This window comes from Erinaceus europaeus, chromosome 16, assembly GCF_950295315.1.
Source record: "Erinaceus europaeus chromosome 16, mEriEur2.1, whole genome shotgun sequence".
Lineage (NCBI taxonomy): Eukaryota > Metazoa > Chordata > Mammalia > Eulipotyphla > Erinaceidae > Erinaceus > Erinaceus europaeus.
This window is the reverse complement of record NC_080177.1, coordinates 57,638,921-57,705,427: the sequence shown is the minus strand read 5'-3', so window position 1 is coordinate 57,705,427 and position 66,507 is coordinate 57,638,921. Positions and strand designations below refer to the sequence as shown.

Here is a 66,507-nt window from a genome sequence, read left to right as displayed (position 1 = left end):
GAGTAAGTTCTTGCTGTAAACTCTAGGGAGCTCTGGCATATTTATTTTAATAATTCCTTATGGGGATGACTCTGCATTTTATGTATATGATACTTTTTTAAAAAGTAGAAATGAGTCTCACTTGTATTTTTGGGGCTATTCATGGAGACTCTGGCAGCAAATCTTTGAAGAGGTCACTCTTCAACTAGAACTTAGTAATGATAAGAAAAAAAATTTAATGAAAGGTAAAATATTTTATTAGAATTCTGGAACTGAATAATTTGATCACAAAGGTTGCAGTAAAAATAATTTTGGTAAAGTAAGATCTAATAAATGTATGTAGGTTCAGTAAGAAGAGCTAGTTTATAAATAATGAGATCACATATTCTATGTGATTTCTGATCTGAGAAATCAATCTTCCAGTTTAAGTTTGCATTTTAGGAAGATAAACATGAGTTAGTTTAACTGCTATGGGCTAAGCCACAGAATATTGTAGGATGTTGTAAAAATCACAGAAATTAAGTCTCTCCTTAGCTAAGTTTAGTTTTTATGGGAAGACTGAAATATAACCTAGTTAACAGTTTGAGATCTCAAAATTGGAAAGTTTTTTTTTAAAATATCAATTTATCTGTGGTATCATTGAGTTTTCCAAAACAAAAATATTTATGTAATTATAATTAATAATTGTGATTAATTAAATTTTTCAAAAATCTTTCTCCAAGTTTGTGTACATTTTCTTGATTAAAGTCATATAGCCTTTCTTCAAGGTAATTATCTAACTGTATTGCCCATGTGTTTGCTTTTGTCCTTTCTAACCCGAGGAAAATATTTGCTATTTTTTCTAAACCCACCAATCTTGCTTTATTTACATCTAAAAGGATTGTTTTAATATTTTAACTGGGTTAATATATGTAATCAGAGCCATTTGTGCATTTATAAAATAAAGTCTTTTGCTATTAAGTGCATGCTTTATTATTATTTTCATTTATTATGTATATTCATGCTCCAACCTTGCTTATTTTTATAGTTATTTCAGCAGCAAAACCTTTTCACATTTCAAACACTTTTTTTCTGCTAATTTGAATATCACCTGTGATTATCTAATCCATACATGACTTAAACTTTCATAAGAAGAAATAGTAAAATATTCAAGTACAATAGAAATTATACAGCTTTTATTCTATCAAATAACTGTCACACATTTCCACATGTGCTGTTGAATGTTTTTAGAATTAGGAATGCCATAACTTTAGTCACCTTGCAAGTAAAGATATCTAAAAGCAACGGAACAAGTTTTCATCTTTAGACACATGGAATGCACTGAAAGAGCTAGGTACTTCCATTCATAAATGACACATACAATCACAGATGAGCTTTCTGCTACAGAGAAACAAAACATTGTCTGGTTCAACTTTGGTTCTATTATTTTTACTTAAATTTTAGTTCAAAATTTTTCATAATGTGAGTCACATAAAATTTTACGTTCAAGATTTATGTGTGCTTTCATGAGGAAGGACTTTTGTTTTTCATACATAGATTTTTAACCTGTGTCCATGAACTAAAAGAGTAGATATAATTAAATCTTACAAAGTTAAGTTAAATAAAATTAATTATATCTCCCTAGGTAATATTGAGGACATAATTAGAAACTAAATTACATCTTGGAAAATAAATAAATAGACTTTTTGATAGTTGGGTTAAATAAATAACTATTAATACAATCTGAAATAAAAATAAGTTCTGAATGAAAAGAAAAAGGAATAGGAGAAAGTTCTAAACAACAAAAGTTATGAGGTAACAGTCTATGCTTGTAAAGTTAATTTTTTTTTACTTCGTACTTATTTCCATTTCTGACTACAAATGCAGTTACGTGACGTCACCATCACCTATATTCATGCTTATTATTTAAAAAAAATATCCATATTCTCTCTATAGGTATCAGGCACTATTTTTATATGTTCAACATTCAAAAATTCCACAGGTCAAATTACCGGTTTTTCCATATTACTTTCTGAAAACTTCATAGCCTGGATGGATCTAATAAATGGATCAATGATATCAGAGTTTGTGTTGTTAGGACTCAGCAACAATTGGAAACTTGAAATTTTCTTTTTCTTCATATTTCTCTTGGCCTACTCAGCAATTATGGCAGGAAATCTCCTCATTGTGATTATAGTTACTTTTGATTCTCATCTCAACTCTACACCAATGTACTTCCTCCTTGGAAATCTCTCTTTTCTCGATATGTCTATTTCTACAATCACAACTCCTAAGATGATCACAGATTTTCTCAGGAAGAGGAAGACTATTTCCTTGTGGGGATGCATGGCTCAGATGTTCTTCCTCCACTTCCTAGGAGGGAGTGAGATGACTCTTCTCATAGTCATGGCTGTTGACCGGTACATTGCTATTTGCAGGCCTCTTCACTACACAACCATCATGAACCGGAGGGTGCTCATTGGCTCTGTGCTGCTGTCATGGGCTGTTGGTTTTGTGCACACCATGAGTCAAATGGTTTTTACTATCCCCTTGCCCTTCTGTGGTCCCAATGTAGTAGATAATATTTTCTGTGACCTTCCTCTAGTTCTAAAACTTGCCTGTACTGAGACCTATGTTCTGGAGTTGCTGGTCATTGCTGACAGTGGACTGTTGTCTTTCATCTGCTTCCTACTCTTGCTCATTTCCTACACTGTCATTCTAGTAACTGTAAGACATCGATCCTCTGGTGGACTTTCCAAAGCTTTATCTACACTGTCTGCTCACATTACCGTGGTCACCCTGTTCTTTGGGCCATGTATCTTCATCTATGCTTGGCCGTTTAGTGGCTTTTCAGTGGATAAGTTTCTTTCTGTGTTTTACTCAGTTATCACACCCTTACTGAATCCCATAATTTACACTTTAAGGAATCAGGAGATGAAAACAGCCATGAATAGACTGAGGAACCAACACATCCATTCTAAGCAGATCTTCTAGGCAACAGTGAAATAATGAAGTTTTTCTGTATAAAACTCATATATATTCCTGAAGAAGTTGGTATTAATAATTTTGTTCATCTTGAAAAATACTCATATAAGAAGATTATCAAATATTGCCATTATATTTCTTGATGCTGGTTACATTATGAGAATATTTTCTTTTCTTTTAAAATTTAAAAAGATATTTATTTATTTTCGCTTTTGTTGCTCTTGTTGTTTTTCATTGTTGTTGTAGTTATTGTTGTTGTTATTGATGTTGCCATTGTTAGATGGGACAGAAAGAAATGGAGAGAGGAGGGGAAGACAGAGAGGGGAAGAGAAAGATAGACACCTGCAGACCTGCTTCACCGCTTGTGAAGTGACCCCCCTGCAGGTGGGGAGTTGGGGGCCTGAACCAGGATCCTTACGCTGGTCCTTGCACTTTGTGCCTCCTGCGCTTAGCCCGCTATGCTACCGCCTGACTCCCAAAAATAAATATTTTCATCCTGTTTCAATTCTCTTTGAGGTTGCCATTTAAATGCAATAAAATTATGTATAAGGGCTCATCTCACTAATCATAATTGGAAATCCAGAAATGTCCAAAATTATTTCATCAAATAAAGAGAAAAAAATACAAAAATATTTGTGTATTTGTAATTTAAGATCTTTTAAAAAATTTCTTTATTGGGGGATTAATGTTTTACAGTCAACAGTAAATACAATAGTTGTATATGCATAAAATTTCTGCCCCCACCCCATGAAGCTGAACATCCACCCTCACCTTCAACACAGGGTTGTTATTTTGGTGCCCTACTCCAAATTTAGTTAAATCCTGCATTTAGTTTCCATTTCTGTTATTCTTTCTCAACTTCTGTTAATGAGTGGGATCATCCCATACTCATCTTTTCTTTCTGACTTAGCTCACTTAACATAATTCCTTCTAGCTCCATTCAAGATGGTTCAGAGAAGGTGGGTTCATTGTTCTTAATAGCTGTGTAGTATTCCATTGTGTATATATACCACAACTTTCTCAGCCACTCATCTGTTTTTGGGCACCTGGGTTGCTTCCAGGTTTTAGCTATTATGAATTGTGCTGCTATGAGCATATGTGTACACATTTCTTTTTGGTTGGGTGTTATGGAGTCCCTGGGGTATATCCCTAGGAGCCAATTTGCAGTCTTAAGTGCTTAGATTGAAGGAACATATGCTCAGGGCTATGGTCTATGCATAAAAAAGTTTGTGACTTTCCATGATCACACGGTTTTTAGTTTTTATTTTATTGATGTGGTGGATTACACTTATTGATTTCAATATATTGAACCAGCCCTGGATCCCTGGGATCTCACTTGGTCATCATGTACAGATTTGGGCTCTCCCCCACTTCTCTACCCTATTACCTAGTAGCTAAATCTAGATTATGCCAAGCATTGGATTTACATCCAGCGGTCTTGAAGATGAGCTCCGATGAGGAAACAGAATGCTATATTTGGTCAACATACTAAGCTGCTTCCCCAAGTATGGCTTCCTGAGTTCCGAGAATCTTTTCCTCTCCCCTTTTCCACCCACTGGCCACACATGTTTGTGCTCACCTGTGTGTTAGTGAATTTCTGAAAAAAATCCCAGTTGTATTTTGTAGGTTTCAGATGATTTTTGACTGCTTTTTCTAACAGCACTAAAGTGGTCTGAAATGCTCAGTGTTTCATAGCTTACTCATAGCTGTGCCTCTGGAAGTTCCTTGCTGTTTAGAGTTTTGAGAAAGGCTGAAATATTATATTGTAAGAAAGATCCTAGAAATATACAAATATACATTTATGATGGAGGTTAGTGAATAAAAGGAATTTTATAGAAAGGAAAAACTAGAGAATGAGAACTACTTGATCCTTTTTATTAATTGGTACTATAAATCCATTAAAAGATTTTGAGAGTGAATGATAATAGATTCAATGTATTTAGAAAAAAACACTTTCAGGAGCATTATATAATTTGAATGCAAGAACAGAATATGAGGCTATCACACTAACAGTAAACTTCCTTTCCCATCTGAAGAAAATTATATAGCAAAATATTTCCTAAATGGAAAATTAGACAAGTACTTTTCTATGTTCTGTGCACCAAGTATATAATCGTGTACTTTAAATAAAGTATTTATTTATTGTGTATTTATCTATTAGTTATTTACAAAATAATAGGGATACAATTTCACAGTGTTCCCACCACCAGAGTTCTATGTCCCTATTCCCTCCACTAGAAACTGCAGAGGTTCTTCTAAGGTCACAGAATGGGTTGACTACTATCTTTATAACTATTTGTCTATCTATCTATCTATCTATCTCTATATTTTTGTCCATTTTTTCTATGATCCTATTTTCTTTTTCTTCCCAAGTCATACCTACCCCTATTACTACTTCTGAATATCTTTCCTTTTTTCCTTTTCTCACTCCAGGTCCTGATGGAATTAGGGTTCAGAGCCAATTTCCCATGAAGATGATTCCATCTTCCCCTAACATTTCTCTCTCTCTGGGAATACAGACCAAAATTATTTTTTGGGGTGGAAAGGTAGGAATTCTAGCTTTAGTAATTGCTTCTCTGCTTGATATGGGCATGGCAGGTTGATCTATATACCCAGGCTGTTTCTATTTTTGTATTATACAGCAAATGCTAACAATGTTCAAAGTTAACCCAACTGCCAAATGATTTGGCTATAACTATAAATATCAATTGCCTTCTTAAACCCTGAGACAGAAGTAACCTTCCTCTTTCTCTATAAAGACTGTATATCTCCCATTCCTGGAACCTCTAGGGTGGGGCTCACTTTCTTGCTTGCTTCTCTCAATTCATACCTGCTGATCCCAACCGAAGCAATGCAACCAGTACCACCTCGGCATGTTTCACTTTGGACTGCATCCAGTGATGTCAGGCATTGAATGTGAACCCACTAGCATCATCACTCTAGTGAGACCTTTCCTAGCTCATAGGACTCCTTAAATTCAGTTTGGGTAGTACACTTCTTAACAAACTCCAAAACCTAGATACAGACCAGGGTCCATAAGATGGGGCATAAGTACATATATCCAGGAGTTGGGGAAAAACGTATACCGTAAAGCAAAAGTGCACAGTAGTTTGCCATGAGTCAATTAATGTAGCAAGCAAGTAGAAAGACCTAAAAAGACATCATAAAGTACCTAATGAAATAGTTTCTACTTAGACCTAGATACCCTCTTCACCTACTTCTATTGCATGTTCCTCAATCACTCCAAAGCTAACCTTGTCAGACAAAATAAGGACTACAAAAGCTGAATAAGGGCAAGAGACAAGCATACTTTAATGATGACTCTTTAGTCACTACCAGGCCACCCCATCACCTGGGGCTCTAGTCAGGGTGTCCTGGGGTTCCCACACAGACATGATGGGCCTAGACATCTAATAAGTCCCTCTCACCACTGTCCCTGGTCACTTCTATCAGAAACAACATAATGGACCCCTCTGTGAGCCCCTCTTGGACCTTACCCTCAATGTGAATCAACAATGGTAGTGAATGTTTCATCCTCCAAAGGGATAGCATACTCTGCCTATCACCAGAGGAGGATGGGTCCTGAAATTGGCGCAGCCTGGAATTTTTCTAGCTGCAACCACGGAATATGAGTTCAGACCTACAGGGATGCAGAGGTTACATAGGTTCCTGTACTGACTATGGGCCCCAGATCAGATTGATGGGGTTTACAGTTAATAATATTTATTTACTTTCCCCATATTTGGGAGCTACTCTCTTCCCTGATCTAGCTTTATGGTCCTTTTTCCAACTGTGATACCATACCTGCAGACAATAGCTTAGGTCACCTGCATATTGTATATTAGGCATAGGCAAAAACTAGTTGGGTCACGGGCCCCTTGGAATATACCTAAAATAGACATACTAGCTTTCTCCAAAATGGAGACTCCAAATCTCCATCCACAATATTCTTGCCTTTAGGTTCATGATTAGTCAACAATTTGCTCTGCCTTCTATCTTAACTCCTTTTCAGCTACAAGGTTCCAGATGCTAACATGATGCCAACCTGACTTCAATGGGAAGACAACCACACCAATGTGTCCTGGAGCCCTGCTTCCCCAGAGGCCTGTGTTGCTGTTAATATATTGCTTTAGTGCTTTCAGTAGATGGTCGATGTATTTAGATGGCTTCTCATTGGGTGCATAGATGTTAATAATTGTTAAGTTCTCTTGATTGACTGATCCTCTGAGTATTAAGTAATGTCCATCTCTATTTTTTTAAATTTTATTGATTTTAAAGTCTATTGTGTCATATATGAGAGTAACTGTTCCTGCCCTTTTTTTGTGGGGGCTTGTATGATAGTTTTTCATCCTTTCAATTTCAGTCTGTGTTTATCTTGTTGAGTTAGGTGGGTTTCCTGTAGACAGCATATTGTTAGGTTGTGTTTTCTGACCCATCTTCCTACTCTGTGCCTTTTAATAGGTGAATTCAGGCCATTGACATTTGTTGATATCAAAGACTGAAGATATTTTCATGCCATTCTTGTATATTTTTAGAGTGTTCTGATATATGGCCTATTTATGGTGGTCTAACTGTTTATAGGAGACCTTTCAGAACTTCTTTCAGGGTAGGCTTGTTGATAGTTGATTCTTTCAACTGTTGCCTGTCTGAGAAGGTTTTCATGCCTCCATCTAGTCTGAATGACAGATGACAGTCTAGCAGGATACAGTAGTCTGGTTGAAAGCCTTTTTCATTGAGCACTTGATAGATATCTTTCCATTCTCTTCTGGCCTGTAGTGTTTGTGTGGAGAAGTCTGCTGATAATCTAATGGATTTTCCTCTGTAGGTGACTATTTTTCTCTTGCAGCCTTGAGGATCCTTTCTTTATCCTTATTCCTTTTCATTCTAAAGATGATGTGCCTTGGTGTCTTTAAGTCTGGGTTAATTCTGTTTGGGACCCTTTGGGCTTCTTGAACTTTTATGTCTTTTATGTTGTCTAGATTAGAGAAGTTCTCAGCTATTATGTCCTGAAGAATGCTTTCTTCCTCTCCCTCTCTTTCTTCCTCTGGTAAGCCAATAATGCATATATTATTTCTTCTGAAGTTATCCCATAGGTCTCTGTTATTGTTTTCAGCATCTCTTAATCTCTTTTTGAGATCTCTTACTTCTTTACTAGTTGTCTCTAATTTGCCCTTGATCTTGCTAATTCTGTCTTCAGCCTCATTTATTCTTTTCTCTCTGGAGTTCCTCTATTTTTTTTTTTAATTTTTTTTTAATATTTTATTTTATTTATTTATTCCCTTTTGTTGCCCTTGTTGTTTTATTGTTGTAGTTATTATTGTTGTTGTCGTTGTTGGATAGGACAGAGAGAAACGGAGAGAGGAGGGGAAGACAGAGAGGGGGAGAGAAAGATAGACACCTGCAGACCTGCTTCACCGCCTGTGAAGTGACTCCCCTGCAGGTGGGGAGCCGGGGTTCGAACCGGGATCCTTATGCCGGTCCTTGTGCTTTGCACCACCTGCGCTTAACCCGCTGCACTACCGCCCGACTCCCCGAGTTCCTCTATTTTTTTACCTTGTTCTGATACTGTTTTATCTTGTTCAGCTAGTTGTGTTCTTAGCTCAGCTATTTCAGCTTTAAGCTCTCTAATAGCCTTGAGATAACTAGTGTTTTCTTCCAGGGTCTCATTTGTTGTTTCTACATTTCTGATGACAATTCTTTCAAATTCGTTACTCACTCCTGTGATTATTTCTTTAACTAGTGTTTGGCTTTTGATCTCATTACTTTGTGTTTCAACCTTTGGGGGGCTTTTAGCTAGACTCTTGTCTTGGTTCATTTCTCCAATATTTCTTTTTGTTGGTTTAACCATTTTATATAGTATGTTATGATGTCCCTCTCTTGTTACTTTTCAAATTACTGATCACTCTTGCCTGGGTTGACTTGTATCTAAATTAGGTAATAAAAGGGTTCACAGTTGTGGAGATTGACAGTTGTTTCAATAGTATTTTAATCCCTGAGTTGGAGCTCAGTGGCTTAAAAGCTTTTTGTTCTTTTTCTTTCCTGTAGACTATGGGAGCCTGAGGGCTTTTAAATTATAAATAGGCTTCTTGGCTTAATCACTGCCTCCTGTCCAAGAGATAAAGCAGGGTGGGGCAGAGATAATCCAGTGGTTATGAAAAGAGACTCTCATAGCCCCACTGCTAGGCCCCCAAGGAATAGATCTTCTCCTGAGTTTCCTTGTTAGTTCTCTGTCTCCTGGTGTCAGCATAGGGCCTCCCTGCCCCTGCTCCAGATTCTGAGGGCAATAGCAATGGAGACTCAGTTGCATTTGGTGAGTCTTAGAGGAGTCTTCTCCTCCCTTCAACAGTCTTTTTGTTAGTGAAACAGACTGGAGGTCTTACTTATGACCACAGAATGTGAGCTCAGATCTACAGGGATGCAGAGGTCACATAGGCTCCTAAGCTGAATATGGGCTCCGGATTACATCAAATCGATGCGGTTTACAATAAACAATATTTATACACCTTTCCCATATTTGGGAGCTACTCTCTTCCATGATCCAGCTTTCTGGTCCTTCTGCCTGTCATGACCTCATCTTCCCAGACAATAATTATGATGCACCTGTATATCATATTTCAGGCTCAGGTAAAGACAAAACAAAACAAAAGAAAACACTAGTATAGCCACAGTCCCTTTGGAATATAAGTAAAATATGCCTACTAGCTTTCTACAAAACAGAGACCCCCCCCAACTCTACACCTGCACTATTCCAGCCTTTAGGTACATGATTGGTCAACAATTTGTTTGGCTTTGAATGTTAACTCTCTTTTCAACTACCAGGTTCCAGATACTAGCATGATGCCAACCAGACTTCCCTGGACAGACAGCCCCACCAATGTTTCCTGAAGCTCTGCTTCCCCAGAGCCCTGCCCCAATAGGGAAAGAGAAAGACAGGCTGGGAGTATGGATTGACCTTCCAATGCCCATGTTCAGCAGGGAAACAATTAAAGAAGCCAGACCTTCAACCTTCTGCATCCCACAAGGACCTTGGGTCCATAATCCCAGAGGGTTAAAGAATAAGAAAGCTATCAAGGGAATGGATGGGATATGGAGGTCTGGTGGTGGGAATTGTGTTGAGTTGTACCCCTTTTATTTTATCATTTAGTCAGTGTTTCCTTTTTATAAATAAAAAATTAAAAACAAAATAAAACAAAAAACCCTGAGATCATTGCCTTTGAGTCATCTTGATTGGAGCTAGAGGATGTACCATGCAGTGCATCAAAGTAATGGACTTGGGAGAAAGTGGGGGAGTGAGGGGAGTAAGAGAACTGTGAGGTCTTAGTGCATAATGAAATTGTACTTATATACCAATGATTGTGCTGGGATGCATTAATCCTCTCAATAAAAAAGTCCTCAGTAAGTAAAAAAAATCCTAAAGTATCAAAAACAAGTCCTACAAATAATATTAGAAATGTCTATTCATTTTGTTAATGCAAGTTGCAAACAAAATAATCTCTCATTTTTAGCAGAAGAGAGAAGAAAGCAAACCACCAACATAAAAAAAATTTTGCCACTGCCCTTTGGGTCTAATTTCATCTGTCATATTCACATTATCAGTGATGCTAAAAGTCTAAGTTACCACATAGTCATTTCTTGAGAAGCTTTATTCCCTCAGCTGACAAAATTCCCGTTAGAATTACCTCCTGAGAACTGAAGAACTTTCCACGCTTACTGGACACTACATACTACGGACAGGTACTATATTAGGGAGTCCTCAGGTTAATGTATACTTGCCTTACTGGTGCTTCCTTCTTATGGAACTATGAATTCAGAAAAACTCTGACCATTCAGATAGTTTTCAATTTCATCTCATTGAAACAGCTTCTGAACTGGTAAGCAAAAAAAAGGCACTAAATACAGTATAAAGATCAATGCATTTACTTACTACACTTGGCATCAAATAGTACTTTAGCATTTGTTATAATTAGTCCTGAGAAAGCAAAAAAGTTAAGCTGGGGAAAATGTGTCACAGATTCTAAAAAGAACACACATAGAACTTAGAAACCTAAATTCAGAGAACAGAGCACTAGATTAAATCCTAGAACCTGAAAAACATTACTTTTCCCAGAGAGGTTTAGGAAAGTTTTCTGTTGTAGCAAAACTCAGGAGGTTGAAACATTTGAACCTGTTTTTTTTTTTTTTTCTGGTGAAAAAATATGGAGAGTATGTTAGACAAAGTCCTAACTTTTCCAGAATTTCAAAGTATTTCATACAAGAAGAAAAAAAAATAAGAAAGAAAACTAAGTTCATGACTGAAAATAAGATTCTTAAGGTAGAAAGAAGAGAAATTCTAAGCTTCAATTTTGCAAAACTGCTCTAAGCATGCATGAATTTTCAATTGCTGTCTAACGGTAATCATGTAATGCATTCAATTCAAATAAGTGTTAAAAGTGCCTTATTTTGGGGGTGGTGGTGGTTGGTGCACGGGATTAAGTGCACATAGTACCAACGAAGCCACAAGGACCAGGATCCAGATTGGAGCCCCGCTCCCCACATGCTGCCTGCGGGGGGTGGAGGGGGCCTTCATAAGTGGTGAAGCAGGTCTGCAGGGGTCTTTCTCTCTCCCTCTGTACCTCCTCCCGCTGCAATTTATCTCTGTCCTATCCAAAAGAAAAGAAAAAGAAAAAGAAAAAATGACCGCAGGAGCAGTGGATTTGTAGTGCAGGCACCAAGCTCCAGCAATAACACTGGAGGCAAAAATAAACAAATAAGAAAAGTGTTTTTTTTTGGTATTAATTATCGTAGTGAGATACTAAGATACTAAGCTAAAAGAGTAGAATATAATTTGTATGGGTTAAGAGAAGAGCAATCAGGTCTTAGGTCACAAAAAAACCCATGTTAAAGAAAGATCACTAGTAAATTAGATCATGCATGAATTTTAACTCAGGGCAGCAAATAATTCTACTCAAACAGTAACTGGATAAATAAAGGCATCTTTGTACAATAATCTGGTAACAGTGCAATATTTTTTTCCTTCCTTTCCTTCAGTTTCTTTCTTTCTTTCTTTCTTTTTTCTTTCTCTTGCTCTTTCTTTCTTTCTTTCATTTTTTTTAATGCCACCAGGGTTATCACTAGGGTTCAGTACCAGCACTATGAATCCAGTGCTCCTGGGGGCCAGTTTTTCCTCCCCCCTTCTGTTGGGATCAGGGGCCCCAAGCCCAGTCCTTGTACTTAACTAGGTGTGCCATTCTTCTTTTTCTTTCATTTTTTGTTTTTGAGAGTGAAACTGAGAGGAAAAGAGGAGATAGGATTGGAGAAAGAGAAATATTTGCAGCACTGGTCACAGCTTGTGAAGCTTCCCCTGTGCAAGTGGGGTCTGGGGGCTTGAACCTTGTCCTTGCACATAGTAATGTGCAACAGTGCAACATTTTGAATTACTCAGCACTTCCTAGTTTAATGGATATTCAGCTGTTAATTTAAAATTTTTTTTTCATTTTTATTATTGGATAGAGACAGAGAGAAATTGAGAGGGGAGGGATAGAGAGGAAAGAGATAGAGTGACACCTGCAGCCCTGCTTCACCACTTGTAAATCTTTCCCTCTGCAGGTGGGGACCAGGGGCTTGAACCTGGGTCATTTTGCACAGTAATGTGTGTGCTTAACCAGGTGTGCCACCACCTGGCCCCCAGTTTTAAATCTGCATCATCAAACTTATAGTCTTTCAAGTCTTAAATCCACGGCTAAGAACACTTATCTTTGTTATGATGAAGTCCTGAATTTGAATTCCATTTTGTTACCTGTACAAACTTTTGAAATTTTGTTACATTACTTACATTAATGTAGTTACATTACTTCTCTGTAAGAAGTTGGCATTATACTTCATGTGAGAACTCTGCTAGATTCTATGCCAAGTGCTTTCCACACATTATTTATACCAGAACATTCAATTTCTCCAGGCCTTACATTTCTTACTTACTGGGTTTGGAGTTATATATTCCTTACTTATTGGGTTTAATTATTCATAAGAATGTCTTATATGAAAAACAAAGACAAATGGACTTTGACTGTACAGAAACAGGGATCAAGGGGATAAATAAGGCCTCAGGTTGTAATACCTCATGTCAAAGAAAGATCACTAGGAAAAACCATTATGCTTGAGGTTAAGTGCAGGCAAGTACAGACGTGGCACTCTTCCCTCTCACTGCTCCAACAATCTCCTTTAACATTAGTTTTTTTCAGTACTTCACCTAAAAATGTGCTATCATTAACATGCTTGCTCTTCTAACTCTATATATGCTCTGTACAATTCCTCTTTATTATAGTAATCATCTACTGCACCCAAAGCGTGAAGGACTGACTTCTGCATCTTTGTTCTTGTCTCTCCTATCTAGAAGGTAGTTTGTTTTCCCTCTTTCACTTGCTAGCATCTTATATAGAGAATTAACCTGTTTCACCAGGCATCTGATATGAACACATTCCTTTTGTTGTGTACAGTTTTTAATAAGAACTGATGCCTGTATTTCCCATCAGCCTAGTAAATCAGCATAGAAGCCTCACTTACTCTAGGTGCATCCAAAAACAAAAGAAACTTACTCAAAGAAGTCTACTACTTCTTCTTTTTAAACTCTTTATTTATAAAAAGGGAACATTGACAAAACCATAGGATAAGAGGGGTACAGCTTCACACAGTTCCTACCATCAGACCTTCGTATACCATCCCCTCCACTGATAGCTTTCCTATTCTTTAACCTTCTGGGAGTATGGACCCAAGATCATTGTGGGATGCAGAAGGTTGAAGGTCTGGCTAAAGAAGCCCACTTCTAAGTATAGGACAACAAGAGCACTACTACACCCAACAAACCGATTGCCTTTGCTTTTGCCATGCTTACTTAATATTTAAGACATGTTAGCTAAATAAACTTAGCTAATAATGATCTCTTAATTACTTCATAATGGTACCTCACATTGGGGCTCAAATATTCTAGGTATTCTCTTTGTTTGTCTGCTTAGTCACATTTCTCAGAACACTTTTGCCTAGGAATCCAATGTTGGTAGACTTTGATATCTAGGCTTTTTTTTTCTACCAGAGATATTTACACAGCGATTCTACCCACAGAACAAACTCTAACTTAGAATGCCAGGAATAAGGTCCATGTTCTTGATTTCTAGACCCTGGGTACATGGTCTCAACAAAGCTAAATCACAAAGATGGAAGAAAAGTAGTGTAGTCATAGTCCCTCCGTAGAGTAAGTGTGCCTGCTCTTTTGTCCTCAGATAGCTAAGGGAGGACAATCAAATTTTACTCATAAAAAAGGAAGCGACTTCAAGTTCTTTCACCCTAATGCATCTAGAAAAATATTCACTTGGGTTACGTGCTTAATCACCTCCAACCCTCGTAGCCCAGATCTTTATGAGACATTTCCAATGTGCTCAGTTTGATTAATCTTTGCTTTTACTCTATGCTGTCAGCTTGAATAACTACAGGATCTATTGTAGACTTCTCTGAGTTAAGTTCTTGGTTGGATCAATGTCAGATTTCACATTAATGTATTTTGAATTGCTTATAGATCTTAATACAAAGAATTACAAATAAATGTGTCAAAGTCTCTTTAAATTACTCCTTATTGAATTTTGTAGATTTTAATTTAGATGTTAAATTAAGATTGATTTTATATATTTTCAGGAACCTAAGAAAAGTGGCATATAGTCCTATCTCAAAATTAAATACTTTCCAATTCTTTTACTGATAGACTTCATTTTTAATGAACTTTGTAGTTTTCAACCTCTTGAAACTTTCCCACTAACATTTTCCCCCTTTGCCTTATTTACTATACAACCTTCTAAAAATGAAAGTTAAAGACTAGTTGTATGATCACTTAAGCACAACCAATTGAGTAGTTTTCATTTATGGTTTTATATAACAAGCTTTTCCCCTACTTATCATTGTATTATAGTATCCTAAGGTAAATAGAAACATTTCTTATTTATTCTTGCTGACAGCTGAAATCCCGTGACATCAACAAGCTAACTGGAATCCACTGTTTGAATATAGAGAAGCATTTATTTTTGTCCTTCTGCTCTTTTCTTAAAAAAAAAAACACTAAACCATGATAAAGTGAATATCTACAGATATAAATATATGCTTTTCTTATATTTCCATAATATATTATTGAAAATAGTTCACATGCTTCTCAAGTTAGGGAGTAGGACCATATATCTTTAAAAATGATAGTAAAGTCTGTTTTGTCAGATATGAGAATAGCTGTTCCTGCCCTTTTCTGTGGTCCGTTAGTTTGTATGATGGTTTTCTATCTTTTACTTTGATTCTGTTTTGTCCTATTGAATTAAGTGGGATTTCTGCAGACAACATAAAGTTGAGTTGTGTTTACTGATTCATCTTCCTACTCTGTGCCTTTTAATGGATGAATTTGGGCCACCGACATTTATTGATAATATGGATTTAAGATATTTCAGTGCTATTATTCTAAACTTGCCTTGAGTGTTCTAAAGTATGACTTTTTTTTTTTTTTTTTTACAGTTGTTGTTTATAGAAGCCCTTTTAAAGCTTCTTGTAGAACATGTTTGGTGATAACTGATTCCAAAGAAGTCTAGGGAAGGAGCTTCAAAGAGACGGTTGGGGTGTAGGGAAAAGAGGGGCTTTTCAGATCTTGGTACATGATGATGGATCTAATTTGGGGGTGAGAATGTTTTGCAGACCTATCTTGATGAGATGAGAAATTGTACCCATGTGCCAAAAACCATTCACCTCCCGATTAAAAAATTAAAGAAAAAATGACAGTAAAATAAATGTTCTTCAGTGTTTAGATGAGAAGGAATCTAACTAATAAGTGGTCTAATTATTGTTTTAATTTACCTTTTCTGAGTATGAAGATTATGTATGTCTAGAGTTCTATTTGTTATTAGGATAACTATTGTATTAAATACCAATTCATATAATTTGATTTTGATAATTGTCTTTTAAAAAGTTAGAAAATCTTTCTATATTTTTCATCTAGAAATATTTTAAATTAGTAAACAGTTGTTCCAGATATTTCATTGTTAATACAGCATTACAACCTCAGCTTTAGGCCTTCCTTCCTTCTTTCCTTTATTTTTTCTTTTAAAATTTTTTATTTATTTGTAAAATGGAAATATTTATAAGACCATAGGATGAGAGGGGTACATTTCCACACAATTCCCACCTCCAGAACTCTGTATCTCATCCCCCTACCTTGAAAGTTTTCTAATTCTTTATCCCTCTGGGAGTATGGACCCAGGGTCATTATGGGGTGCAGAAGATGGAACGTCTGGCTTCTGTGATTGCTTCCCCGTTAAACATGGGCATTGGCAGGTCAGTTCATGCTCCCAGCCTCTCTCTCTTTTCCTAGTGGGGCAGGCCTCTGGGGAGGAAGAGTTCTAGGACATATTGGTGGTGTTGTCTGCCCAGGGAAATCAAGTTGGCATCCTGGTAACATCTGAAACCTGGTGGCTAAAAAAATAGTTAAGGTATAAAGCAGAACAAATTGTTGACTAATCATGAACTCAAAGGCAAGAGTATTGCAGATGAAGATTTGCGGTCTCTGTTTTGGAAAAAGCAGTAGGTTTATTTTAGATATATTCCAAGGGGCCCATGACTTTACTAGTTTTTGCCTGAGCCTGACATCTAATATGCAGGTGGACCCAGATTATTGTCTGGGGAGATGGTGTCATAGTTGGGAGATGGTGTCAATCATAGTTGGAAAAAAGACAAGAAAGCTGGATCAGGGAAGAGTAGCTTCCAAATATGGGGAAAGTATAAAAATATTGTTGACTATAAACCCCATCAACTTTATCTGGGGCCCATATTCAGCACAGGAGCCCATGTAACCACTGTTTCCTTGTAGGTCTGAGCTCACATTCTGTGGTCATGGGTAGGAACATTCCAGGCTGCACTAATTTCAGGACCCATCTTCCTGGAGTAGTAGGTAGAGTATGTTGTCCATCCTCCCTTCAGAGAATGGAACATTCCCTACCATTGTTGATTCACAAATCCACAAATTGAGGGCAAGGTCCTGTAGGGGCCCACAAATGGGTCTTATGTTGTTCCTGATGGAGAGAAGTGGCAGTGGAGAGAGGGATCTGTTAGAGGTCTAGGCACATCATGTCTGTGTAGGAATCCCACCTTTTTTCTTTCCTTCCTTTCACTTTCTTTTGATTTTTTTTTTTTTTTTTTTTTTTTTTTTTTTTTTTAGCAGAGCACTGCTCATCTCTGGCAATTCATTATCCTGAGGATTAAATTTAGGGCCTCCTTAGACCTCAAATCCCTCTCCATTGTTACTGGTCATCTATATCAGGAACAACAAAACAGACCCCTTTGTGGACCCCCATAGGACCTTGCCCTCAACTTGGATCAACAACAGTAGAGAATGTTCCATCCTCTGAAGGGAGGATGGACAACATACTCTATGCTACACCTGAAGAAGATGGGTCAATATTGGGGCAGCTTACGGTGTTCCTACTGATGACCACAGAGTGTGAGCTTGGATCTATAGGGATGCAGAGGTCACATAGGCTTCTAAGCTGAATATGGGCCCTAGAGCAAATCAAATTGATGGGGTTAACAGTCAATAATATTTATAAACCTTTCCCAGATTTGGGAGCTACTCTCTTCCATGATGCAGCTTTCTGGTCTTTTTTCCAGCCATGACGTTATTTCTCCAGACAATAACTAGGGTCCACCTGCATATCAGATTTCAGGCTCAGGAAAAAAAAAAAACAACCACCAACAACTAATATAGCCACAGACGCTTTGGAATATAAGTAAAATATGCCTACTAGCTATCTACAAAACAGAGGACCCCCCCAACTCTTCATTTGCACTACTCCAGCCTTTATGTTCATGATTAGTCAACAATTTGGCTTTATATGTTAACTCTCTTTTCAGCCACCAGGTTCCAGATGCTAGCATGATGCCAACCAGACTTCCCTGGACAGATGACCTCACCAATGTGTCCTGGAGCTCTGCTTCCCCAGAACCCCACCCCACTAGGGAAAGAGAAAGGCAGGCTGGGAGTATGGACCTACTTGTCAACACCCATGCTCAGCGGGGAAGCAGTTACAGAAGCCAGACCTTCCACCTTCTTCACCCCATAATGACCTTGGGTCATATTCCCAGAGGGTTAAAGAATAGGAAAGCTATCAAGGAAGTGCATGGGATACAGAGTTCTGGTGGTGGGAATTGTGTGGAGTTGTACCCCTCTTATCCTATGGTTTTGTCAGTGATATATATATATTTAGAGCCTTTTGAGCATGTGAACAACCTCTTTTCTAGCTCCCTGGTCCTAAGACTTAAGATTTCTATAATTTTAAGGAAATAATTCCCAATTGTAGGACATTTGTTGTTTCATTTTTTTTAACTACCATGAATACTTAATAATGCATAGATAACAATTTTCTGATTAGATATTAGATTCAAACGTTCCACATATTTTGAAGTTTTAAAATATAAAACAATTGCTAAATGTCTTGAAACTGAATGACAAGAATATATAGTGGACAGTTTTCAGCTTCTGGGAGCAAACCAGTGCAATGAACACATATACTTGGAATATACTACCTAAGGAAGAAAGTAAAACAGCTACTACAGAGAAACTTTTGACAAAATTTTTGCATATGACATTTATATATGAGCTGATCAATAATTAGAATTAAACTATCTCATAAGTAAAAGTCTAAAATGGGGCTAGTGTGACAGTTCTATAAAGCATAATAGCAGATCTATTGATAATAGATCCATTAATTCAGAGACATGAAAAGGACCTTAAATTTTGAGCTCTATCACTTAATTTTATTATTTAAAAATATCTAAAAGCTAAGAAAGCTGTTTCAGGCAGAGCTCTTTTAACATACAATTTTATTAGTTACTATTTCATTATCATTTTATTTTATTTTATTTTATTTTATTTTATTTTATTTTATTTTATTTTATTTCTTCTTTACCAGAGTACTGCTCAGCCTTGGCTTATGGAGGTGCGGGAGATTGAACCTGGGACTTTGGACCCTTAAGCATGAGAGTCTCTTTGCTTAACCATTTTTCTATCTACCTGTGACTTAATATTAATATACGAAATTATAAGATAACAGGTCTATAATTCCACATCATTCCCTACCACTAGAGTTTTTTTTTATCAGTAGAAATTGAAACAGCTTTATTTCAGTTCTGCAGCTGATGATGAACAGAAAAGTATATTGATAGTTTGTAACATCTGCTTATACTGTGCCACTTATTTCTATTGAATTTAACATTGTATTTCAGTTTTAAATGCTTTTGTTGACTATCACCTTAGAATCTTTATCTGCAATTTAGAGCTACTATGTTATAATATAAAATTGAAATCTTTATCATTCTTAATCTACTTTACTACCTTTTCACACTACCATCAGAGTTTTATATCACTATTCCCACTATTAGAAACTGCAGTAGTTCTCCAAAGGTGGCAGATATGGGTTGACTATTATTTATCTATCTGTCTATCTATCTGCCCATTTTTCCCCATTGTCTTGCCTTACCTTTCTAAGTCAGACCTACATCTATTACTACTTCTGAATATTATTTTTTATTTTCATTTTTATTTATGACTAATAATAGGCCACAAAATTGTAAGATTACAGGGTATAATTTCACATCATACCCAGTACTACAGTTCTGCATCCCCATGCTTTGACTTCCCAAAGATGATCACTATAGGTCTCACAAGTCTTACAGTTTGCTTGCTTCTTTTTTTTTTCTTTTTAAAATTTAATTTATTTATAAAATAAAAATAGAAAATATCAACAAAACCAGAGAATAAGAGGGGTGAAATTCCACACATTTCTCACCACCAGAATTCCATATCCCATTGCCTCCATTGGAAGCTTTCCTATTCTTTATCTCTCTGGGAGTATGGATCCAGGGTCATTATAGGGTGTAGAAGGTGGGAGGTCTGGTTTCTGTAATTGCTTCTACACTGAACATGGGCACTGACAGGTTGATCCATACTTCCAGCCTGTCCCTATCTTTCTCTACTGAGGGAGGGCTCTGGAGAGGTGGGGTTCCAGAGTACATTGGTGCCGTCATATGTCAGGGCAAGTCAGGTTGATGTCATGATATCATCTGCAACTTGGTGTTTGAAACGTGTATTTCTTTGCTTCCTCCTTTCTTGTGGGATTTGGTTCAGTAGCTCTTGTAAGGTGGGGTTGATTGTGCCAAACTCCTTTAGTTCTTGAATATTTGAGAAAACCTTTATTCCTCCCTCATATTTGAAGGAATTTTGCAGGATACAATATTCGTGGCTGGAATTCCCTCTCCTTTAGAACTTTGAATATGTCATTCCACTCTCTCCTTGCATCTAGAGTTTGTGAAGAGAAATCTTATAGCTCTGCCTTTGTATGTAACTTCTTTCCTTTCCCTAGCAGCCAGAAAAAATTTTCCTTGTCATTGACTTTTGATAGTTTTACAATAATGTGCCTTGGCGTTGGTCTTTTTGTATTTATAAATCTGGGTGATCGTTCTGCCTCTTGGATGAGAATGTTCTGATGATTTCCTAAGTGAGGGAAGTTCTCAGCAAAAATTGCTCTGAAAATGGACTCTGAGCCTTTGGTCTTGTCTTCCTACTCAGATATACCTATCACTCTTATATTCGATCTTTTGATGGAGCCTGTAATTTCACCGAGAGTTGCCTCAGTCTTTCTGAACCATATCTCTCTCTCATCTTTGAATTGAAAGAATGGGATGACCATATCTTCTAGATTGGAGATAATTTCTTTTGAATGTGTGCTTCTACTTCCTACTACTTTCTTCCTTCCAGATTTGAAGAATCTTAGTTCCTCTCTTGTGTGTTTTAATTCCATAGTAACATGCTTTTTAAATTCTTGCTTAAATTCTTGGAAAGTCCTCATAATGAGCTCTGTGTAGTCTGTCTCTGAGAGTCTCTCTAAATCTGTAATTTCTTGGATTTCCTCTTTCATTTCTGTCTGGCTGATATGACATAGTTGGCTATTTCTCTGCTTGTGCATTTCTTGTGCTAGTTACTGATGGCCAGCAGGTGGTGCTATTGTGATCTCTAGGTTTCTCTTGTTTGTACTGGTGGAGGATGGGATGGGGCGGGGAGGGTGGTTGCTTTGGGTTGTCTTGTGGTCACAAATGCCCTGTTTTATGTTGTGTCCTTGCCTTAAATTCAGAAGGCTAACCCCCCACCTGAGTCAAAGTCTGAGAGGTTTTAAGCCGCCCGTCTCTTTTCTTCTGACACTAGGAACTTGCTTTTTTTTTTTTTTTACTTGCTTGCTGCGCTTAAAGTGAAATTGCCAAAATAGTGCAGCTCAGAGCTGCCCAGAGCTCTGATTTGACTTTGCAGTTCAACCCACACCTGTGCCCCTTTTTGCTCCAAATGCACCTGAGCACCCACTTGAGGCTGCAGAACTTTCAGCTGTACATTATGACTTCAGTTAGGTCTCTTGTATTTATTTGTTGTTTTGGGAGGAGAAGTGATTTTGGTCCCAGTTGTTTTGGGAGGAGAGGTTATTTGGACCCAGTTATTCCATGAGCACACCTCTCAGAAATCCTATTCTGTCTTTTTACATCTTCTCTGTCTGGGTCCTGATGGAACTGGAATCTTACCCCTAACATTTCTCTTCCTCTGGAAGTATGGACCAAAAAATTCTTTATGGGTTACAGAAGGTGGCGTTCTGGCATCTGTAATTTCTTGGAAGAGCTGTTTTTTCATCTCCACCATCTATCTTTACCTAATGTCCTTCCCAAGTAATATTGATTTATCTAGCACCTTAATTATAAGCACACAGAAATAATGTTATTAAATTGTCTGTCTGTCATAGTGACAAACTGCTCTACTTTGCACTATAGGTAGAAAATTTGCAGCAATACACACTCATGACTACTACTATTACCACCACCACTGCCACTACCACCACCAGCAGCTTCAATAACAGCAGCAGCAGAAGACCCTAGAATGGACCACGTAGTTTAACAATATTGTCAGTGTTGAAGTCTCAGGACTCCAAAATGTACACATAAATGATCAGATAAGTATTATTTTGCACATATATGAATAGAGGTTATGGCAGCAATCTATACTGATCTAGAACTCACTGTTGTATTTATCCAGAGCAGGCTTATATTTTCTGAACAAAACTGTAAGTCTGTTTCAAAATTAAAATAGATTTTCCTTCAACATCCATTTATGATAAGGACCCTTCAGAAATTAGGGACAGAAGGAAAATTTCTCAACATGATGAAGTTCATATATAATAAACCAACAGCTAACATTATCCGCAAGGAGGAAAAGCAGAAAGCACTCCCCCTAAAATCTGGAACTAGACAAGGATGTCCATTACCACTATTATTATTCAACAAAGTCCTGGAGGTCTTCACTATTGCCACCAAGCAAGGAAGAGACATCAAAAGTATACAGATTGTAAAGGAAGAAATCAAACTATCATTATTTGCCGACAACATGATAGTATACAGAGAATCACACAGATTCAAGTAAAAAAAAACTACTGGGATTACTAAATTAAGGAAAGTAGCAGTATACAAAATTAATACCCACAAATTATTAGCATTTCTGTATATAAATGATGAATTAGAAGAAATGGAGTTAAAGAGCTTAATTCCATTTACAGAACTAAAAAAAAAATACTTCTGAATGAACCTCATAAAGAAGGTGAAGGACCTTTACAAGGAAAACTATAGAATGTTGATCAAAGATAAAGAGACACACAGAAGTGGAGGAACATTCCTTGTTCCTGGATTGGATGAATAAACATTATTAAAATGTCATTCTATCAAAAGCAATCTACAGTTTCATTGCAATCCCTATCAAGATCCCAGTGACATTTTTCAAGGATTGAACAGCTTGTCCAAAACTTTGTGTGGAATCACAAACAAAACAAAGCAAAACAAAAACAAAACCAAAAATGGTAAATAATGAATAGCCAAAGCACTTTTGACAAAAAAAAAAAAAGGAAGAATGAAAGAAAGAAGATAAAAGATAAAAATTGAGTCATCACATTCCCTTGCTTTGGTTTATATTACAAAACAATTGTAATTAAAAAAGAATGGTACTGGAATGAAAATTGAAACCTGGATCAATTTAATGGAATTGAAAACCCAGAAATAAGACCACACATATATAGCCATTTAATATATGACAAAGAAGTCAAAACTATTCAGTGAGGAAAAGAAGGCTACTTCAACAAATGGTGTTGGAAGAATTTGACTGCTATATGTAGCAAAATAGAACTAGATTTTTATCTAACATGAACAAAAATCAGGTCAAAATGAATCTAGATATCAAACCAGAAGTTCTAAAATTTATATCAGAAAATATTGGCAAAATATTGTAGGATCTTAACATCAAAGACACATTTGGAGACTCAAGTCCATGGGCATGTGAAATGAAAACAAGAGTAAATAAATGGGACTATATCAAATTAAAAAGCTTTTCTACATCAAAAGAAAACTATCAAAGGCTAATCAGGCAACTCAGTAACAGGGAAAAGATATTTACAGATCACACATCAGACAGATGATTGATATCAAATGTCTATAAAGAACTGATACAGCTTTTCAAACAAAAAGAAAAAACAATTAAAAAGTGGGTCAAAGAACTGAAGAGACAGTTTTACAAAGAACAGATACACATGGCCCACATACACATGAAGAAATGTTCCATTTACTTCTCATTAGAGAAATGCAAATTAAAACTACACTGAGATACCATCTCACACCTGAGAGAGCAGCTTATATTAACAAATCAGGACATCACAGGTGTTGGAGAGGTTGTAAGAAAAAGGAACTTTGCTACACTTTTAGGAATGCAAACTGCAGCACCTTTGGAAGACAGTGTAGAGAGTCTTTAAACAAATAAAAATGAAATTACTATTTGAACTAGCAATACCACTCTTAGGCATTTAACCAAAGGACACACAAATACTTATCTATAGAGACATATCTACACCCATGTTCATAGCAGCATTATTTACAGCTGTGAAAGAGTGCAAGCAGACCAAGAAGAACAGGATAAAGAAGCTATGGGAAACATATTCCACTGAATATTATTCAGCAATAAAAAAGATGATATTGTATCCTTTTGGACAAAATGGATGAAGCTGCAGGTGATTATGCCTAGTGAAATAAACAAAGAGAAAAAGGACAACTACCTGATGTTTTCACTCATGTGGAGCCCAGAGAACTGATATATATGCTTGCAAACAAACCATAAAAAAGCAAGCAAGCAAACAAATCACCCAAACTGTTTCTGAGACATGTGAAAACTATCGTGGTTATTTTGGGAAGTGAGAAAGTCTCTTTGCATAACCACTGGATTATCTCTGCCCCACCCTGCTTTATCTCTTGGACAGGAGGCAGTGATTAAGCCAAGAAGCCTATTTATAATTTAAAAGCCCTCAGGCTCCCATAGCCTACAGAGAAGAAAAAGAACAAAAGCTTTTAAGCCACTGAGCTCCAACTCAGGGATTAAAATACTATTGAAACAACTATCAATCTCCACAACTGTGAACCCTTTAATTACCTAATTTAGATACAAGTCAACCCAGGCAAGAGTGATCAGTAATTTGAAAAGTAACAAGAGAGGGACATCATAACATACTATATAAAATGGTTAAACCAACAAAAAGAAATATTGGAGAAATGAACCAGGACAAGAGTCTAGCTAAAAGCCCCCCAAAGGTTGAAACACAAAGTAATGAGATCAAAAGCCAAACACTAGTTAAAGAAATAATCACAGGAGTGAGTAACGAATTTGAAAGAATTGTCATCAGAAATGTAGAAACAACAAATGAGACCCTGGAAGAAAACACTAGTTATCTCAAGGTTATTAGAGAGCTTAAAGCTGAAATAGCTGAGCTAAGAACACAACTAGCTGAACAAGATAAAACAGTATCAGAACAGGGTAACAAAATAGAGGAACTCTAGAGAGAATAGAATAAATGAGGCTGAAGACAGAATTAGCAAGATCAAGGGCAAATTAGAAACAACTAGTAAAGAAGTAAGAGATCTCAAAAAGAGATTAAGAGATTCTGAAAACAATAATAGAGACCTATGGGATGACTTCAAAAGAAATGATATGCACATTATTGGCTTAGCAAAGGAAGAAAGAGAAGGAGGGGAAGAAAGCATTCTTCAGGACATAATAGCTGAGAACTTCTCTAATCTAGTCAACATAAAAGACATAAAAAATTCAAGAAACCCAGAGGGTCCCAAACAGAATTAACCCAGACTTAAAGACACCAAGGCACATCATCTTTAGAATGAAAAGGAATAAGGATAAAGAAAGGATCCTGAAGGCTGCAAGAGAAAAGCCAAGAGTCACCTACAGAGGAAAACCCATAAGATTAGCAGCTGACTTCTCCACACAAACACTACAGGCCAGAAGAGAATGGAAAGATAAAACTATCAAGTGCTCAATGAAAACGGCTTTCAACCAAGACTACTGTATCCTGCTAGACTAGACTGTCATTCAGACTAGATGGGGGCATGAAAACCTTCTCAGACAAGCAACAGTTGAAGGAAGCAACCATCAACAAGCCTTCCATGAAAGAAGTTCTGAAAGGTCTTCTATAAACAGTCAGACCATCATAAATACGCCATACACCAGAACACTCTAAAAATCTACAAGAATGGCATTAAAATATCTTCAATCTCTGATATCAACAAATGTCAATGGCCTGAATTCACCTATTAAAAAGGCACAGAGTAGGAAGATGGGTCAGAAAACACAATCCAACAATATGTGTCTACAGGAAACCCATCTAACTCAGCAAGACAAACACAGACTCAAAGTGAGAGGATGGAAAGCTATCATACAAGGAAATGGCCCACAGAAAAGGGCAGGAACAGCTATTCTCATATATGACATGATAGACTTTATAATACATAAAATTTAAAAAGATAGGGATGGACCTGCTTAATGTTCAGAGCTTAACAATTAATGTTCAATAACTTAACAATTATTAATATCTATGCACCCAATGAGAATCCATCTAAATACATCAAACATCCACTGAAAGCACTAAAGCAATATATTAACAGCAACACAGTCATAGTAGGGGACTTCAACACCCCACTCTTTCAAGTTGACACATCATTCAGGCAGAAAATCAATAAAGACATGAGGGAGCTAAATGAGGAGACAGATAAACTAGAACTATTGGACATTTTCAGAGTCATTCATCCCAAGAAAATGGAATACACATTTTACTCAAGTCCACATGGGTCATTCTCAAGGACAGGCCATATGTGAGGCCACAAAGACAGCATCAGCAAATTCAAGAGCATTGAAATCATCCCAAGCATCTTCTCAGACCACAGTGGAATTAAACTAACACTTAACAATCAACAAAAGATTAGTAAGAGTCCCAAAATGTCGAAGCTCAATAGTATACTACTTAACAACTACTGGGTCAAAAAGAAAATAAAGGAAGAAATCAAAATGTTTTGAGAGTTCAATGAAAATGAAGATACAAGCTATCAAAATATTTGGGACACAGCTAAGTTAGCACTGAGAGGAAAGCTCATAGCTGTACAAGCACACATTAGGAAACAAGAAAAAGCACATATAAACAGCCTGACTGTACATCTTAAAGACCTAGAAGAAGAAAGGAACCCTAAAGCAACCAGAAGGACAGAAATCACTATTGTTAGGGCAGAAATCAATAACATTGAAAATAAGAAAACTGTACAAAAGTCAACAAAAGTAAATGTTGGTTCTTTGAAAGAGTGATAAAAAAAAAAAAAAAACACAAGTAGAACCTGAACTGGAATTGGCATATTGCACCAAAGTAAAAGACTCTGGGGTGGATGGGAGGAGAATACAGGTCCAAAAAGGATGACAGAGGACCTAGTGGGGGTTGTATTGTTATATGGAAAACTGGGAAATGTTATGCATGTACAAAGTATTGTATTTACTGACAAATGTAAAACATCAATTTCCTAATAAAGGAATTAAAAAAATAAAAAAATGGAAATTCTTAAACTAGTTTGGAACAAATCATAACTCACAGATTCATTCAAAAATTAAACTTTAATCGGGTTGTAGGGGCTGGTTGATGGTGCATCCAGTAGAGGACACAGGTTACTGGGCACAAGGATTTACTTTCAAGCTCTTGGTCCCCACTTGTGCAGGAAAGCTTCATGAGTGATGAAGCAGTGTTTCAGTTGTCTCTCCTTCTCTCTGTCTCTTTCTCTCTTCACTCTGTCCTCTCTCCATGTCTTTCAACTTCTATCAAGACAGAGGAAAAAGAGTAAAATAGTCATCCAAGGCAGTGGAGTCATGGAGGTACTTGGCACCAGTGATTAACATTATGGCAAAATAAATGCATAGATAAGTAAATGAAGAAATAAGTTCTGGAGAATGCCTTTGTCTTATCAACAATTCTATCTTCTACATAAACATGAAGTTCTGAAAGATCTTAGTATATTCATTGATCTATCAAGATTAAGCCTATTTCATGAGTTCCTAGGCTGTTTAGAAGAGTCAAGACTTATTAAAAGGCTAATTCTTGAATGCTTTAGTGTTAACACAAATTAACAATACATTTCAAAGTTAAATGATATGATTAAGAGATACAATCAATAAAAAAAATCTTGGCAACTTTCATGACATTAGTATGTTCCTATTTCTCTCTACAGGTCATTCCATAACAAGCTACTCATGGAGTTCATGGAACTATTAAACCAGTCCAGAGTATCAGAATTCGTTTTGCTAGGACTGACAGACTCTGAGAACATTCAGATTCTTCTCTTTGTATTTTTCTCAGTTGTTTATGTGGCCACTGTTTTGGGCAACCTTCTCATTGTGGTTGCAGTTTTTTGTGTGTCAAATCTGAATACCCCTATGTATTTTCTCCTTGGGAACCTCTCTTTTGTGGATATCACCCTTGCCTCCTTTGCCACCCCTAAGATGATCATTAACTTGCTACGAAAGCAGAAGACCATTTCCTTTGCTGGATGCTTTACACAGATCTTTCTGCTTCACTTCCTGGGAGGAGTTGAAATGGTTCTTTTAGTCTCCATGGCTTATGACAGATACGTGGCTATTTGTAAGCCACTACATTACATGAACATTATGAACAAAAAAGTGTGTGTTTTGCTGGTAGTTACCTCCTGGTTCTTAGGTCTCCTTCATTCAGGGCTCCAGATACCCTTTGTAGTGAACTTGCCTTTCTGTGGTTCTAATGTAGTGGACAGTATTTTCTGTGATCTCCCTCTGGTCGCTAAGCTGGCCTGCACAGACACATATTTTGTAGAGATAGTCATTGTTGCCCACAGTGGGATGATCTCTTTAAGCTGTTTCACTGTTTTGCTTATCTCCTACAGTCTCATCCTGGTAGCTATCAGGAATCGCTCTTCTGCTGGGCAGTCCAAAGCCCGTTCCACTTTGACTGCTCACATCACGGTGGTGATTCTATTCTTTGGTCCATGTATCTTCATCTATATCTGGCCTTTCAGTAACCATTCTGTGGATAAATTTCTTGCTATATTTTACACTATTGTCACCCCTATTTTGAACCCAATTATCTACACGTTGAGGAACAAAGAAATGAAGACAGCCATGAAGAAACTTTGGGACATTTTTTATAAGTTCTAGAACTTAAATGAGATAAGCTATTATTGATGCTTTTAATGTCCACTTTTAAAGTCGTCCTTTTATTTATTTTGTATATGATAGAGTTTCATGAGAGAAAAAATGAGAAAGGGAAAAGAAACCAGAACACCAGTCTGGTACATGTAGTGCTAGTGATCAAACTAAGCGATCTGATGTGCAAGACCAACCTCTACCTGCAGAGCTTTCTCTGATACTAATATTTACTTTTAGGAAGTTGTTATTGTATTCATACTGAGAAACTAAATTATGAAAATCAGGCTTTTAAGTATATTTTAATACAGTATCAACAAAATTTACATGAATGGTTTTGTATTTTTAAATGATTTTGATTAATGATGTGTCAATGGAAAGTTCACTAATATAATTTTGTAAATATATGTTTTATCACTGTAGAATGATAGTACTAGTTAAAATGGAAAATAATATACACTGCCATAAAGACATTACATTTTTGTACAGTCAGAATATTTGGTTTTATTGTAGGTCTAGTTTTGGTTCTTTTGCAGTTTCCAATTCTCAAGTTAATATTCACATGCTGGGATTCTAAGAAAACACCGACTCCCAGAAAATAACCAGAATCACCAAAATAATCCTGAGAAAAAAAGAACAAAGATGGAAGTGCCTCATATTCTGACTTCCAGTTATATTATAGGGTTGAAATAATCTAAAGTGCATGGTACTGAAAAAAATGTTTATGCACAGATAAATGGAACAGAATTAAGAGCTCAGAAAAACAAAACAAAACAAAGCAAAACAAAACAAAACAAAACAAAACAAAACAAAACGGAGTTGGGCAGTAGTGTAGTGGGTTAAGCGCATGTGGCGCAAAGTGCAAGGACCAGCATAGGATCCTGGTTCCAGCCCCTGGCTCCCCACCTGCAGGGGAGTCACTTCACAAGCGGTGAAGCAGGTCTGCAGGTGTCTATCTTTCTCTCCTCCTCTCTGTCTTCTTCTCCTCTCTCCATTTCTTTCTGTCCTATCCAACAATGATGACATCAATAACAACAATAATAATAACTACAACAATAAAAAGGGCAACAAAAGGGAATAAATAAATAAATAATAGAAAAACAAACAAACAAACCCCCCCCCAAACCTTCACAACTATAGAAATGGGGCCCCAAAACACTGGAGAGAGTAAGGAGTGTCTGTTTTTGTTTTTGTTTTTTTTTTTGTTTTTTACCAGAGCACTGCTCAGCTCTGGTTTATGGTGGTGCAGGGTATTGAGCCTGGGACTTTGGAACACCAGGCATGAAAGTCTCTTTGCATAACCATTATGCTATCTACCCCTGTCCATAAGGAGCTTCTTCAATGGGTGATGCTGGGAAACTTCAGTTGAAATATGCAGATGAATTAAATAGAATCACAGCAGTAACCCAGCTCCAGTGGTTCAAAGCCTGGTACATTAGACTGCAAGTCATGAAATACATAAAATAAAATAAACAATTATCAGAACAATCCATGATGGTTGCTTTTGAAAGGTTTTTGAAGATTCTAGCACAACTATAAGGGAAATAAAAACTCCAGAAACCAGCCAATAGAACTGAAATTGAAAAGGTTTAGCATAGTAAAATGAATCATCACCAAAATAAAAGGGCACTCTACTGAACTCGAGATTTTTACACATCATACATCAATAAATGCCTGACAATAAGACTATTAAAGAGCTCACAAATCATCAATAAAACTCTACTAGAAAATGGGGAGAAGCTTGGACAGACTTTTCAACAAAGAAGATATCTTGATGGTCAAAAGAATAGCCAAAAAATACTCAGTTACTGAATCATACAAATCTAAATCAATATGTCAACAGAATGGACTATTTGGGTGATGAAGGCAGGTCTTTTGTCTGAGCCTATACTGACTAGCAGGCCACATTTGGGGATGATGTCTATTAGCAGCGCTCTGCCATTATCTCTAGCCATCTCAGCTGTGGTGGGTTATGCTTCTACCTAGCTCCAGCATGTGCAAATAAGGACCAGCAGATATTTATACCATTGGCTGGGCTTGACTTCAATGAAGTTCAGTTCTTTTTTATTTATTTACTTATTTTCCCTTTTTTAGTTGCCCTTGCCTTTTTTTAAAAATTGTTTTATAGTTATTATTGTTGTAGTTATTGATGTCGTCATTGTTGGATAGGACAGACAGAAATGGAGAGAAGAGCGGAAGACAGAGAGGGGGAGAGAAAGATAGACACCTGCAGACCTGCTTCAAAACCTGTGAAGCAACTCCCCTGTAGGTGGGGAGCCAGGGCTAGAACTGGGATCCATATGCTGGTCCTTGCGGCTTCTTGCCACCTGCGCTTAACCAGCTGTGCTACTGCCTGACTCCCATGAATTTCAGTTCTAAGTCTCAGAAGGAAGTTGTCTCACTCTTTGGGTGCCCACTGATGGCTTCAGTCCTTGTTTTGGATTGTTCTTTGTACAAGTTAAGCATTTTTCACAAACTGTAGCAGCCAAAGTTCCTAGTCCAGAAATGCATTATTGCTTTAAAATTTTTTTTGTATTATCTTTATTTACTTATAGGATAGAGATAGTCAGAAATCAAAAGAGAAGGGAGAAATAGAGAGGGAAAGAAACAGAGAGACACCTGCAGCACTGGTTCACCACTTGCAAAGCTTTCCCATTGCATATGGGGACAAGGGGCTCAACCTGAATCCCTGTGCATTGTAACATGTGTGCTCAGCCAGGAGCGCCACCACCTGGCCCCCATTATTGCTTATTTAGGAGATTATGGAGTGCAGTCTTCTCCATAGAACACTTGTCATTTAAATTTTTAAAAATATTTTATTTATTTATTCCCTTTTGTTGCCCTTGTCGATTTAAAAAATTTTTATTGTTGTTATAGCTACTGATGTCGTCATTGTTGGATAGGACAGAGAGAAATGGAGAGGGGAGGGGAAGACAGAGAGGGGGAGAGAAATATAGACACCTGCAGACCTGTTTCACCGCTTGTGAAACGACCACCCTACAGGTGGGGAGCCCTGGGCTCCATCCGGCCTCCGTTCGCTGGTCCTTGTGCTTGGCGCCACGTGCGCTTAACTCGCTGCGCTATGGCCTGGCTCGACATTTGTCATTTTCATCAGCAAAGGTGAAACACCTACCATCTATTGAGGCTTGACATCAATTACTTCACGATAGTTAATGACTTTGAACCCCATCTAAACTGGAGGAAACAGAGATTTATCCTTATTGAGAATAGCATGTGCATTCTGAGTGTGGATTACTTTTCTGGTTTCAGTGTTTTGGTCAGCATCACTATCTAAGTGTTCACAATGTCTTACTGCACATCCAAAGAAACTATTAAACAAACAGAGAGACCCTTCACAGAATGGGAGAAGATCTTCACATGCCATACATCAGACAAGAAACTAATCACCAAAATATATAAAGAGCTCAGCAAACTTAGCACCAAAAAAGCAAATGACCCCATCCAAAAATGGGCAGAGGATATGAACAAAACATTCACCTCAGAGGAGATCCAAAAGGCTAACAAACATATGAAAAACTGCTCTAGGTCACTGATTGTCAGAGAAATGCAAATTAAGACAACACTAAGATACCACCTCACTCCTGTAAGAATGGCGTACATCATAAAGGACAGCAGCAACAAATGCTGGAGAGGATGTGGGGACAGAGGAACCCTTTTACATTGCTGGTGGGAATGTAAATTGGTACAGCCTCTGTGGAGAGCAGTCTGGAAAACTCTCAGAAGGCTAGACACGGACCTTCCATATGATCCAGTAATTCCTCTCCTGGGGTTATACCCCAAGGACTCCATAACACCCAACCAAAAAGAGGTGTGTACTCCTATGTTCATAGCAGCACAATTCATAATAGCTAAAACCTGGAAGCAATCCAGGTGCCCAACAACAGATGAGTGGCTGAGAAAGCTATGGTATATATACACAATGGAATACTATACAGCTATCAAGAACAATGAACCCACCTTCTCTGACTCATCTTGGACAGAGCTAGAAGGAATTATGTTAAGTGAGCTAAGTGAGAAAGATAAAGATGAGTATGGGATGATCCCACTCATCAACAGAAGTTGACTAAGAGTATCTGAAAGGGAAACTAAAAGCAGGACCTGATCAAATTGTAAGTAGGGAACCAAAGTAAAAACCCTGTGTTGAGGGGTAGACATGCAGCTTCCTGGGCCAGTGGGGGGTGGGAGTGGGTGGGAGGGATGGGTCACAGTCTTTTGGTGGTGGGAATGGTATTTATGTACACTCCTAGCAAAATGTAGACATATAAATCACTAACTAATTTGAGAGCGGTAAAATTAATTGTATGTCTCAAAGTTTTTCAAAACACAAACTGAATCTTTTTAATATATAGGCTGTGTATTTGATATGCAGACTCTCTCAAAAGCCTAGACCAGGTAGATTAGAAGCATCCAATAGCACAGCTATATACAAGATACTGGGTACTGTACAGCAAACCCTAACAGAAGGACTTTTCAAAGTTAACCCAATTACCAAATAATGTGATGATAACATTAACTATTGATTGTCTTTTTGAACCCTAAGACAACAGGAACCTCACATCTCCACTAGAGAGCCCCTACTTCCCCCAGTCCTGGAACCCTTGGATAGGGCCCACTTTCCCGTATGCCTCTCCCAATCCATACCAAATAATATTGCATCCGCCGATCACAACCTAACCAACGCAACGATTGCCACCTCAACATGCTTCACCTCAGACTGTGTCCAGAGACTTCACGTGTGGAATGACAACCCTTCAGCTTAATTACTCGGGTGAGACCTTTCCTTTTAGAGTACACTCTAATTTCATCTCAGGTGGTTCACCTTCTAACAAAGTCCCAAAACCTAGATATACACCAGTTTCTGTGAGAGAGAGCTTATGTTCACACGTATCGATAAACTACTGCAAAATATATACCTGAAAGCAGAAGTACACTAGAGTTTGCAGTGAGTACCTCCCTAACACTTCCTCTCCACTATTCCAAGCTTTGGGTCGGTCCATGATTGCTCAACAATTTGTTTGGCTTCATATGTTAACTCTCTTTTCAATCACCAGATTCCAGATGCCATCAGGATGCTGGCCAAGCTTCCCTGGATTGAAGACCCTACCAATGTGTCCTGGAGCTCAGCTTCCCCAGAGACACACCCTACTAGGGAAAGAGAGAGGCAGACTGGGAGTATGGACCGACCAGTCAACGCCCATGTTCAGCGGGGAAGCAATTACAGAAGCCAGACCTTCTACCTTCTGCAACCCTCAATGACCCTGGGTCCATGCTCCCAGAGGGATAGAGAATGGGAAAGCTATCAGGGGAGGGGGTGGGATATGGAGATTGGGTGGTGGGAATTGTGTGGAGTTGTACCCCTCCTACCCTATGGTTTTGTTAATTAATCCTTTCTTAAATAAAAAAAAAATTAAAAAAATTCATTGGAAGGATAAATAGAGTCTTGTGTATGTGTGATATAGATGTATCTGTCTTTCTGGTCCAATTTTTATCTTATATGCATATACATACACACATATGCATACATATATGTAGATCTTTTTTCTTAATAGAGGTCTATGCACTCCTCAGCCACTAATGGAGTTCTACTTGTGTTTATTCTGAGTACTGTCCCTGTGGCTCCTATGAGGATTGAATCCAGAATCTCAGTTATGGATATATCTTGTATTCTTGCCCAAGTGTCTAATTTCTAATATAAAAATTACACATAAGGGGCTGGGTGGTGGTGCACCTGGTTGAGTGCACATGTTACAATACACAAAAACCTGGGGGTCAAGTCTCCAGTCCCTACCTGCAGGGAGAAAGCTTCACAAGTGAAGGAGGTTTGCAGGTGTCTCTCTTCCTTGCTACCCCCCCTCCCCGAGCTTGTTTGTAGGTTCTAGCTGGGGTGCACAACTACTTGAATACCCTCACCAAAGACCAGTCCTCTCTATTTGGGGGAAGGCCGTCCTCTTTGATCAAGCATGCAGCTTTGGGAGGTACATACATGGAGCGGTGAGGGAGGAAGGGGACACCCTCCTAGCCAGCCAGATCAGCCGAATCAACCCTGGCGATCAACGGGGTGACAGATGTCGCAGCCAGATCGCCTTCACATCCCTCTCCCTCCCTTCTTGATATAGGCTATCTCTACCAAATAAATTAAGATAATAAAAATAATTAAATAAAATTAAAATTCCACATAATATTTTATTAGGTCAAGAGTAACCTTTTATAGTATTAAAACTGTATGAAAGCAAACAACTAGTGTACTTGATCCTATCACATTATGTGCAATTGGAAGCTGTTGATTATGTAAAATGTTGTATAAATTTAATAGAATTGTTAACTGAGACACTAGCTTGAAGATGATACCCTGCCGAGTTCAAGTCTTTGCTTCAAGATAAACACTTTAAACCAGTGGCTGTTAGATGGTGTTATATCATCTATAGATAAAATATATTTTCAGGGCCAGGCAGTAGCACAGCTGGTTAAGCACACATATTACAGTATATAGGGACCTAGGTTCAAGTCCCTGGTCCCCACCTGCAAAGGAAAAGCTTCACAACTGGTCAAGTAGTGTTCAAGCAGGTGTCTCCCTGTCTCTTTCCCTCTCTACCTCCACCTCCCTTCTAAATTTGTTTCTATTCAATAATAAATAAAAAATATTTAAAAAGATAAAAATACATTTTCTATAAGTCAAAGGGATGGAGAAAATGGTTGCACAAAAACGCCAATTGGAATATCCATACACACCTGTACTCATCATGTGATATGTACAATGGCCAAGATTTGGAAACAACCCAAGTGCCCACTGACAGATGAGTGGATAAAGTGTAGTATGTACTTACACTGGAATACTACTCTGCTTTAAGAAAAGATAAGATCTAGCAGCTATTAAGAACAATGAGCCCACCTAATCTGACCCATCTTGGACAGAGCTAGAAGGAATTATGTTAAGTCAGCTAAGTCAGAAAGATAAAGATGAGTATGGGATGTCCCCACTCATCAACAGAAGTTGAGAAAGAAGAACAGAAAGGGGAACTAAAAGCAGGATCTGATTAAATTGAGAGCAGGGCACCAATGTAAAAACACTGTGGTGAAGGGGAGGGTGGACACTGGGCTTCCCGGCACGGTGGAGGATGGGGGTAGGGGTAGGTGGTGGGGATGGGACATAGTCTTTTGGTGGTGGGAGTGGTGTTTATGTACAATCCTATTAAAGTGTAAACATTATATAAACCACCATTTAATTAATATGAGAGGCGAAAAACTGATGATATGTCTAGAACTTCTTAAAACACAGACTGAGTCTTTATTTATTTATTTATTTATTTTATTTATTTATTCCCTTTTGTTGCCCTTGTTGTTGTTTTTTATTGTTGTAGTTATTATTGTTGTTGTCGTTGTTGGATAGGACAGAGAGAAATGGAGAGAGGAGGGGAAGACAGAGGAGGAGAGAAAGACACCTACAGACCTGCTTCACCGCCTGTGAAGTGACTCCCCTGCAGGTGGGGAGCCGGGGGCTCGAACCGGGATCCTTACGCCGGTTCTTATGCTTTGCACCACCTGCGCTTAACCCACTGCGCTACAGCCCGACTCCCAGACTGAGTCTTTTTAATACATAGGCTGTCTTGATATGTTCTCTCCCAAAAGCCTAGACCAGGGAGAACAGAAGCAACTGACAACACAGCTATATACAAGATGCTGGGTACTATACCCCAAACCCTATCAAAGGGACTTTCCAAAGTTAACCCTATCACCAAATAATGTGATGATAACAATAATTATCCGTTGTCTTTTTGAACCCTAAGACAACAGGAACCTCACATTTCCACTATAGAGCCTATATTTCCCCCAGTCCTGGAAACTTAGGGTGGGGCCCACTTTTCTGCATGCTGCTCTCAATTCAAATAAAATAATATTGCATCCGTGGATCACAACCTAATCAACACAACGAGTGCTACCCCAGCATGTGTGATTCACTTCAGACTGTGACCAGAGACTTCAGGTGTGGAATGACAACCCTTCAGCTTCATCATTCGGGTGAGACCTTTCCTTTCATACTATTCTCTAATTCCATTCCAGGTGTTCCACTCCCCAATAAAGTCCCCAATATAGTCCAGGTGCCCTGAGATAGAGCATAGGTTCACCTGTGCCCATAAACTAGGGGAAAAATATATACCTGAAAGCAGAAGTACACAAGAGCATGCAGGGAATACCCCCAACACTTCATCTGCACTATTACAGTCTTTAGGTCCATGATTGCTCAACAATTTGTTTGGCTTTTTATGTTAACTCTCTTTTCAGCCACCAGGTTCCGGATGCTGACCAGACTTCCCTGGACAGACAACCCCATCAATGTGTACTGGAGCACCACTTCCTCAGAGCCCCACCTTACTAGGGAAAGAGAGAGGCAGACTGGGAGTATGGACCGACCAGTCAACGCCCATGTTCAGCGGGGAAGCAATTATAGAAGCCAGACCTTCCACCCTCTGCAACCCACAACGACCCTGGATCCATACTCCCAGAGGGACAGAGAATGGGAAGGCTATCAGGGGAGGGGGTGGGATGTGGAGACTGGGTTATGGGAATTGTGCTGAATTGTACCCCTCTTATTCTATGGTTTTGTTAATGTCTCCTTTCTTAAATAAATAAAAAAAAAGAAAAGATAAAATCTTGTCTTTTGCTACAACATGATGGAACCTAAGGGAAATACGCTAATTGAAACAAGTCAGGTAAAGAAAATATTACGATAATCTGAATCATGAATTTAGGAAACAAAACAAGTGAACAGGTACAGTGAAACACATACACATACAGTGAAACACATGCACGTCTATCTCTGCAGATCTCTGGTGACTATGGTGGATGAAGGGGACAAAGGGAGAGCACTGAAGAGGATAGGTCTATGATGTGGGCCAGATGTGAAATTGTACCTCTGAGATCAGAGTCTTATATTTTATTGTCTTCAATTTTAAAAAGGAAATAAATCAATTGATATTTGAAAGATTGTTTTTTCAAAAAGAAATCTAGCATCTTTTATCTTGGATCTCAGTGAATATCTTTTGAAGTTTCTGCTTTATGCTTTTGAAATTTTAACATCTGTCAGAGTGAAGAAGAATGTACCTTTTGGTGGATATAGCATGAATTTTAACATACCTAATTTTCTGGCTGTTTTTCTGTTCTTTGGGTTTCTCAAGTTAGGAGAGCATCATTCAGAAGGAATAAGATCCCCCATTTTTGTCTTCCGTTGGATAAAGACAGCATTGCTCTTTTCCTAATGCAACAATGAAGAATAACTCAATGTGTCTCTAATGGGTTAAGGGTTCACTGAGGCACCACTTGGTGATTCCATGGTTAATAGTAATTTTAGAAGGGCATATGTAGCAACAGAATAAAAGGGACATTTTAATCCCATGCTCTTAACAGTAGTATATTTAATGGCCAAGATTTGGAAAGAACCATAGTGTTGAATAATATATAAATAAATAAGTTTTGATATACATACACAACAGGAAATTACTCATCTGTAAGAAAAGATATCTTTTCTTTTGACGAAACATAGAACTGAGGGATCATGGTAAATGAAATAAACCAGGAGAAGGTCGAATAGCAGGTCACATCATACATAAAATGAATCTATCTTAGGGTGATGTGAAGTAGTACCCTGTGGTGACAGACTTGTAAGTCAATAAAGTGATTTTGTAGCCTTTTAACCAAGATCTCAAATTTTTGTACATTAATGAATTCTCTCACTGTGAAAAGAATACAGACTGGGGAGAAAAATGGGTGAGAATAAAGAATACGTAGAATGGGTAATATTACTATCAGTTAGCAGTAGAGTGATGAAACAGCTCACTTAGTGTTGCTTTACCATGTGGACAACCCTGGTTTGAACCCAGGCTCCACTGCATTGAAGGACAATTAGCAGCAATGTTGCTCTTACAACTTAGCCCATTTAATTTTATTTTTGTGATACTGAAAGAAGTCATCACTTAAAGACTCTGGTGGGTCTGAATTGAAGTTAAGTGGACACTAAATGTCTTTAAAGGGAAGACAACCTCTGCAGTCATTATTTTCAAAGAAGATAGTCCTCTACTGCTCTGCCAACATCTGTCTGACAGTTTATCTTTGGTTTCCTAACATGCTGAGTATATAATGTACCTTCTAAAAAAGAAATAGTAGCCTGGATTCCTCCCCTTCAATTGTGGCAGTTTTAAATAATAGATTTTACTGAGCCCCAGAGAGCACCATATCATGATAGTATCCCAATTACATATAACTATATGAGTAGCCCGTCTTTTGCCTCTATCTACTTGGCAATTTTTAAATACCTTAACAATACTTCCATAAACTAGATTCTATATAAATTAATTACAATCAAATTTGTCAGTCTTCTTCTGAGGCAACAAAATTTAAGTAACTAAAAGTTGCAGTAAAGTTTTTTTTTTTTTTTTCGTAGTCTGGGAGGTGGCGCAGTGAATGGAACATTGGATTTTCAAACATGAGGTCCTGAGTTTGATCCCCAGCAGCACATGTACCACAGTAATATCTGGTTCTTTATTTATCTCCTCCTTCTTTCTCATTAATAAATAAAATCTTTTAAAAAAAGTTTTCTTTTAGGCTGGAACTTGGTACCTGCCAAACTCCACTGTTTCTAGAGGCTATATTTCTGCTTCTCTCTCTCTCTCTCTGTTTCTCTGTCTTCTTGGTAGGAGGTGAGACAGAGAGAGACAAATTCTTGCAGCACTGATCCACCACTTGTGATGCTCCCTCCCTTTGTGTGAAGTCTAGGGGCTTGAACCCAGTTTTGTCTACATGGTAATGTGTGTACACTACTGGGTTAGCCACCACCCAGCTCTAACATATTTGATGGGCTGATATCAGACATCTACTAAATAAAGTTTACAGTTCATTTTTTAAATGTGCACAGGAATGTTATATCTACACTGTTCAAAATTATCATAATTCAAAACATAAATATTATTAATCCAGTAGTGTTGTTGTTTACTGAAATAGCCCAATTATATTGAGCTTGTATTTGTCTTAATAGTGAACATAATGATACATGATGTACAGAACTGGTGGAAATCTGTTCAGTGAGGTAGAACTATCTAAATACAACTATGCCAAGTGTCAAATGCCTACAAAGAGATATATAAAAGGCTGATGAATATATAGATTTAGAAATCTAAAACAAGATCTAGTTAGCAAAACTTAACGTAGGGTCCCCGTTTGCTCAGTCTTTTAATGGCCACCTTTATGTCTTTGTTCCTGAATGTATAAATAGCAGGATTTAATACAGGAGTGATAGCAAAGTCAACAATGAACAGGTATTTATCAGTTGTTGATGTGGGGAAAGGCCATACATAAAGAAACATGCATGGAGTGAAAAAAAGAACCACTACAGTGATGTGTGCTGATAAAGTGACAAAGGCCTTGGACAGGTCTCCTGAAGAACGCTTCCAAACAGTGACCAAAATGAAGACATATGAAAGGAGCAGCAGAAAGAAAGTACCCATCGTCATGAAACCGCTGTTGGCAGCAACAATAAATTCAAACTTAGCTCCATCCAGGCATGCGAGTTTTATGATCCTGGGGAAGTCACAATAAAAACTGTCTATTTTATTAGGACCACAAAAGGGCAAGTTTACAATGAATGAAAACTGAGACATAGCATGGATTATGCCTGTTATCCAGCCAGTGATTACAAATGAAACACACATTTTAGGGTTCATGATGTTCAAGTAGTGAAGAGGCTTGCAGATTGCTGTGTACCTATCAAATGCCATGGCTATAAGCAACACCATCTCTACTCCTCCCATGATGTGGATGAAGCATATCTGTGTCATGCAGTTTTGGAAAGAAATAGTTTTATATTCCTTTAGAAGGTCTGAAATCATCTTAGGGACTGTGGTAGAGGAGACACCCATATCAATGAGTGACAGGTTTGCCAAGAGGAAGTACATAGGAGTATGTAAGTGAGAGTCAAAAATTACCAAAAACAAAATGAAGAGATTGCCCAGGATGATCCCTAAATACATCAAGGAGAATAGCAGCATGAGAAAAACTTTAGTTTCCCAAGAACTAGAAAGCCCAAGTAGCACAAACTCAGAAACTACAGAGTTATTTAATCCATCCATTGAATGAAAAAAAAGAGTTGGTTTTTCAGATCACCTGAGGATAGAAAATGCGAAAAATCAAAATCAGTGACTTGAAAGTAGACTTTCTATTTTTTTTCAGTTGAGAGGTTAAAGGTTTACAGTACAGTGACTGAAGTATGAGTATAATTTACCACTTCACCATGACAGGTGTCTGCAAAACACTCTCACCTCCAGCTCGGGTTCTTTCCATCATCCTGCATCAGATGCTCAAAGCCCCCTTTCTTCAAAGCCATCTCCCTGCCCTCCTTACCCATTGCCCATTGAGTCTTTTGATTTGGTGTAATTTTCTACCTTTATATTAGTCTGTCCTATGAGTTTATATTCTAGAGGAAGAAATTATTACAATGTGCAAGGACCCAGGTTTGAGCCCCTGGTCCCCACCTGCAGGGGGAAAGCTTTGTGAGTGGTGAAGCAGTGTTGTGGGTGTCTCTCTCCCTCTCTATCACCCTCTTGATTTCTGACTGTCTCTATCCAATAAATAAAAATAATTAAAAAATTAAAAAAGAAAATCGAATGAAAAAAGAAAATAGTAATGATCAGAGAGTGATAATATAGAAAAATAAAATTTATGAACAATTTAGTTGGTTAAAAGGAATTACCTCTCTTCTTGTTCTATGTTCAAGTGGTTTTCTTTTTTTCTTTCTTCCTTTCTTTCTTCCTTCCTTTCTCTTCTCTCTTCTTCCTCCGCCTCTCCTCCTCCTCCTCCTCCTTTTTTATTTTGCTTGTCAAATATGTCTGGATGCGTTCATTAAGCACTTAACTACATGTCATTACCTGAGTACTCAGCCACTAAGAACTCTCACCTTTACCTTTCCAAGCATAACCTCAGTTGTTTATTTGAAAACTGAAACTAATAACTATACTTGCCAGTCAAAAGAAATGCTGGATTCTAAATACTGCATATAATAATCACTTAATAGCATTATCTTCTCTGATATTCTTGTAGAATTTGATACTGTTTACTATGCCTTTGCTCCTATGACTAAGTCTGCCTTTGATTTCTTATCTTCTATAAAGCCATTCCCATCTCATTTATTGACAATAGAGATTCCATTTTTCTAGGTAGTGGGATAAAATATGTTAATTTCTGGAAAGAGTTGGCCATATCTCATCTTGAGAACACTTTATATGTTTTTTATGTTTTTTTGTTATCTTTATTTATTTTATTGGATAGAGAAAGCCAGAAATTGAGAGAGAAGGGAGTGATAGAGACAGAGAGACACCTGCAGCCCTGCTTCACCACTTGTGAAGCTTCCCCCCCTGCAGGTGGGGACTGGGGCTTCAGACCCGGGTCCCTGCATACTGTAACATGTGCGCTCAACCAGGTATGCCACCACCCAGCCCCCTTATATATTTTTTATTGTTCTTGTTATTGATATAATTGTTGTTGGATAGGACAGAGAGAAATGGAGAGAGCAGGGGAAGACAGAAAGGGGGAGAGAAAGACACCTGCAGACCTGTTTCACCACTTGTGAAGCGACTCTCCTGCAGGTGGAGAGCTGGGGGCTCAAACCGGGATCCTCACGCCAGTCTTTGTGCTTTGTACCATCTGTGCTTAACTCGCTGAACTACTGCCCAACTCCCTATGGTTTTTCTAAATTAGCTATTCTATCCCTTTTCCCCTTGTCTTCAATTAGTTTAAGATAGCACATACCCAGAAGTCTTCAATGGGATGTAATCCAGTGTCATCTGTGGAGGGGTTTATTTCCCAAATTAAAGGACAAATCATCATGTGGAAATGTGTTTTTCTGCTTATTTTTTTCCCTGAATTTGATGGTATTCCTAAACATAAAATATCTATGAAATTCTAAAGTTTGTTTACTATGAGAAATAGAAAGGACCTAGAACACCAAATGCATTTTGAGTTATTAATAAATACTAAATAATTGTTATATATTGACTTCAGGAACTAGACCTACCTAGGGCTTTCAGATTATTAACCGTAGTTACGAAGTATATCAGAAGACTAATTTTGCATGCACTTTCATATGTTATAAGATAGAATAACAAAGGTAAATAAATGCCATTTTATTGGCATTTTATCATAAAATGTTTTAATGGGTTTCTTATGAATCTTGTGCAAAGACTCAATACACATCATTAACAAAGACAGTAGAATTATAAGAATATTTTGTGGGGGCTGATGCAGTGGTGCACCTGGTTGAGTGCATATTTTATAATGCTCAAGGACTCAGATTCGAGCCTCTGGTCCCCACCTGCAGGGGGAAAGCTTTGCCAGTGGTGAAGCAGTGCTGCAGGAGTCTTTCTGTCTCTCTCCCTCTCTATCTCCCTTCCCTTCTCAACTTCTGTCTCTAGCCAATAAATAAGTAAAGATAACAATAAAAATGAAAACAAAGATATATTAAAAAGAATATTTTGTTACCCACCATACAATTTTAACTATGAGAATAAGACCAGAAGCATATAGAAGTGTAGAGAATGAGAAAAAATCATTCTAATAAAGTAAGTTGCTAAAACAAAGGGAGGAAATGCAAAGATAAATTGTGGAGAGCAAAACCTGAGAGTAATATGACAGAACCAGATGCTAACACAGATTTTAATGTAATTAACTTTTATTGAGAAATGTTGCTTTATTAGATTATTGTCACAGAGCTGACATCTCTCCCAAATAGATATCAGCACACATCTCCCACCACCAAAATGCCATCTACCTCCACCATAGGGCTTCAGCCCTCTAGCCCTCCTTTATTCCCATCCTGACCACCCCTTTAGAAATCTCAGATCTGCCAAAGTTAGTCATGGGTTCATTAATGTTTCACCTACCTGCACAAGTCTAGGTTTCTCTGTCAGAAGCTTCAAGAGACAGGGAAATAGAGAACATAACTACCCTTTAGATACATCACTGTTATAAATAGTTCTTAACCATCAGGAATGAAACCAATTAACTAATATCTATTCAATTACTGACTTTCTATAGAAACTAGATCCTTCATCAACACTTACTTTTCCCAAAGGTCAAGTGTCACGAGATACAGAGAGAGTAATGGGAAACTGAGCAATTCAGTGTGATGAGCAGTGATTATTTGATTCTGACAGTATAGTTGCAATGATAAATTTTCATTGAATTGTTAAAAATTACAATAATCACTGTTTAACTATGATGCTAAAGACCAATTACTTCTCATTTTAGAATGATATTAATTTATTTATCTTGGATAGAAAAAGGAAAATTTAGGGAGAATAGGAAGATATAGGGAGAAAGAGAGAAAGAATAAGGGAGAGAGGGAGAGAGGGGAAGAGTGAGAGAGGGAGAGAGATCTACAGCATTGTTTCAGCTGCAGGTGTGGACTGAGTACTTGAACTCAGTCCTTGAACACTATAATGTGTGCTTTCTACCAGGTATGCCACTACTTGGTCCCTCACACAGTAGCTTTACATGGAATCCTAGAAGCTTGGATGTGAAAAAAAGTGCTGTACTACTACTCATTCTTAATGTGTTTTGATAAAAAGGAAATTTTGTTTATGAATTAAATATACACAGTTGGTTTTTTTTCCTCCAAAATCTTTACTATCCATTGAACAGAATGTTCTACATAGGGTTTCATTACAGGGTTGTTTTAATAATCTTTTTTATAGTTGTTGCATGGGATTATTTTAATAAATAAATTATTCCTAACTTAATTAAAGGAAAGATAAACTGCTTAACTGAAGTGAATATATATTCTGGAGAAATTAGCTCCAGGGTTTCAGTTCTCTATGGTCAAAACAAGTAAGGTTTTATGACAAATGTATTGACCAAGTTCTACCTCCTGCCATGGTAATCACTATAAGCGTGCTCTCAAGGCCATAGCTCTGGGTTGAATATATATAAATATAAATATAATATATATTATACAAATATATATTATATACTATATATTATGATTACATATAACATATATAATATAAATAAATATATTATATATAAATATAAATATTTAATTCATGTGTCCCACTTATGAGTGAAGTGATCCTATAGATGTCCTTCCTTTTCCCTCGTCCCTCTCAGATAAAAGAAATACTTGATAGGACACCAAAGTAAAAACCCTGTGGTGAGGGGTAGACATGCAGCTTCCTGGGCCGGTGGGGGTGGGTGGGGGTGGGTGGGATGGGACACAGTCTTTTGGTGGTGGGAATGGTGTTTATGTACACTCCTAGTAAAGTGTAGTCATATAAATCACTAGTTAATTAATATGAAAGGGGGGAAATTAATTGTATGTCTCGAAGTTTTAAAAACACAGACTCTTTTTAATATATAGGCTGTGTATTTGATATGGGGACTCTCTCAAAAGCCTAGACCAAGTAGATCAGAAGCAACCAATGGCACAGCTACATACAAGATACTGGGTACTATACAGCAAACCCTAACAAATGGACTTTTCAAAGTTAACCCAATTACCAAATAATGTGATGATTACATTAACTATCCATTGTCTTTTTGAACCCTAAGACAGCAGGAACCTCACATCTCCACTATAGAGCCTATATTTTCCCCAGTCCTGGAACCTTAGGATAGGGCCCACTTTCCCGCACGCTTTTCTCAAATCATATCAAATAATATTGCATCTGCCAATTGCAACCTAATCAATGCAATGATTGCCACCTCAACATGCTTCAGCTCAGACTGTGTCCAGAGACTGCACGTGTGGAATGACAACCCTTAAGCTTCATTACTCGGCCACCAGTTTCCAGATGCCATCAGGATGCCGGCCAGGCTTCCCTGGATTGAAGTCCCCACCAATGTGTCCTGGAGCTCCACTTCCCCAGAGACCCACCCTACTAGGGAAAGAGAGAGGCAGACTGGGAGTATGGATCGACCCGTCAACGCCCATGTTCAGTGGGGAAGCAATTACAGAAGCCAGACCTTCCACCCTCTGCAACCCACAACGACCCTGGGTCCATGCTCCCAGAGGGATAGAGAATAGGAAAGCTATCAGGGGAGGGGGTGGGATATGGAGATTGGGTGGTGGGAATTGTGTGGAGTTGTACCCCTCCTACCTTATGGTTTTGTTAATTTATCCTTTCTTAATTGAAAAAAAAAACTTGATTCTCTCAGGTGTTCTTTAGAACCTCTCGTCTCTCATTGATTGTGTAAAAACAGAAGCTCCTAGGCACAAAAGTTCTAGGTCCTGATGATCTGGGGTTAAGAGTACTCTGGTAATCTTTCACTAGCATTTCTGTCTCTCTGGAAGTACAGACCAAAATCTTTTATGGTGTAGAAGGAAAGAGTTCTGGCTTCTCTGATCACTTCTCTCCTGTACAGTGATGGTTGATCCATACCTTCACTCTGTCTCTATCTTTCCTTAGTAAGGTAAGACTCTGGAGAAGAGAGGTTCTGGGACACATTGGGGAGGTTGTCTGTCTTGGGAACTCAGAGCGGGATCTAGCATCAGCTGCAACTTGGTGGCTGAAAGGCACTAAGATATAAAGCAGGACCAAATGCTGAATAAACAAGGTTGAAGTGTAGACATAGAGCCATTAAGAATAAGGAACTTAGGGTGGAGGGAGGCTAGGATATCTATTCTGGTGTGTTCTGAGGAACCCAGGACTTTAGTAATCTTTGCTTGAGCTTGATAGCTACCATGAAGGTGGACTAGAAATACTGTCTAAGAGGATGCTTAATAATGAAGAATAATCACAACCACCCTGGATCCATACTCCCAGAGGGATAGAGAAAGGGAAAGCTATCAGAGGATGGATGGGATATGGAGACCACGTGGTGGGAATTGTGTGGAGTTGTACCCCTCCTATCCTACGGTTTTGTTAATGTCTCCTTTCTTAAATTAAAAAAAAAAAGAATGAAGAATAATACTTGAAATCTGGGTTAGGACAGAGAGTGGCTTCCAAATTTGAAAAGATATATAAATACAACGAACTAATTACCACATTGACCTGATCTGGGGCATATATATATATATATATATATATATATATATATATATATATATATATATTTGTATTTAGCACAGGAACCTGGATAACCTATGGTTTCCTGTCAGTCTGAGCTTACAGCCCATGGTTACAGTTGAGAACATTCTACACATTACAGGGCCAGTCCTGCACACATTACAGGGCCAGTCCTTCTCAAGTGGCAGAGTAGGATAACCCAACCTCCCTTCAGAATATGGATCAGTCCTTAACATTACCTGTTTATAATAAGGGTTAGGGTCTGGAGAGGCCCTCAGAAGGACTAATCAGGACATTCCTGATGGAAGTGACCAGTGATGGTACAGAGAGAAAGCCGCTAGAAGTCTAGGACTGTTGCATCCTTGTGGGAATTCAGTGATTCCCTGAGTAGGACTTGAAGTGATAAGATGGATTGGTATTGGCCAAAATGACCATAATTAAGTGAGTCAGTCTCCTGCCCTTTTCAGTTTTTGTAGTTTTCATTGTCTGACAAGCTTAAACTCCCCCCCGCATTGTTAATGCCTTAAATACCATTTGTTGCATGGAAGCTGGTATTCAGTTTAGAGTCTAGCCTTGAGTTGGAAAGCAAATAGACCTAGGTAGGTTTTTTAAAGGGGTCTAGGCTGACCTTTTTTTTTTTTTGGCATTTACTTGTTTGTAATTATAATAAAGTTTGTTTTAGGGACAACAATTGTCCTTTACTTGGATACATAGTTCAGAAATATCTCTTGGGCAATTACATACTGTGTTTCTTCTAAAACTTGCCACATGTTGACAATAATGCTGCTGCCTTGTCAGAAGAGTAAAAAAGATAGAAAAGTAAACCTTATTTATTATTTCTTATAAAATTATTTGAATAGCTAGAGTGAATGAAGGAAATGGATTATTGCTAAGAGAGGAAGATGTCTATAACTCAGTAATAAATACTTAGTTGAAGCAATTATGATGCCTTCTTTAGGACATTCTGCTAGGTTTCCAAGCTTATTAGCTCTAGTTACAGAAGACTGTTAGTCACTTTTACTTTAAAGTATAGAATTGCCCCCAAATTATGAAGATTTGAACACATGTAGATAGTATCAAAGGCCCTACTTTATATCTAGGTTCTGTGACTTATTTGGAAAACACACAAGCAGAAATGGAATTGGGCAATTGTTCCTTGTTAGGAACTGGCAAAAGCAGTTGGCAAGTTGGCATATCAGAATGGGCAGTTCTGAAGATAATGCACAGAATAAAGGCAGTAGCAGCATGATTTAGCATGGTGGCATTGTTAGTATCAATTTAGTTGAGACCAACAGTAGCAGTATTATAATGTAAGGGATCAGGAAAAGACATACAAAGACATACAAGTAAAGGCCCTGAGGTTCCAGGAAAGGAGAAATACAGATTTTTAAAGAGGAAAGGCCCCATGTAGTCTTATAAGGAGTTCAAAATAACAATGGTTAATTATAATTATAACCAAGTTAGTTAAGAACTTATTTTTCTTTGATAACCCAATATTTAGACATAACTATGACATACTTGACCTTACCATGATTTATGCAATTTTAGGATATCTGTAAATAACAAAATGTTAGGCACTGATAGTACCAAATTACTTTGATCTATTAAGTCTGATATTGAAAGTACCTAAGGTAAAAAAGAAATGAATTTTTAAAAAACTTAAAAAAATTTATTTATTTATTCCCTTTTGTTGCCTTTGTTGTTTTATTGTTGTAGTTATTATTGTTGTTATTGATGTTGGCATTCTGGGATAGGACAGAGAGAAATGGAGAGAGGAAGGGAAGAGAAAGATAGACACCTGCAGAGATGCTTCACTGCCAGTGAAGCGAACCCCCTGGAGGTGGGGAGCCAGGGGATCGAACCTGGATCCTTGAGCTGGTCCTTGCGCCGGTCCTTGCGCTTTGCACCAAGTGCGCTTAACCCGCTGAGCTACTGCGAGACTCCCGACATTTTTTTTTAAGAACTACTTTAAGAATTCAAGCCTAGGGTCAGAAGTCAATCAGTTTACAAATCTGAAGTATTAAATACTTAGAGTAAAACATATACTCAGTAGTAACATCTAGGTAGTTTAAGATCATGAAGTAGTAAATATTAATTTTTCCTTGATATGGTGATTTATAGGATTATAAGGTAATAGTTGTATAGTTTCACAGCACTTTCAGCACCAAAAATCTGTGCCCCTCCCAGCAACCCCCAATGATAACCACCAATGTTGTCCCATAGTCTTAGATATAAGTTGACCGTTGTTTTTTTTTCTCAAGTTCGTGTGTTCAATTCACCCTAATCCTCATATGAGTGAAATCATCTGGTACTTGCCCCTCACCTCCTTACTTAATTATTTAAACATAAACTCTTCTAGTTCCTCCCAATTTATCCCAAAGAACATAACATCTTTTACATTTTTATATTATCTTTATTGGACAGAAACAGGCAGAAATTGAGAAGGTAGGGGAGATCGAGAAAGAGACACAGCACTGCCTCATCACTTGCAAAGTTTTCCCCCTTCAGGTGTGGACTGGAGGCTCGAACTGGGGTTATTGCACATTGTAACATGTGCTCAACCAGATGCGCTACCACCCGACCCTTAACATCTTTTTTTATTTCTGGGTAGTACTCTGTTGACTGTATGCACCATAACTTCTTTATCAGGGCATTTATGCTCCTTCTACATGTTGGCAATTGTGAATAATGCAGCTATGAACTCGGGGGAGTGGTGAAAATAGCCCTTTGGATTAGTGTTTTCATTATCTTTTGGATAAATGTCTAGGAGTGGAATTACTGGATCACAAATTATTTCTGTTGTATTCGTTTAAGGATTCTCCATACTGTTCTTCAAAGTGGTTGCACTGGTTTACATTTGCAACAGTGGTTTAATAATGTTCTTCTCTCTCCACATCCTCTCCAACTCTTACCATTTCATTTTTTATTGGTGAAGATTGTTCTTACTGATGTGAGGTAGAATCTCAATGTAGTTTTGAGTTCTCATTTCCCTAAGGTTGAGTGAAGTGGAGCATTTATGCATATGTCTGTGGTCCATGTGTATCCTTTAGAAAAATATTTATTGGAGCTGGACAGTGGGACACCTGGTTAAGAGCAGACACTACAATGAGTAAGGACCCAGGTTCAAGCCCCTGGTCCCCCCACCTGCAAGGGGAAGCTTCACAAATGGTGAAGCTAGGCTTCAGTTGTCTCTCTTTTGTTCTCTCCTCCTCCTTCTCCCCTTTCAATTTATCTCTGTCTCTATCCTATAAGTAGTAATAATAACTTTAGAAAATGTCTATTCATATCTTTTGCTTCCTTTTTATTAGGTTCTGTTTTGAGCTGTGTGAATTCTTTATAGATGTTTGATATCAACTGGTTGTCAGATATGTAGTATGCAAATATCTTCTCCCAGTTGGTAGGTTGCCTGATTACCCCTATGGAATTTACTTTTGATGTGTAGAAGCTTTTTAAGTTGACATATCATTAGTTTAGTCTTTTTTTTTCTTCCCTTGCACACTGGGTGGAGTGTCTAAATATATCATTGATGTTAATGTCCTGAAATATTTCACCAATATGTTCTTCATGTATTTTATAGTTTCATATCTAATATCCAGATCTATGATCTATGTCAAGCTAATTTTGGCATGGTGTCAAGTGGTGGTCTAGTTTTAGTTTTCTACAAATTTCTGTCCAGTCCTGCCAGAACCATTTATTAAAGAGACCTTCTTTTCCTCATTAGACAGTTTTGGCTCTATTGTCACATATTAGGTGCCTTTATACATGTAGATTAAGTTCTGGGCTCTCTATTATGCTCCATTGGTCTTTTGTTCTACTACCACACTGTTTTAACTACTATTGCTTAGTAGTATAAACTGAAATCAGTAATTGTGATGCCTCCATTTTTTAATGTTTTTATCAGGGGTGCTTTTCCTATTAGTTTTTTAATAGTTCCACAAAATTTTTAGATAAGTTCAATTGTTCAATTTCATTGGAATTTGTCATTGGATTTTATAGTTCCCCATTGCACATGTGGGAAGCAAGGCGTAGGAAAGTATAACAGTGCTACCGGAGTGGTGAGTAAGTAAATAAGTGATAAGTAAATAAGACGCCTGCCTCCATGGGTGGCCAACACTATATCGTTTCTTCTCCAAAACAGAAGATTCCGGGTGCATCTGGGTGACAAGTCTAGCAGATGGAGACTTGTCTCAAGTGGCCTCCCCCAGGGCTCTGTTCTGGCTCCTACGCTATTTAATATTTACATCAATGACCTCCCAGAAACTTCTTCAAGGAAGTTCATCTACGCCAATGACATCTGCTGTGCAACTCAGGCATCCAAGTTCGACATCCTCGAGGAAACACTCACGAAAGACATGTCTCTGATATCTGATTACTGTAAAAAATGGCGACTAATCCCTAGCACTGCAAAAATGGTATCATCTGTTTTCCATCTACACCATGCCTCGGCCTCGCGTGAGCTTAATGTGCAGCTTGGCGATACAAGAATCCGGCATGAAGCCCAACCAGTCTATCTTGGCATTACTCTCAATCACACTCTGTCATTTCACAAACATCTCATAAAAACTGCAGCAAAGGTGGGTGCGAGGAATAACATCATTGCAAGACTGGCCAGCTCCTCATGGAGCGCGAGCGCTTCCACACTATGATCATCATCTCTGGCATTATGCTATTCCACTGCAGAATACTGTGCCCCAGTATGGTTCCGTAGCCCCCATGTCCGCTTGGTCAATTCCAAATTATATTCCTCCATGAGGATAATTTCTGGAACCATCCGTTTCACCCCGGTTCCATGGCTGCCAGTTCTTAGCAACATCGCCCCGCCAGATATTTGTCGGGATGCGGCATCATCTAAGTTCATTTCCCTTGTCTATGCTCGACCAGACCTGCCAATATACGCGGATATCTTCGCCCACCCTGTCCAACGCTTGACCTCTCATCACCCAATCTGGTCCCCTATGCCTACACTGAACTTCTCTGTTCCAGTCTCTTGGAAACAGAGTTGGCAGTCAGCTGAGGTAAAGAACAAACACTCATCACAGACCCCTGCAAATGTCAACCCGGCTTTGACCTAGCACGTTATGATTGGGCCCTCCTCAATCACTATCGACAGGCCATGGCCAGTGCGCCGCTATGTTCCATCGCTGGGGAGCCAGAGACGACCCAAACTGCCCCTGCGGCCACAGACAGACTATGACCCACATAGACAACGACTGCCACCTCTCCAGATTCAAAGGAGGTCTCGAAACTTTACATCAGGCTCAACCTGATGCTGTTGACTGGCTACGGAAGAAGGGCAAACGCTAGAAGAAGAATAAGTGATAAGTGACAAGTAAGGGTTAACCAGAATTGATAATATTTTCAAAACATAATGTTAAATTTGCATCTATATTCAAAAATAATTTATGACTATCAAAGGATAATCAGAGGCAGTGTATGTGAAAGTTCTTTGGCAATTACCAAGGATATTGAAATGGAAGCTACAATTGCCTTGATCTTTACTAAGTAATTTACAATATACCATTTAATAATATGAAATCAGTCTCACACTTAGAGGAGATTCAAGACTTTACTCTAGAATTTGCATTCATTATTTCAGTCGTCTCATTGCAGTTTTCATGTCTTTGTTCCTGAGTGTGTATATAACTGAGTTCAATAGAGGAGTAACAGTGGAATAAAACACAGCAAGGAATTTATCTAATGATCTGATAGGGAATGGTCAAGCATAAATGAAGATACAGGGTCCAAAGAATAAAAGAACTACTGTGATGTGAGCAGTCAGTGTAGACAAAGCCTTGGATGATCTAGATATGTACATTGAGTTTTCTCAGTATCTCTGAGCTTTATTGCCTCACTGGTAAAATAAGACTGTGTACAGAGATGTCATGCTAGGAATGCCAACCCTTCACCCTCATCACTCGGGTGAGATCTTTCCTTTCATGGTAGTCTCTAATTCCATTCTAGGAGGTTCACTTCCTAACAAAGTCCCCAAACCTAGATATAGGCCAGGTCCTGTAAGATAGAGAATATGTTCACATGTATCCATAAATTAGGGCAAAATATATACCTGAAAGCAAAAATACACAATAGTTTGTAGTGAGTCAGTATCAAGTTCATAATGAAATAGTGTACACTTAGACCTAGATACCCTCCTCACCTACTTCCTATTACAGTTCTCTCACTCACTCCAAAGCTAACCTTATCAAAGCAAGGTCTGTAAAAGCTGAATAAGGGCAAGAGAATGGCATACTTTAATGATGACTCTTTAGTCACTATCAGGCCATTCCACCAGCTGGGGCCCTAATCAGAGAGTTCTGAGATTCCCAAACAGACTTGATGCGCCTAGAACTCAAACCCCTCTCTCTATTGTTACCAGTCATTTCTATGAGGAACAACAAAACAGACCCCTTTTTGGGCCCCCAAAGGACCTTGCCCTTAACCTGGATCAACAATGGTAGGGTATTTTCCATCCCCCAAAGGTAGGATGGACAACATACTCTATGCTACACCTGAGGAAGATGGGTTGATACTGGGGCAGCATGGAATGTTCTCATGACCACAGAATGTGAGCTCAGATCTAGAGGGATATAGAGGTCACACAGGCTCCTAAGCTAATTATGGGCCCCAGATCACATCAACTTGATGGGGTTTACAGTAATATTTATACCCCTTTCCCATATTAGGGAGCTACTCTCTTCCCTGATCCAGCTTTCTGGTCCTTTTCCCAGCCATGACATCATCTCCCCAGACAATAATTAGGATCCACCTGCATACCAGATTTCAGGCTCAGGCAAAAAAATAACAAAACAAACAAACAAACAAATAAAAAACCACTAGTATAGCTACAGGCCCTTTGAAATATAAGTAAAATATGCCCACTAGTTATCTACAAAATGGAGGACCCCCCCAACACTTCATCTGCACTATTCCAGCCTTTAGGTCCATGATTGTTCAACAGTTTGTTTGGCTTTGCATGTTAACTCTCTTTTCAGCCTCCAGGTTCCAGATGCTAGCATGATGCCAACCAGACTTCCCTGGACAGACATCCCCACTAATGTGCCTTGGAGCTCTGCTTCCCCAGAGCCCTTCCCTATTAGGGAAAGAGAGAGACAGGCTGGGAGTATGGACTGACCTGTCAACGCCCATGTTCAGCAGTGAAGTAATTACAGAAGCAAGACCTTCCACCTTCTTCATCCCACAATGACCTTGGGTCCATACTCCCAGAGGGTTAAAGAATAGGAAAGCTATCAGTGAAGGAGATGGTTTATGTGTTTCTTATTTTTATGCTCTGTTGTTCCTCAGTTGTTGTGTCTTGAGTACAAGCAACACTGTACTAAATATCTTTATGACAATTGAACTCACCAACCTCAGGAATTACAATAGCACCTGAAGCAAGTATTGAAGCAGTTTAATCACTACCAGTTAGCCAAACAATGTCTCCAGTCCGTGAAAAAATAGTAACCAAATCCCAGTGAAGAAGAAAGAGAAAAGAAAGAAGGGATAGCAAGAATAGACAGTTATGCAAATCTACTATCCACTGTATATTCTAGGGGTAACAAGAGGGGAAAGGAAAGTAGAGCAGAGATACACACATAGAGAGTCCACTCTGAGTCAGATTTTTCCCCCCAAATAATTCCTAAATTCGGAAAGACAAAGAAGAAGGAAGAAGTGTATGACAACATAAAAAAAGAAAGAAAGAAACAAGAGAGAGAAATGAGAAAAGATAAGAACAAGAACTGTAGTTAAAGAGCAGTGAAAGGAAAGTTTGTTTTTTGATTACTTTATTTTTAATTTAATTTAATTGTATTTTACTTTTTTTAATTAGCTAGGAGGAGGAGGAAGGTGAGAGTCTGTAGAGGAGGTAGGAGTAACAAGACAAGTTCCTCCCACAATAGATAAGATGCCCACTACCCTAGCAAAGAAAGATACCCTAAGAGTTAATTCTGATCAACCTAAAGGGAGGGGGGAAGATATATATAATATATATCTTTATATAATATTAATAATAAAATAGAGCAGAGTACAAAAAAAACCCTGTCCCAGATTACCTCAAACCTCGTGAGCAGTGGCAGCTGATTATTAAGAAAGAAAAACAAACAAACAAACAAACAAACAAAAACCTCAGGACTAGACAAGGATAGCTGAAATAGACAGTTATGCAAATCTACTATCCACTGTATATTCTAGGGGTAGCTAAAGGAAGAAGGGAAGTTGAGCAGGGATACTCACAGTGAGAGTCCACTCTGAGTCAGAATTCTTCCCCCAAATATATCTCAAACGTGTATCAGTGAAAGCACACTGTTTGGTGGTGTGGGGGATGGGGCCTGTGGCTTTGGAAGCTGTAGGATTAAGGAAGAAAGGATGACAAGAATGAGAAAAAGAAAAAAAAAGAAAGAGAGAAAAAAGAAAAAGAAAAGAAAAAGAACAGTAATAAAAGAGCGGTGGAAGGAAAGAGTTTTATATTTAAAAAATTTTAAAAATTATTTAATTAGCTATGCGGGGGGGGGGTTGGCTACTTAGAAAGAAAAAAGGCCAGAGGTTTCAGAAGGGTATAGACTTAGAATGAATGATACTCCCTGGTGGGATGGGAATCCTGGTAAAGAAAGAAGCTCAGCAGGGGAGCCTGCTAGGAGCTGGTCCCCAGGGACTGGTTATGGGGGGGGAAGGGGGAGGAGGTACGCTTTGGAGATAATAATTTAAAAGAAAAAAATTTTTTTCTCTTTTTTTCTACTCTATTTTTTTAACCCAAATTAAGTTATAGTCACCTCCTTGGTGTCACCACCAGGACCCCTTATTGACTGGCCTACTAAAGGCAGAAAATCCTACCGTTTCCAGAGGATGTGGTCAGAGCTCAAGCCACTAGCAGCTTCTCAGTCCGCCATCTTCCGGGAACCCCCCAGTGAAGGGGATGGTATATGGAGGTCTGGTGGTGGGAATTGTGTGGAGTTGTACCCCTCTTATCCTATGGTTTTGTCAGTGTTTCCTTTTTATAAATAAAAAAGACAACAAGGGAAACAAAAGGAAAAATAAATAAATAATTTTTTTAAAAAATAAAAAAAATAAGGATAAATGATAGTTCCAGTTACAATAAAGAAAAAGTGACTATAGGACACAAATTGAGAAACCCATTTCACATATGTTTACAGTGACAGGGGATGAGGGTGGGGACAACTAGTATTTCAATATTTTTGGAAATGAAATAGAAAATGGAACCATAGCTTGAAAAGGAAACATGGCAATGAGATATCTTGTGGGATGGGACATAGAAATTAGTGAGCAAGTAAGATGCAGAAGATAGATGGAAGAATGCTGGATTCCAGGCAGACATGAAGAGGAGGAGGGACTTTTTTGTCCAACTTTTGGGATGGAAATAGTAATATTTATTTTCACAATTCTAATAACAACTATTCCATAGCCCTTGGAAATGATACTAATCTATTTTTCAGATCCCAGTTCTCTAGTCCTATCTGTGAATGCTCCAAATTATTGTTTATAAAATTATTTAAAAGTTTAGCAATTATAATTTCCCCAAATGTAGGGAAAACTAATAATATAAAGGCTATGAACACTTAACTCCATTCTGTTTACTGTAACAGTAAATATCATATTAATCACTGACAATAAAGAGGGTGGAATTTCTACTGAGAAATAAGTTCTGAAATGATTCATTAACTGGAATGTTTCTTTAGAATCAAAACATGCAACTCAGAGTTCTCTTTATCTCTTTTGTCTAATTGTTTTGGTGGTTGCTCTGAGGAAACATTTTCAGAAAGAAAGAGTGAGACAGAGGCAGAGAGAAGACTAAAATATTTATTGATTTTTATTTTCACTGAAAGAGAACAAGTTTGATAGTTATATCTTCCTGGGAAGTATATCAAAGATGATGGTTGACCAGTTGGATCTTATTTTTGAACAAAAAAAATATTTCTTCCATTTTAGCTTATGAAGGGAAACATAGAAGAAGAATTGAAAAAAGACTGGTGGAGGAGCTGGCAAAATATTTCACCTGGATAGTATGCCTGCATTGCCATGTATTGGACCCAAACTTGAGTCCAGTCCACATTAAACCAAAGAGTTCTTTGTTGCTGTAGTGTTTTTCCCTTTGTCTCTCAATCTCTCTCTTTCTCTCTCCCTCTCTCTTTCTTTTGGAAAAAAAAGTCAGTCTTGAGTGGTGGAGACCTGCCCTGGTGAGGATGAAAACAGAAAAGATGTCAGGGGACCAGTGTTCTATGATGGAGGAATATGTCAATTGTTTGTGCGTGTGGTGCACAGATACCTATCCTGAAGGAGATAAGAAACTGTAAATATGTGACAAGTGTCTTGCTTATCATTACTTAACCCAGTAAAATGATTTATATATATAAAGAAACCAGACATGCTATTCTTGAATAAAATTAATTTTTCTTCACTTAATATATATCATCTGAGTATGAGTCTAATGTTAAAAGAATCGTATTTATTCTGTGAAGTGTTAGGTTTAGGATTATTGAAGTTCATAGTCTTACACATTAATTGTAGTAGCCATGAAGATATAGCTGTGGTTGAATGAGAAAAACCCTTTCTATGCACTAGATCATGTTTAAAATTTAACTATTAGGATGTTCATTATTTGTCTTTGACCTTTTTTGTTTATCTCCTCTGTAAAGAAACCTCTTTCAAGTTTTTATATAAGAAGATTAACATACAGAGACTTGAATTCCAGCACAAATTCACTGTGTGGCTTTGGGCATATTATTCAGAATCTCCAGGCTTTAGTTTTCCTGCTTTGAAAAAGAGTTGTTACTGCCAGGGTGAGAGTGAAGCAGTGGCATACAGAACTTGCAGGTGAAACAGTCCAAGTTCAACTCCTAATATCACCTGTAGCCGCAGTTGAGCAGTGCTCTGGATCAACAATTAATCATAAGAGTTCATTTAGTAAAAAATATTGTGAAAAAAAAAACCACAACTCTAAGAATATGATCTGCAGCATTATCTGAAAGAAATACTCTGTTCTTTATATAATAATAAATAATAATAATAAATAATAACTGTTCTTGGGGTGACTGGAAGGAGGGGAAGAGGTGGGTTATGAAAATAAGGAAAAAGAACCTTAAAAAGAGAGGAAAGAACAGGTTGGTCTGGAAGATTTAAGAGAAGGACTTGACAGTTCATTGACAGTATAACCCAACAAGAGATATTCTTGCTCATGCTATGTAGTAGCTCTTATATATATTTAAGCCAGTCTCATGAGGTTGTTCTAATTATTTTTTAAAAAATATCTTTATTGGTATATTAATAGTTTACATCCAACAGTAAAAACAAAATACAGTAGTTTATACATGTGTAACATTTCTCATGGTTGTTCTAGTTTTCTAGAAGATAAAGACACAGTTAAATTTTGCAGAATGAATTCTTACTAATAGCAAAACCTGTCATCAGTAAAAACTGCTGTGTATATTCTGTAATATACTTCATGTTCAGCATTCCACCTACCTCTTTCATAACTGGAAGAGATTCCCCAGTGTTCAGAGCAAAGAAGCGTATAGAATGCCCATCTACTTACATTTGAAGAATAAAATTTTCAAGGGAAGAGTCTATGTAAATTATTTTCCTTAGTCACTGAGTTACTTAAAAGCTGTTTATGGAAATGAATAGAGGCTGGTAAAAAGATCTGGAAATAACCAACCCAGCTGAACTTTGATTAACTCTTATAGTCTCCCAAGTTTTCTCCTGAGGAAATGTACAGTCTTCTTGAGTTAAAGAAGTGACTTTCTTTTTTAAAGTTTCTTTTTTAATCTTTATTTATTGGAAAGAGACAGCCAGAAATCAAGAGGGAAGGGGATGATAGAGAAGAAGAGAGACAGAGTGACACCTGCAGCCCTGCTTCATCACTCGCAAAGTTTTCTCCACACCATTCCCACTACCAGAGTTCTGAATCCCTAGTCCCTCCATTGTAAGCTACAGCAGTTTTCTTTTTTTTTATGAAAAAAAAACATTTACTTATTATTGGATAGAGAGAAAGAAATTGAGAGGAGAGAGGGAGATAGAGAAAGAAATACCCAGACACGTGCTTCAACTTGCTAGCCCATTACTCAGTGGAGTTATACAAAAATATGGTCTGGGAAGATGGTGTCAGAATAAAGGGCTAGAAAGTTGGACTGGGGAAGTGAGTAGCTCCCAATCTTAAAAAAACATCTTTGGGGATGTGAGGGCTATCTGGCTGCAACATCTGTCACCCCATTGATTGCCAGGGTTGATTCAGCTGATCTGGCTGGTTATGTGGGTATCCCCTTTCTCCCTCACTGCTCCATGTGCGTCCCTCCAAAGCTGCCTCTAAGTCAAAGAGGACAGACCTTCCCTGAATAGAGACCATCTGGTCTTCGGTCGAGGGTATACAAGTGGAACTAGGTAGTCACATGTGTTAGGAAAGATCTCATCAGATTAGAGGGGTTGAGAGGTTGACATCTCAGGCTTGATATCTCTGGTGACAGTCTGCAGTAAGAACTCAGTAGCTGCATGATGTGGGATGGCAGCACCAGTAGCAATTTAGATGAAGTTGACAGAGGTGGTATGGTGGTAAATCATAGAGAGGAACTATCAAATGATAAAGTTATTTATTTATTTATTTGCCAGCATCACACATCTGTAACGTCATGACTGAAAGCCTACTGTTTAAGGTTGTATGCATTTGGAAAGTTGCGGGGGAGAAGTAGAGGAAGAGACACTACTGCACTGTGCTTCACCAGGGCCATTATACTTCCATGTCATATACTATAGTAATTAAAAAAGAAAAAAAACTTCTTCCACATTTTTGTTGTGGGTTTAAACAAATGTGGGGTTTATTATGTCTCGGGTTATTTAGGAACATAAAGGCCATGACAACAAAATAGGCAAAAGGGAAAAGAATGTTTAGCCATGGTGGCAGAAGCCATGAGTCTTTGGCTACATGTTCAAATCCCAGGGGAAGCAGCATGTTGAGTCCAGGAAAAAGGTGAGTAGCAGCAGGAGTAGAGCTGAACAGAAGAGCCAAAAGAGGGCAAGCAGGAAAAGAGAGTAATTTCTGCCAGACATTTGCTTAAATAACTTCCTTTAAGCCCACAATACCTTGTGGGTTTGCACATCAGGCTTGATGTCAAGCTCATATTAGCCATATGCTAATTACTTTCATGTTCCAACAGTATACCAAGACATTCCAACTTGAGCTGTGCACATGACAATGCAGACACCCTAAAGGTAAGCCATCTTACTGACCTTGGAATGGTAAACTTTAGATAATACAGTTTATGGGGTTTGGGCAGTGGTGCAATCAAGCGTAAAGACCAGGTTCAAGATCCCATTCCCTACCTGCAGGGTATCCACTTCATGAGCAGTGAAGCAGGTTTGCAGGTGTCTATCTATCTATCTATCTATCTATCTATCTATCTATCTATCTATCTATCATCTATCTATCTTTTTTTTTATTTGATGGAACAGAGAGAAATTGAAGGGATTGAGAGGGAGAGAGACAGAGAGACACCTGCAGCCCTGCTTCACCACTGGTAAATCTTTCCTCAGGTGTCTGTCTTTCTTTACCTCTCTCTGTCTCTCTGTCCTCTCTCAATTTTACTAAATCTAAGGTCCTATTTTTTAAAATTTTATTTATAAAAAGGAAACACTGACAAAAGCCATAGGATAAGAGGGGTACAACTCCATACAATTCCCACCACCAGAACTCCGTATCCCATCCCCTTCCCTGATAGCTTTCCTATTCTTTATCCCTCTGGGAGTATGGACCGAGGGTCATTATGGGGTGCAGAAGGTGGTAGGTCTGGCTTCTGTAATTGCTTCCCCGCTGAACATGGGCTTTGGCAGGTCGATCCATACTCGATAATATTCTTATCCAACCTCAGGCTAGCTACCAGACTTAAGCAAAACTACCATAATTGTATGTCTCCAAAACATGCCTAAAATTATTTCCCTAGCTTTCTTCTACCCTAAAATTCCTAATCTCACCTGGTCTAATCCTATTTTTGGTTCCTGTTCATTAACCATCTTGTCTCAATTTAGGTCATGCCACCTTCCAGACATCAAGTTACAGATGCTACCATGACTCCATCCCAACTTCTCTGGGCAGATGACCTCACCAATGTGTCCTGGACCCTCACATCTCCAGAGCTCTGGTCCACTAGGGAAAGATAGAAACAGGCTGGGGGGATGGATTGACCTATCAGTGCCCATGCTCAGTGGAGAAGCAGCTACAGAAGCCAGAACTCCTACCTTCTGCTCCCCATAAACAACCATGATCCATACTTCCAGTATGGGGGAGAAGTGATAGGATGAAGATAAGAGGACTCTTCACTCCAGCTCCATCAGCACCCAGAAAGAGAGAAGGAAAAGGAGAGGGACATATGGAGGTAGCCACGATGTTATGAATGGCTTAAAGGGGAAGAGAGGATTGAATCAGAAAAAGAAGGGGCAACTATGTATAAATGTGGACAGATAGTTGTAGAGAAGATGGTTGGCCAATGTCTACAACTTTAGGGGAACTGTGGTGGATTGCTGTGGAAAGAGTGAAGATTCAGAACTCTGCTGGTGGGAATAGTGTGGATTCAAACATCTGTCAACATGTAATTCTGTAATATAAAAATAAGAAATAATAAAATAAAGTCATAAATAAAGCAACAAGCAACATCACTTTTATTGTTGTAAGATTTAATGACTAAAAATCATAACCTGAAGAGAAAACGAAAGCATGCCCAGCTGGGAGAGGAGACTTGAATTCTCTTATCTATGAGCCTTGCTCAGTGTATGTCTCAGGAAATATTTTACATTTTCTGAGTTCAGTTTCTTCTTGCAAATATAGAAATTCTATGAGTATCACAGTTTTAGAATTATTATAATAGAAGATTATTAATCTAACAATAGTTTCATTTGTTTCCTGGGCTGTACTATACCTTACTGTCTTACTGTTCACCCTCATGTCCCAGCTTTTTAGAGAAGTCTCCAAGGCCATTTGTGTCCTGTTCTCCCTGCTCTCTGACAGCATTGAGCACTGTAATGCTCTGCCCAGGCTGTGCCTTATCTACTGGGTGCTTTTGTTCATGTCTCCATGTCCCCTTGAGTGGTGTCTTCCATAGTACCTCCAACTCAGTACCAACTGCCTCACTCACCTCACTGTAGACTTGTGTGTATGTGTGTCCTGACTGGACTTGCAGACAGGGCACACCTTTCATCTTCTTTGTGTCCTGAACGTCATGTCTGGCATACAGTAGGCCTTCGGTGGATAGCTGGCAATGAACAGATGAATGAAGGTTTGGTTCCCTAGCCCTTTGACTGCACAGGAAAGGAAGACCGACCATTTCTTTGAGTACCATTCCTTTTTTTTTTTTTTTTTTTAGGTATTAATAAGCATTTTATTTATTTATTTATTTATTTATTTTTAAATTTTTATTTATAAGAAGGAAACACTGACAAAAACCATAGGATAAGAGGAGGGTACAACTCCACACAATTTCTACCATCAGAACTCTGTATCCCATACCCTCCCCTGATAGCTTTCTTATTCTTTATCCATCTGGGAGTATGGTCCCAGGGTCATTATGGGGTGCAGAAGGTGGAAGGTCTGACTTCTGGAATTGCTTTCCTGCTGAACATGGACATTGGCAGGTTGGTCTGTACTCCCAGCTTGTCTCTCTCTTTCTCTAGTGGGGTGGGGTTCTGGGGAAGTGGGGCTCCAGGACACATTGGTGGGATTGTCTGGGCAGGGAAGTCTGGTTGGCCTCATCTTAGCGTCTGGAACCAGGTGGCTGAAAAAAGTTAACCTATAGAGCCAAACAAATTGTTGACTAATCATGAATCTAAAGGCTGAAATAGTTCAGATAAAGAGTTGGGGGGTCTCCATTTTGTAGATAGTTAGTAGTCCTATTTTATATACTATAAAATATAAAAATATTTATACTATACTATACTATTTTTTCTTTTTCTTTTTTTTCTGAGCCTCGCCATTCCTTTTATGTAACTGGAGCTTAAGCAAATCTATAGCAGATGGGAAGAAATAAAGACCAAAACAAACAAACAAACAAACAAACAATCCAGGGCTGAGCAGTGAGATGGAAATGGGAAATGAATGTAGTTACTTGTGCTGAAATTGTCATTGCTCACAGCAGTGACAATGGAATAATCATTCATGGTGTCATTATTCAGCTATGAAGTGTTGGCAGAGGACTGGGATTTTTTTCCTTCAATTCCTGAAATTACTACTGATAAAATTAAATCTGGGGGGTTCCCGGAAGATGGCGGACTGAGAAGCTTCCAGTGGCTTGAGCTCTGACCACATCTCCTAGAAACGGTAGGATTTTCTGCCTTTAGTAGGCCAGTCAATAAGGGGTCCTAGTGGTAACACCAAGGAGGTGACTATAACTTAATTTGGGTTAAGAATTAGAGTAGGAAAAAAGGGGAAAATTTTTTGTTTCCTTTTAATTTTTAAGCATACCTCCTCCCCCTTCCCCCCCCCCCCGCCCCCCATAACCAGTCCCTGGGGACCAGATCCTAGCAGGCTCCCCTGCTAGGAGCCTCTTTCTTTACCAAATTCCTGTCCCACCAGGGAGTATCATTCATTCTAAGTCTATACCCTTCTGAAACCTCTGGCCTTTTTTCTTTCTAAGTAGCCAACGCCCCCCACCTCACCCCACATAGCTAATTAAATAATTAAAAATAAATAGATAAAAAAACCCTTTCCTTTCACTGCTCTTTTATGACTGTTCTTTTTCTTATCTTTTTCTTTTTTTCTCTCTCTATTTTTTTTTCTTTTTCTCATTCTTGTCATCCTTTCTTCCTTAATCCTACAGCTTCCAAAGCCACAGCCCCCAGTCTCCACACCACCAAACAGTGTGCTTTTTTGAATTCACTGATACACATTTGGGAATTATTTTGGGGAAGAATTCTGACTCAGTGTGGACTCTCACTGCTAGTGTCTCTGTTCAACTTCCCTTCCTCCTTTAGCTACCCCTAGAATATACAGTGGATAGTAGATTTGCATAACTGTCTATTTCAGCTGTCCTTGTCTAGTCCTGAGGTTTTTTTTTTTTTTTTTTCTCATTCTTAACAATCAGCTGCCTCTAATCAAAAGGTTTGAGGTAATCTGGGACAGGGTTTTTATTTTATTTTATTTTATTTTATTTTACCCTGCTCTATTTTATATTAATATTATATAAAGGCATATATCTTCCCCCCCTTTAGGTTGATCAGAATGAACTCTTAGCATATATTTCAGTGCTAGGGTAGTGGGCATCTTGTCTATTGTGGGAGGAACTTGTCTCCTTAATCCTACCTCCTCTACAGACTCTCCCCTCCCTCCCCCTCCTAGCTAATCAAAAAAATTAAATTAAATTAAATTAAATTAAAAATAAAGTAATAAAAAAACCTTTCCTTTCACTGCTCTTTAATTATAGCTCTTTTTCTTATCTTTTCCATTTTTTTCTTGTCCCTTCTTTCTTTTTCTTTCTTTTTTTTTTTTATCTTGTCATATACTTCTTCCTTCCTTCTTCTTTGCCTTTCTGAATTTGTGAATTATTTTGGGGAAGAAATCTGACACAGAGTGGACTCTCTATGTGTATATCTCTGCTCTAGTTCCCTTTCCCCTCTTGTTACCCCTAGAATATACAGTGGATAGTAGATTCGCATAACTGTCTATTCTTGCTATCCCTTCTTTCTTTTCTCTTTCTTCTTCACTGGGATTTGGTTACTATTTTTTCACGGACTGGAGAAATTGTTTGGCTAACTGGTAACAATTAAACTGCTTCAATACTTGCTTCAGTTGCTACTGTAATTCCTGAGGTTGGTGAGTGCAATTGTCATAAAGGTATTTAGTACAGTGTTGCTTGTACTCAAGACACAACAACTGAGGAACAACAGAGTATATATATATAAAAGAAACACATAAATCAAAAAAATGGGTAGATCAAAAACAAATAAAACTGCTACTCCAATGAACGAAGACAAGAGCCCAGAAGAAACTATAAATCAGCCAGAAGTAACCATAGATAAGAAAATTAAATCTGGGTGGTTTAATTCATGTGTGTAATCAGGAGAATTGATAGATATGAACCTGAAAAAAAAGAAGCATACAGACTATCTCTTGGACTTTCTGTAAATGACTGTGGTTATACTTGGGAAGGCAAGAACATAGAATTTTGGTAGTAAATGAAGTGTGGAACTATACCCTGTAATCTTACAATCTTATAAACTACTATTAATCACAGAAATGGCTTAAAATGAAGTTCTATGTGAGAAGGAATATGAAATAATGGGGAAAAGGAATTATTGAGTAACTCAAGGATGCTGCTTTGGTTGAATCTGTGCTTAAACTTGTTAAATATTAAACTTTATTTATGTTTTTATTTATTTTTACAAGAGTACCCCTGAATTCTGCCTATAGGTGATACTGGGGATTGAACCTGGGACTTCTTAAATGGAAAAGTCTTATGCACCACTGTGAAATATTTCCTGGGTTATAAGTGGTAAAGTCTGTTTATTTTTTAAATTTATTTTGTCATTGCAGTAACAGATTATGGACACTAGCAAAACTCTGAGCCAATTATTTCTGACATATATGTAAAGAGACATGCAAACAGAACAAAACACACCCCAGCCCTAATGCCATCATACTTCCATGACATGTACCAAAGGACTAGGACCTGGGCTGCAGGTGCTCTTTGAAGTGAGGTTTCCTGCTGATCTTAGAATGATAAGCTTTAAGTATGTGCAGTTATTTACATGCTATAAATGGTTCAATAAGGCTATTTTAAACATTAAAACAACAATCAGTGTATGTACAAATTAGGACCAATGCCCTTTTAAAAATACATGATATGTCCTTGTAAAGTGACACTCACTGCATAACTGTCAGAATCTCAGGTTTTCATAGAGAATACAGAGACAAATCTCTACTTGACCGAGATCACATGCCCATCTACTTAGCATAGACATTAAGGCAATCCACCTTTACAAAGTTCTCTTGGCCATATATTACAGGTTCAAGATATAATTTTTTTGTTTTTTCCTAGTGATTTATTTTATTTTATTTTCTAGTGATTTAATATTGATTTATAAAATTACGAGATGAAAGAGTTACAACTCCTTACTGTTCCCACCACCAGTGGTCTGGATCTGCAGTCCCTCCATAGTAAGTTACAGCAGTCCTCCCAAGTTTGCAGATATGGGTTAACTATTATTTCTACAACTGTCTATATTTGTTTGTTTTTTTTAGGGTTCCATCTTCTCTTCCTTTCCAAGTCATATATACGCCTAATACAACATCCAAATGTCCCTTTTTTCTCTTCTTTCTTCAATCAGGATATGATTTTTCTTAACACCAGAACTAAAACTTGACTTGAACCTAATGATAAAGATCTAGTTAGAGACTAAGATTGCAGAAGATATAGTTCTTAAAAGGTAAATGAAAGATAATGAAAACTCCTAATGTTTAATACTTAATCTCCTGATAATTACTTTTCTTCTCTCATTGTTATAATTTTTAAAACATGGAAGAGCTATCACTCTTGAGGAGAAGTTCCCTGGAGAAATTCATTGTAAAGTACCTTCATGATTCTTGTTTTGTCCAGAACATCGAATAGTTGTATTCTACCCAAGGGATTTCTTTGAGTGTTGGATATATGTCAGGGTCAGGGCAACTGTCTCTGCCCAACAGTAGATATTATCTCAAGCAGATGTTAGAAGAGGAGTAAAAAAAATAACCTGGTCTCAGATGAAAATTGTGTTTAGTAAGTTTTCTGTGTTCATTAAGAGTCTTATTTGTAAAGAATTTTTTGAAATGATTGTATGTACCCAATTCATTCTTGCCCACTGTGCTTGCTATTGTGTTTGTCTAGTTTATCATATTCAATTAAGATAATTCACAACTTTTTCCTCTGGCAC

General features: G+C 38.0%; 3 protein-coding genes across 3 annotated transcripts; 2 read left to right on the top strand and 1 right to left on the bottom strand.

The window, feature by feature from the left end:
• Positions 1–2,007: 2,007 nt before the first annotated feature.
• Positions 2,008–2,952, top strand: LOC103127967 (olfactory receptor 4K13-like). Its single transcript, XM_007538847.2, has one exon. It carries the CDS (start codon positions 2,011–2,013, stop codon positions 2,950–2,952), a length of 942 nt encoding a protein of 313 aa, XP_007538909.1. The 5' UTR covers positions 2,008–2,010.
• A 24,676-nt stretch (positions 2,953–27,628) lies between these two features.
• On the top strand, positions 27,629–28,564 carry LOC103127970 (olfactory receptor 4K17). The gene has a single exon (XM_007538848.2). It carries the CDS (start codon positions 27,629–27,631, stop codon positions 28,562–28,564), a length of 936 nt encoding a protein of 311 aa, XP_007538910.2.
• Positions 28,565–39,753: 11,189 nt separating this feature from the next.
• LOC103127971 (olfactory receptor 4F21-like) lies at positions 39,754–40,698 on the bottom strand. Its single transcript, XM_007538849.2, has one exon. The coding sequence runs from the start codon at positions 40,687–40,689 to the stop codon at positions 39,754–39,756; it is 936 nt and encodes a 311-aa protein (XP_007538911.1). The 5' UTR covers positions 40,690–40,698.
• Positions 40,699–66,507: the final 25,809 nt, after the last annotated feature.

Coding starts and splice junctions, on each gene's coding strand:
- LOC103127967 (XM_007538847.2), top strand. CDS start 2,011: ATGGATCTAATAAATGGATCAATGATATCAGAGTTTGTGTTGTTAGGA.
- LOC103127970 (XM_007538848.2), top strand. CDS start 27,629: ATGGAGTTCATGGAACTATTAAACCAGTCCAGAGTATCAGAATTCGTT.
- LOC103127971 (XM_007538849.2), bottom strand. CDS start 40,689: ATGGATGGATTAAATAACTCTGTAGTTTCTGAGTTTGTGCTACTTGGG.